We start from the raw sequence: 72,089 nt of genomic DNA, 5'->3' as shown, positions 1-72,089 counted from the left end.
AGGCTTAAGGGCTAATATGAATGCATATGAACTAATGAAATGCATTATAAGTATGCTGCCTTGATGTATATATAATAATCATGCTTAATATGATTATAAAACTATCCTATCATGTTTAACATATTAAAATAACAATGTGCAAGATGTATTCATACTAAGTTATTCTTTAACTTCATAACTAATATCCTAAGCATGATATGTATTATAATAGTATATATTATAAGGCTAGTATAATGTGAATGCATTATAAGGTTCAAGAATACTCCCTTTATAGTTAAAAACATGCTTGTATCATCCCCCCTTCTTTAGGGCGATTTGTCCTCAAATCGAGTTCATTCTGTCCTTGCATAGCGTCACGTCTTTTTGCTAAAAGAAAACATCCTTTGAACGATTGTTGATGTGATCCTGTCTAGCTCCAAATTTCTACATGATTTGATCACACCATGGAGGTTATTCAAATCTGGTTCTAAGGGAGTTCTACCTTACTTTATCTTATATTTACTTATTTATGCACTATATATTATTATAAGCATACAATTTCATATTAGACTATGGTTAAATTATCATAACATGTGCATTCATTCATTATATCCTATGGTTTGCATCATTGATTGATATTCATGCATATAATCTATAGTTGTAATAATAATATTCATTCATTATCGTATGATGCATGAGTTATTATTATAACCTATAGTTCACATCTTTATAATATGCACATTCTTATTAATTTATAATAATTCATATACTTAGCTTATATTATGCTTTCTTTTGTTGGTGCATGTTCAGCCACATGTTGGGAACTGATTTAAAGCTAGCATGGGAGTCAATGAGCTAGGAAAACTTCCATAAGATGACTAGGGAGATCATGCAGAACAAATGATGAAAAGTTGTCAGCTGACCTCCGAGCTCATAGCTCACTTGAGCTGGATTTTTGAGCTAGCTATAGACTTCTTTTCAGCTGGAGAGTTACACCATCATCTTCACCACATAGAGCACTACAAATATGGTCTAGGTTGAATTTTATGAATTCGTACCTTTTCGCGAAGAGTTTCCAATCCGAGAAGTGCCCTTTCATAAGGAGCTGTCCTAAGACTCATTGACATGTATTGCATCTATGGCCAGCTCATCTTCAGCTCAAACACTTGTAAAGTAGCTCAAATGATGAAAGGTTACCTTCCACATAATGTGACCTTTCATGACAAGTTGCTGCACATTGAAGGCCATGACACCTAGATGCATGTTGGAAGCCAAGTAACGCCTAGTTGCTGCCATATTCATTCCATGGACTTCAAGACACCATCCTATGGTTGTAACATCACCAAAGCCTTGCAAGAAGACACATGTGCGTTCAAGTAGGCTGCCATGTGCATCATTCAAGCATGTGCACTCCATGTGACATCAAATTGGCGCCAAAACACCAAGGGATGCTTCCTATTCGGCCAAAGACTCTTTCCTCTTCATTTTGGCGCCCAAATAACTTCCAAATGCATTCAAATCAACCTTAGGGCCGAACCAACACATAACCATTCGGCCAAGAGCATGTATCTTCATTTAAATCATGCATTTTCATAAAAAATCATGTATTTTCAAAGGGGTTTCAACCTTGGCCGAACCATCAAGTATCTATTCGGCCTAAACCCTTTGAAAACTATAAATAGGCTATTGCATTTCATTTGTAACAAAACCCTTTGATATTAAAAATCCTTAGTGAGATTATTCTCTCTTCAAGTTCTTTTTAGAACTATATCGATTAAGCAAGCCTTTTCTAAAGCTTGTGGCGTCATTCCCTCATTCATACTTCTGGTTCCTAGTTTAAATAACTAGTGGGTCAAAGTCCTTTCATACCATCCCTTATAGAACTTATAAGAAACAGGTCTTTGCTCCTTTATAGCATTGGTTCCTTCTTAGTTTTATAAGATACAATCTGTCCATCACCATTATCACGCCTATATCATTACCATAGTCCATCACCATTATCACGCCTATATCATCACCATATTCCACCACCATATCACGCCTATATTATCACCAACTTATAAATTTCCATTTCTTCATCTTTGAATTATCCTTCATCCTCAACAAGGCATTCATCCATCACCACCATTGGAGGCCGAATCCATCATCACTTGAAGGATCATTCTACAACACTTCCGCAGCCCTTCTTTGATATCTATTCTATCCATTTCAATTCTTTCCATTTCTATTTACTTTTCATTTCTTAATTATCATATTACTTAATCAATTCTTCTTCTTTTGTGCAGATTACTTTCAATCCAAGCTGTAGCATTTGGTATCTCTCCTAGATCGGGAAACAACAAGGTTGCCAACTTCTCCATTATTGAAGAAGCCTGGTTAGCCTTACATCAAGCGGTAATCAGAGCTTTGGTGGATTGACATACAAAGTGCTACAACAACAAAAACGCAACAAGAAAGAAGAAAACAAAAGAGAAAAGAAAAAGACTCCTACATCAAATTTGGAGTGCAAAAGAAAGAAAAGAAAAAGAAGAAAATCAAAAGCAAAAGAAAAGTGAAGCAAGTTGCAAAGTATACTCAAAGAGAAGCACCATACAATCTGCCCAACATCAAACTTGAAGGAGGTATCCTTGTTGTTTCTTGTGAAGTAAGATAGTAAGTGTTGCAACTTGAGTTGTAAGTTATATTCACTTATTTACTATTTCATTTCCTTTTCTTTCATCTTTTCTTATTCCATTACCTTATCGTCTTTCTTAACCTTTTCTAGCCTATCCTTTATTATATACCCTAACCATTTCTAAACTGACACTCAAACTAAAGAAACTTGCTCAATCTTGAGTTAGTTCTTAAAAAGGACCCACAAGAGAGAATCGAGCGGTAAAAGGCAAACAAGAGGGTGAGATCAGAAGGGGGATACGAAAAAGCCAAGGATCATATCCTCGAGTGTAAACACGAGAGTGAGTGGAGTGCAATCTGAATTTTCTTGGAGAGATCACGTGAGGTTTTTGTGAGCGTGCTGGTAAGGTTTTAATTTATTCTTTTATTTTTACTAACCATGTCACAAGAATTGTTCGATTTCCATTCAGTTTCGAGACAAGCTTTTGTCATCAAAAAGGCTTTAAGCACTCAAATCATAGAAGATGACCAAAGAGAAAACATCTTCCATACTCGTTGTCATGTAAACAACAAAGTTTGTTTTATGATCATCGATGGAGGAAGTTGTACGAATGTTGCAAGCACTCTTATGGTGGAAAAACTTGGCTTGAAGACTTCTAAGCATCCAAATCCATATAAACTTCAATGGTTAAATGATGGTGGGGAAGTAAGAATCACAAAGCAAGTTGTCATTCCATTCTCAATTGGCAAATATCAAGATGAAGTCCTTTGTGATGTTGTACCAATGGATGCTGGACATATACTTTTGGGAAGACCATGGCAATTCGACCGACGAGCAATCCATGATGGGTTTACCAACAGATATATTATCATTCATAATGATAAGAAATTCACTTTGACGCCACTATCTCCTAGTCAAGTGAATTAAGAGCAGCACCATTTGAAGAAAAGAATGGAATCATTCAAAAACGTTGAAAATAATGAGAATCAAAGAGTAGATGAAGAAAACGTTGGAGTTGAAAATGAGAAAGATAAATTTGGAGAAAAAGAGGAGAGTGAAGAACAAATTTTATCTAACCTTTCTTCTCCTATCCTTCTTTCTGTTTTGCAGGGCAATTTCAGAGACGTATCTTTTCAAGGTGATGATTCAAGAATCATGGCTTTTGGAGGACTAAAAGATGTGACTTTTGAAGAACAAATAGTTGTTACTTTTGGTGGTCAACGAAACATATCTCTTGATGTTTCAAAGATAAAGTCGTTTGAAGTTCCAAGAGAAGCGTCACTTGAAGTGCCAAGAGTTGTGTTCGTTGAAATTCCAAGTGCATTGCCAATTATGAAAAGAATTCAGCAACCAACTCCCATTAAACATCCGCCCTGGTTTGATATGTCCATTCATCTTGTCAATAGTTTTTCATTTACTTATTTTGATTCATTTTACAGCAATTCAATTCATGTCTGTGGCATTATCTTATCAATTTGTGATGACAAGGATGATTCAAAAGACACAATTTGTCAAGGGAAAGAGCCAAGAGACGTGAATCATAAAGGCTTAATGGACGTGACCCTTCAAGAGCATAAAATCGTGAATTTTCATGATCCAATGGACATGACTTTTGGGATGCCAAGGAACATGATCATTCAAAGCAACATGTCTTCAACAGACATGATTTTTAACCAACCATCAAACACTAACATGAAGTACAATTTTCCTTTATTTGTATTTAATCATGTTTTTATTTATGAGAGATATCTTTCTTTTCAGGTCATGTACGTTCAAAGAACTTATTCAAAGGATATGACTTATGAAAAGAATCATTTCATAAAGATCCCTGTTGCATATATCGGATGGGAGGACACTAAGGAGAAGTCACCTTTCGATTTGAGGACAAATCGCTCAAAAGAAGGGGAGGATGATGTGATCCTATCTAGCTCCAAATTTCTACATGATTTGATCACACCATGGAGGTTATTCAAATCTGGTTCTAAGGGAGTTCTACCTTACTTTATCTTATATTTACTTATTTATGCACTATATATTATTATAAGCATACAATTTCATATTAGACTATGCTTAAATTATCATAACATGTGCATTCATTCATTATATCCTATGGTTTGCATCATTGATTGATATTCATGCATATAATCATAGTTGTAATAATAATATTCATTCATTATCGTATGATGCATGAGTTATTATTATAACCTATAGTTCACATCTTTATAATATGCACATTCTTATTACTTTATAATAATTCATATACTTAGCTTATGCTTTCTTTTGTTGGTGCATGTTCGGCCACATGTTGGGAACTGATTTAAAGCTAGCATGAGAGTCAATGAGCTAGGAAAACTTCCATAAGATGACTAGGGAGATCATGAAGAACAAATGATGAAAAGTTGTCAGCTGACCTCCGAGCTCATAGCTCACTTGAGCTGGATTTTTGAGCTAGCTAGAGACTTCTTTTCAGCTGGAGAGTTACACCATCAACTTCACCACATAGAGCACTACAAATATGGTCTAGGTCGAATTTTATGAATTCGTACCTTTTCGCGAAGAGTTTCCAATCCGAGAAGTGCCCTTTCACAAGGAGCTGTCCTAAGACTCATTGACATGTATTGCATCTATGGCCAGCTCATCTTCAGCTCAAACACTTGTAAAGTAGCTCAAATGATGAAAGGTTACCTTCCACATAATGTGACCTTTCATGACGAGTTGCTGCACATTGAAGGCCATGACACCTAGATGCATGTTGGAAGCCAAGTCACGCCTAGTTGCTGCCATATTCATTCCATGGACTTCAAGACACCATCCTATGGTTGTAACATCACCAAAGCCTTGCAAGAAGACACATGTGCGTTCAAGTAGGCTACCATGTGCATCATTCAAGCATGTGCACTCCATGTGACATCAAATTGGCGCCAAAACACCAAGGGATGCTTCCTATTCGGCCAAAGACTCTTTCCTCTTAATTTTGGCCCCCAAATAACTTCCAAATGCATTCAAATCAACCTTAGGGCCGAACCAACACATAACCATTCGGCCAAGAGCATGTATCTTCATTTAAATCATGTATTTTCATCAAAAATCATGTATTTTCAAAGGGGTTTCAACCTTGGCCGAACCATCAAGTATCTATTCGGCCTAAACCCTTTGAAAACTATAAATAGGCTATTGCATTTCATTTGTAACAAAACCCTTTGATATTAAAAATCCTTAGTGAGATTATTCTCTCTTCAAGTTCTTTTTAGAACTATATCGATTAAGCAAGCCTTTTCTAAAGCTTGTGGCGTCATTCCCTCATTGATACTTCTGGTTCCTAGTTTAAATAACTAGTGGGTCAAAGTCCTTTCATACCATCCCTTATAGAACTTATAAGAAACGGGTCTTTGCTCCTTTATAGCATTGGTTCCTTCTTAGTTTTATAAGATACAATCTGTCCATCACCATTATCACGCCTATATCATCACCATAGTCCATCACCATTATCACGCCTATATCATCACCATATTCCATCACCATATCACGCCTATATTATCACCAACTTATAAATTTCCATTTCTTCATCTTTGAATTATCCTTCATCCTCAACAAGGCATTCATCCATCACCACCATTGGAGGCCGAATCCATCATCACTTGAAGGATCATTCTACAACACTTCCGCAGCCCTTCTTTGATAACTATTCTATCCATTTCAATTCTTTCCATTTCTATTTACTTTTCATTTCTTAATTATCATATTATTTAATCAATTCTTCTTCTTTTGTGCAGATTACTTTCAATCCAAGGTGTAGCATTTGGTGTCTCTCCTAGATCGGGAAACAACAAGGTTGCCAACTTCTCCATTATTGAAGAAGCCTGGTTAGCCTTACATCAATTGTGTTTTTCCATTAGATTCCCTTTCGTAAGATTTCCCCTTAGGTCTTTCTTTGGAATATGATTTACCAATAGGTACCTTTTGAGAATGATCTTTATCTAGGGATATCCCTTTTGGAAGTGACCTTTCACGTGATTTGTCCTGAAAAGTGAGGAGAGAAAAGGTTTCATATGAAAGGGTACTTACCTTTTGAAGATTAAAACCATTGGTGAAGAGTTGTGACTTTAAGTCCCAATCATCACCACTTTTCGTAGGAGACCCTTCATTTTCCAGAATTGAACCATCATGTTTCTTTATGAAGAAGTTTGGTTTCTTGTTTAGTTCCTCTTCATTTTCGTTGGGGTTTTGTCTTTGCGCCATGCTTGTACACTCTTTCGCATATACAATTGATCTTGTTGTACTTCTTTAGGCGTTAAAGGCATCAAGGTCACCTTGCGTCCATCATGCTTAAAAGTGTATTGATTGTGAAAACAATCATGAATGGCCCTTTTGTCATACTGACATGGTCTCCCAAGTAGAATGTGGCTAGCATGCATAGGGACAATGTCACAAAGCACCTCGTCCTTGTACCTACCAACTGAAAAAGGAATTAGAACTTGTTTGGTAACATTTAACTCACCTCCTTCATTAAGCCATTGGAGTTTATATGGCGTAGGATGCTTTGATGTTGCCAATCCAAGTTTTTCAATCATAAGAGTGCTAGCTACGTTTGTACAACTTCCTCCATCGATGATCATTGTGCAAACCTTATCCTTGACATGGCACCTTGTATGAAAGATATTGTTTCTTTGAATATCATCTTGGGATGTTTGTGATTATAGGTACCTCTTTGAAACAAGCATCTCACCATGATCTGCATTTTCTTCCACTTCTTCTTCTTGTATTGTTTCAGGTTCCTCGTCAAAAATAGGTTCATCAGAATCTGATACAATATGTCCATTGTTAAGCAACATCATGGCATTTTGGTTGGGACATTGACTAGCAACATGCCCTTTTCCAAAACACTTTAAACATTTGATATCTCTTGATCTCTCGAAAGTGCTGGTCTGCTTTTCTTTACCCTTGCTAGATTCGCCCATTTGTATAATTTTGGGCACCTCTGTACGATCCTTTGATTGGACTAGAGTTTGTTTTCGAAAGGTAATAGGCTCTTGTTTCCATTTGGTGGTCGAATTTGGACTGTTCCGATTGTAGGTTTTCCTCTTAAGTTGTCATTCAATTTTCATGGCTACATGCACCATCTCTTCAATCTCTACATAATGCTGAAGTTCAACAAGGTTAGCAATATCAAGATTTAGGTCAGATAAGAACCTTGCCATTGTTACTTCTCTATCTTCATCCACATTGGCTCGGATCATGGTTATCTCAATTTTTTTGAAATAATATTCAACGCTCTTGCTTTCTTGTTTCAAGTTTTGTAGTTTATGATAAAGATCTCGGTGATAGTGAGTAGGCACGAACCTTTTCCTCATAATGGCTTTCATTTATTCCCATGTAATGATGGGGCGTTCACCATTTTATATTCTTGAACATACCAATTGATCCCACCAAACTAAGGTATAATCCACGAATTCCATAGCAGCAAGCCTGACCTTCTTTTGTTCCGTATAATTTTGACATTCGAAAATGTGTTCGATTTTGATTACCCAGATCAGATAGGCTTCAGGATCTGTTCATCCTGGAAATGGAGGAATGGTCACTTTGATGTTGCTGAAGTTGTCATTCTGATTTCTATGAACATCTCTTCTTGCTACTGATGTTACTTCAGCCTCCTCCTCTTCTAATTCTTCTTCCATTCTAAGGCGGTTTACTCTCCGGTTACCTAAGGATGCTTCTAATTGATCCATACAATCTTGCAAAGGCTCCAATTCTAATTTCAGCAATCTTGTCATTTCATGCATAATGGCTTGGGTTTGCAAGTTAGGGGCTTCTCATTCTGGTGATCGTCCTGAACTCCGAGACATGGTTAGCAAATAAGAAAAGAATAAGATGTGTAAAAGACCTTACCATAACATACTCTCACAAAACCTCACGAGTCACTCCAAGAAAACTTGATGTCACTCAATCCACTCGTGTTTGCATTCTAGGACTTTAATGGCTTTTACTTGTCCTCTTCTGATCTCACACACTCTCCAGCCTTTTTCCTCTCGATTCTCTTGTCTCAACTTCTAGAAAACTTTACTCAAGACTATATCAAGTAAATTTTACTTATTTGGCGTCGGCTACAAAAGGGTTAGTAGGAAGGGAAAAACAAATATAATGAAAGGGTGGCTTAGAAATAGAAAGAAGAGAAACAAAAGGGTTACTTACACTAGTCACTTCACAACCTTCTATCACCACAATCAATTTAAATAGCTTACTTGAATTGCTTGGTGATGATAATTGTTGATGAGTGCTTCAACTTCTTTCTTTTCTTTTCTTCTTTTTGAGTGCTGGATTTTCTTTCTTTCTTTTGGAGTGCTTCAATTTCTTTTCTGATTTTCTTTTTCTTTGACTTTGCACTTCACTTGCACTTCTTTTTGTATTTTCCTTTTTGTTGTTGTTGCACGTTGCTTTCTTCCACCAAAGCTCTGATTACTGCTTGATGTAAGGCTCTTCTGATGCCTTAACAAATTGATTGTGGATCTAGGAAGGAAGCAAAACAACCTGCAAAGTGAATGGCTCAAAACAGAATGGTTAAGGGTGGTAAACGTATGGGTGATTAGGTGGGTTGTTTGATTGAGAGATGGAAGCGGAAGATGGTTGATATGGCTATGGTTATGGTTTATGAAACAAATGACTGGTTGTGAGGATAGTATCTTAAAGAAGACTCAAAGAAGAACCAATGCTATATAGAGCAAAGACCCATACTTTATATTGCTTCTTTAAGGGGTAGTATGAAGTACTTTAACCCACTAGTTATAAAGAACTAGGAACCAGAAGTATCAAGGTGAAAAGAGAAGGGGTTGACTTCACAAGTATAAATTATACTTGATAAGTCGATAAAAAGTCACCAGGACTTAAGGAAGAGAATAATCTCACTTTTAATTAAAATAAAGGTCTGATTACAAATGATGAATGCTTTCCTATTTATAGGAAATGGAGAGACATGGCCGAATAATTACAAGGAGATTCGGCCAGCCTTGTGCCTTCCTATAGAGACATAATTTAATGCTAAATAGAGATGACAGTTCAGTTTAAATGGAGGGTAATAACCCTTGGCCGAATAGTTCTTGTGTCACTTCATGTTGGCACCAATTTGGATGGTAGTTGATGCTTGGCCGAATAGGGAGAGAACTCTTCATCTTGGCACCTAAATGAACCACATGCAAGGCACATGGGGGCTGTCACATGCAAAACACATGGCTTGGCCGAATGGGGAGAGAACTCTTCATCTTGGTGCCTAAATGATCCACATGCAAGGCACATGGGGGCTGGTCATATGCAAGGCACATGGGTGTTCTAGGAAGCCTTGTGGTGCAGCCTTGTGCATGGAATGATGGCTGGTCATGTGCTCTCTCTTGGGCGTGCATGTGTCTCCTTCAAGCTAGCTTGAGTTGTGGAGCTAGCTAGCAAACTTGGGCTGTTTGTGAACAAGCTTCCTAGCTAAGTCCTTGTGAGCTCCTTAACATTATGTTCAGCTACATTCAGCTACCTTTGACATCACTTTTGGAAACTCAGCTCCAAATAGTCCAACTAGCTAAGTTTAGCTAGCCTTAAGCTCCTCCAGCTGAATCGAGCTTCCCTTAGTGTTCCATGAGCTGCCTTGTACTTTGTAAGCTGTTTGTGAGATGCATATGACGTCCAAATCATTCACCAAGCTACCTCAACGTGCATCATGCTCCAATGTACCTGCATGTGCAAGGAAACAAGGTAATTCCATGGTATTGAGCTGATATGAGCTAAATACCTTGCTGCCATGTTTGTTTATGGTAATGTGAGCTAAGTTTGAAGGCAATGAGCTAATTATATCATCTCATAATATGTATAAGATTATGCATGAGGCTTAAGGGCTAATATGAATGCATATGAACTAACGAAATGCATTATAAGTATGCTGCCTTGATGTATATATAATAATCATGCTTAATATGATTATAAAACTATCCTATCATGTTTAACATATTAAAATAACAATGTCCAAGATGTATTCATACTAAGTTATTCTTTAACTTCATAACTAATATCCTAAGCATGATATGTATTATAATAGTATATATTATAAGGCTAGTATAATGTGAATGCATTATAAGGATGTTCAAGAATACTCCCTTTATAGTTGAAAACGTGCTTGTATCATAAAACTTAAAAGAAACGGGTCTTTGCTCCTTTATAGCATTGGTTCCTTCTTAGTTTTATAAGATATTATATGTTCATCACCATCTTCCATCACCATTGCACGTCTATATAACCACTATTCCCTTACCATCTATTCACCATTAAATCATCCTTCATTCATTAACAAGGCATACGTCCATTTCACCATTGGAGGCCGAATTCATCAACACTTGAAGGATATTTATACAACACTTCCGCAACCTACTTTGATATCATTTCTTGCCATTTCGTTTCTTATCATTTCCTTTCTTCTTCCATATTTCCATTTTAATCATTTCTTTCTTTTAATTTTTTTGCAGAATACTTTCAATTCAAAATGTAGCATTTGGTGTCTCTCCTAGATCAGGAAACAACAAGGTTGCCAACTTCTCCATTATTGAAGAAGCCTGGTTACCCATACATCAGTAGCACTGGTTGATGTGATCCAATTCAGCTTCAAAAATGAACTTGCATCTCCAACCTTTCTCAATAATCAAAGGGGGATTTTCTTTAACTTAATATTTCTTTATACCATAGTTATTATAATAGCTTACATACGTTATATTTATAGTTATGATGATGATATTATGAATGTATGAAGATATTATTATGAACCACATATTTATATATTTATATATTTTATTACTTAACTTATAAATGTTTTCTTTTATAGGTGCATGTTGGCCACATGATGGGTGCTGACTTAAAGCTAGCATTGGAGTCAAGGAGCTCAGGAAACGTGACTAGGACAGCTCCGGGTCAGCTCAAGAACATTTTGGGACAAAGTTGCCAGCTGACCCCCGAGCTCATAGCTCACTTGAGCTGGACTTTTGAGCTATCTAGAGACCTCAATTCAGCTGGAGAGTTGCACCATCATCTTCACCACACAGAGCACTACAAATATGGTCTAGGTTAAATTTTGTGGATTCGTACCTTTTCACAAAGAGTTACCATTCCGAGAAGTGCCTTTTCACAAGGAGCTTCCCTAAGACTTATACACATGTCCTTCATCTATGACCAGCTCAACTTCAGCTCAAACACTTGGAAAGTAACTTAAATGATGAAATGTTACCTTCCACAAATGTTACCTTTAATAATTAGTCGCTTCCCAATTGATGACATGCCATTTAGACACATGTTTGATGCCAAGACACGCTTAACTTGCTGCTCATCTTCACGCCATGGAGGAGTCCACACCTTAAGCATTCTAAACCACCCATGTGAGTTCCTCATGACCAACCCACACATGTGCCATAAGAAGACCATTCGGCCAAGGACATTTCCTTTCATCCAAGCATCATGCATTTTCAATTTAAATTATGTACTTTACCGAAAAGGCATGCATCTATTTGGCCAAGCCTATACAAATCTATAAATAGGCTTTGGTATTCATTTGTAAAACTCAACCCTTTGATAAATTAAAACTCTTGTGAGATTATTCCCTCTTCAAGTTCTTTTTAGAACTATATCGATTAAGCAAGCTTTTCTAAAGTTTGTGGCGTCAATCCCTTCCTTGATACTTCTGGTCCCTAGTTCATATAACTAGTGGGTCAAAGTCTTTGCTACCATCCCTTATAAGACTTATAAGAAACGGGTCTTTGCTCCTTTATAACATTGGTTCCTTCTTAGTCTTATAAGATATTATCTTTCCATCACCATCTTTCCATCACCATTCTCTATCACCATTCACTCCTATATAATCACCATCCCATTACCATCTATTCACCATTAAATCATCCTTCATTCATCAACAAGGCATACTTCATCACCACCATTGGAGGTCGAATTAATTAACTCTCGAAGGATTCTTATACAACACTTCCGCAGCCTACTTTGATATCATTTATTTCCATTTCCTTTCTTATCATTTCCATTCTTCTTCCATTTCTTATTTCATATTTCTATTTTAATCATTTCTTTCTTTTAATTTTGTAGATTACTTATCAATTTAAAGTGTAGCATTTGGTGTCTCTCCTAGATCGGGAAACAACAAGGTTGCCAACTTCTCCATTATTGAAGAAGCCTAGTTAGCCTTACATCAAGCGGTAATCAGAGCTTTGGTGGATTGACAATCAAGTGCTACAATAAAAGCAACAAAAAGAGAAAAAGAAAGAAGAAAAACAAAAAGAAAAGAAAAGAAAAAGACTCCTACATAAAATTTAGAGTGCAAAAGAAAGAAAAGAAGAAAAAGTGAAGCAAAGTTGCAAAGTACACTCAAAGAGAAGCATATTACAATATGCCCAACATCAAACTTGAAGGAGGTATCCTTGTTGTTTCTTGTGAAGAAAGATAGTAAGTGTTGCAACTTGAGTTGTAAGTTATCTTTACTTTCTTACTATTTCATTTCCTTTTTTTCCATCTTTTCTTATTTCATTACCATATCCTTTTCTTACCCTTCTTCTTTCCTACCCTATATCATAACTATTTCTATTCCTAACCATTCTAAACTGACGTACAAACTAAAGAGACTTGCTCAATATTGAGTTAGTTCTTAAAAGGGACCCACAAGAGCGAATCAAGTGGAAAAAGTCAAATGAGAGGGTGAGTTTAGAAGTGGGATCATAAAAAGCCAAGACATATATCCCCGAGTGCAAACACGAGTCTGGGTGGACTGTAATCTGAAAATTTTCTTTGGAGTGATCAAGTGAGGTTTTGTGAGTGTGCTGGTAATGTTTTCAATTTATTTTTATTTTACTAACCATTTCTCAATGCCCCAGAGAAAATGTAGGAACACCAAATTTATAAATGCAGGCACTCATTGGCGAAATGATGAGAATGTTTCGTGAAGAGTTTGATGCTCTTCATGATGTGATCCTGTCTAGCACCAACTTTCTGCATGACATACTCACATCATTGAAAATCCATCAAGCTCAATATAAGGGAGTTCTACCTTACTTTCTCTTATATTTACTTATTTATGCAATATATATTATTATAAGCAAACAGTTGCAGATTAGACTATAGTTGAATTATCATAACATGTACATTCATTCATTATATGGTTTGCATCATTGATTGATATTCAAGCATATAATCTATAGTTGTAATAATACTCATTCATTATCATATGATGCATGAGTTATTATTATAACCTATAGGTCACATCTTTATATTTATAAGTTATTTACTTTAAATACTTAGCTTATATTATGCTTTCTTTTTATAGGTGCATGTTTGGCCACATAAAGGGAGCTGACTTAAAGCTAGAATTGGAGTCCAGGAGCTAAGGAAACTTGAATAGGACAACTCTAAGACAGCTCAAGAACATTTTGGGACAAAGTTGCTAGCTGACCCTCGAGCTCATAGTTGACTTGAGCTGGACTTTTGAGCTAGCTAGAGGTTTCATTTTAGCTGGAGAGTTACACCATCATCACCACCACACAGATTACTTCAAATATGGTCTATGTTAATTTTTGTGGATCCGTACCCTTTCCTGAATAGTTTCCATTCCAAGAGATGCATTTTAACAAGCAGCTGTCCTATGACTCATCTTCATGTAATTCATCTATGGCCAGCTGATCTTCAGCTCAAACACCTGGAAAGTAGCTCAAATGATGAAAGGTTACCTTCCACAAATGTGACCTTTCATGACAAGTTGTTGTCCATTGAAGACCATGACACCTAGATGCACGTTGGAAGCTATGTCACGCCTAGTTGCTACCTATCTTCATTCCATGGACTTCAAGACAACATCCTATGGTTTCAACCTCACAAAAGCCTTGCAAGAAGACCCATGTGCGTTCACGTAGGCTTCCATGTGCATCATTCAAGCATGTGCACTCCACGTGACATCAAATTGGCGCCAAAAATACCAAAGGATGCTTCCTATTCGGCCAAAGACTCTTTCCTCTTCATTTTGGCACCCAAATAACTTCCAAATGCATTCAAAACATCCTTAGGGCCGAACCAACACATAACAATTCGGCCAAGAGCATTTATCTTCATTAAAATTATGTATTTTCATTAAAAAAAAATCATATGTTTTCAAAGGCGTTTCAACCTTAGCTGAACCATCATGTTTCTATTCGGCCTAAACCCTTTGAAAACTATAAATAGGATATTGTATTTCATTTGTAACACAACCCTTTGATAATTCAAACTCTTTGTGAGATTATTCTCTCTTCATGTTCTTTTTAGAATTATATTGATTAAGCAAGCTTTTCTAAAGTTTGTGGCGTCAATCCCTTCTATTGATACTTTGAATTCCTAGTTTCCATGACTAGTGGGCTCAAGTCCTTTCATACCATCTCTTATTTAAGTTTATAAAGAATGGGGTTAAACTTCTTATAGTTTTGCTTCCTCTTTGGCTTACTTAAGATACTACTTAAACCATCACCATATTCCATCACCTTCACTCCAACATTATCACCATTTCATTACCATTCCTTCACCATTAAATCATCATTCATCTATCATCAAAGTCAACATCCATTATCACCATTGGAGGCCGAGACATTGCATTTGAAGGAGATTTCTACAACACTTCCGTAACCTACCTTTGATAACATCTCTATCCATTTTATTTCTTATCCTTTCATTTATTTATTTCATTTCTTATTTCCAATATATAATTTCTTTCTTCTTATTGTGAATTTTTCTTATTAATTCAAGTGTAGCATTTGGTGTCTCTCCTAGATCGGGAAATAACAAGGTTGCCAGCTTCTCCATTATTGAAGAAGCCTGGTTAGCCTTATATCAAGCGGTAATCAAAGCTTTGTTGGATTGACATTCAAATTGCTGCGACCCAAAGAGAAACAGGAAGAAAGAAAAAAAGAAAAAGAAAAGACTCCCACATTAAATTTGGAGTGCAAAAGAAAGAAAATAAAATAAGAAAATTCAAAGCAAAAGAAAAGAAAAGTAAAAGTTGCAAAGTACACTCAAAGAGAAGCACATTACAATCTGCCCCAACATCAAACTTGAAGGAGGCATCCTTGTTGTTTCTTGTGAAGGAGGATAATAAGTGTTGCAACTTGAGTTGTAAGTTATCTTCATTTTCTTACTATTTCATTTCTTTATTCTTTCATCTTTTCTTATTTCATTACCTTATCCTTTTTCTTAACCTTTCTATCCTACCTCTACCATAACCATTTCTATATATTAACCATTTCTTTTAGCCGATGCACAAATAAAGAAACTTGCTCAATCTTGAGTTAGTTCTTTAAAAGGACCCACAAGAGAGAGAATCGAGTGGAAAAAGACATACGAGAGGGTGAGATCAAAAGGGGGATCAGAAAAAGCAAAGAATATATCCCCGAGTGCAAACACGAGTGCTTGAGTGGAGTGACATCGTAATTTTTTTGGAGTGAACATGAGGTTTTGTTGTGTGAAATTTGGTAAGGTCCTATTTTTCACATTTCAATTTTTTCCACTAACAATGTTACTTGATCTTTCCTTTTCGCAAGCAATGGAGAACATTCAGTAAAGGGAGAATGCATTTCATACTCGTTGCCATGTAAATGGTAAAGTGTGTTTTGTAGCTATTGACGGAGGATGTTGTACAAACATTGCAAACACATACATGGTGAACAAATTGGGGCTTTCAACGATTAAACATTCAAACCCATATAAATTGCAATGGTTGAATGACGAGGAAGAATTGACGGTCACTGAACAAGTACTTGTGCCATTCTCAATCGAAAGATACAAAGATGAGATTCTATGTGATGTGGTGGCTATGAGTACGAGTCATTTACTTTAGGGGGGGCCATGGCAATTTGACAAACGTGCTGTCCATGATGGATTCAAAAATCGGTACTCAATCATCCATAATGAAAGAAAATTCATTTTGACTCCATTATCTCCTAGCCGAGTGAGTGAATATCAAACTCATTTGAAAATGAGGATTGAAGCAATGAAAAAACAACTTAAAGACAATGCAATTGAAGGAGAACGTTTGGAGGAAGATTCAAATGAAGAAAAGCTTTTTGAAGTTAAACAAATGAGAGTGGATGTAGAAAACGTTGGAGTTGAAAATGAGAAGAATGAATTTGGAGAAAAAGAGGAGAGTGAAGAACAAATTTTATCTAACCTTTCTTCTTCTATCCTTCCTTTTGCTTTGCAGGACCATTCAAGGGACATATCTTTTCAAGGAGATGAATCGAGAATCATGGCTTTTTGAGGACTAAAAGATTTGACTTTTGGTGATCCACAAAACATGTCTCTTGATATTTCAAAGGAAGTGTCACTTGAAATGCCAAGAGTAGCAGCCGTTGACATTCCAAATACACTGCACATATTGAAGGGAATTCAACAACCAATGGAGTTCTCCATCATTAAGCAGCCAACTCCCATTAAACATCCACCTTGGTTTGATATTTCCATTCATTTTGTTTATAATTTCTCATATTCTAACTTTGATTTAATTTGCAGGAAATCAATTCATATACATGGGATTATCCTACCAAACGTTGATGCATCAAGCATGAAGGATGATTCAAAGGACACAACTTGTCAAATGGAGGAACCAATAGGCATGATCCATGGAAGTTTAAGAGAATTATCTTTTCAATGGACATGACTTTTGAAGAACCAAACAAAATGTCTTTTGGGGTACCAAGAGATATGATCATTAAAGATAATATGTCTTCAAAAGACATGACTCTTGACCATCCAGTAAACATAGACAGGGAGTACTTCTTTCACTTATTTATCATTAATCATTCTCTTACTTATGAGATTCCTTTCTCTTTTCAGGTCCTCGATACTCAAGGAACTTATTCAAGGGATTTCATTTTTTATAAGAATCATTTCATAAAGATGACCTATGAATGGGCTTACAATTTGGAGTAGCCACCTTTCGATTTGAGGACAAATCGCCCAAAAGAAGGGGAGGATGATGTGATCCTGTCTAGCACCAACTTTCTGCATGACATACTGATAGGGAAGCGGTGACGGATTGATGAACGTTGCTCTTGTTGAGGAATCAAACCTAGAAAAGCTCTAGACTCGATGAAGAATAATAAGAGATAAATGGGGAAGGTGGCGGTAATAGATAGGGTTCTTTGGGGTTTCTTTAAGTGCTGGAAACAAGATAAGAAACAAGATTAGAACAAGATAAACAAAATATAAAGAAATTGAAAATAAAATATGATAACCAAGAAATCAAAAGATCTCCCTTATGAAGGTGAATGGTAAAGATGATGATGGTGAGGATGGATTTGTGGAAAATAGATAGATAAGTGTCCTATCAAGCCCTCCTAGTCGTAATGAAAAGGAAAACATGATAATACGACTCTAACCAACCCTCCTAGTCGCAATGAAAAGGAAATTTGGAGTGTGAAGATTAATCTCCCTCACAAGAACTTGAAAGAACTCCAGGAGAAGAAGGTTCGAAGGCACAAGGCAATCAGCACTTGCAAAAACGAACTCTCGTTGTATTATTAATCAAAGAAATCTGATTTACAAAGTTTAATGAAGCCTCCTTTATATAGGGGCTGAATTCTAAAGGTCCTAAATAACTAAAGAATAAAATATTACTAAACTAAACATGTTTTAACTCTAATTCCTAATAAAATAATAATAACTAAAAATATTGTTTTAACCCAACCTTAATTTCTAATAAAATAATAATTCTGATCCTAAAAGATAATTAATCATCCTATATTAAATTATATTACAAATAATCAATATAAATATTGAAAATTCGTAATATTTACAAAATAACGTATTAATCCCGTATAGGATTTCCTACATGCACCGTCTTCAGTAAAATGGTTATATCTTGAGTTCCCAATATCAGATTGATGCGATTCAAGAACCGTTGGAAAGATAAGAGACATACGGTTGTATCTAAAGAAGACATGTTGACCGGATAACAACTAGATACCCTTAAAAACGTTGTTTCAAATCTGATGCTATTAGACCCTTATGGATGAATGTTTGAACTACGATTTGAAGCTTGTCTTCAAGAAGTTTTGTCCAGCCTCGTGTGATAGGGCCAAGTGGTATAGTAAATTCATCATCCTTAGCTTTAGGGCGTGTGGTGCATACATCATCTGCCCCTTCCTTAAAAGGATTCGTCCACAAATCTGAAATATCAAAAGGAGATAAGTCAGAAACATTAAAGGATGCACTCACGTTATACTCACCGGGAAGATCAATGCGGTATGCGTTGTCATTGATTCGTTCTAGGAATTGGAATGGGCCATCACCTCGTGGGTCTAGCTTGGATTTCCTTTGTGTCGGGAACCTTTCTTTTCTCATGTGAACCCATACCCAATCTCCTGGTTCATTGGTGACATGTCGTCAGCCCTTGTTGACTCGGTTTGCGATTGCCTCGTAGGTTTTCTCCATGTTAAGTTTGGCTTTAGCGTGAATGTCTTTGACAAGGGCAGCCTTCTTTTCACCATCTAAATTGACAACCTGATCTACCACAGTTCTTAGCAAAGATCCTAGAATTCGATTTATTACTTCGGTTTGTCCATCGGTTTGAGGATGACAAGAAGTGGAATAGAGAATTTTTGTGTCAATCTTACCCCACAATACCTTCCAAAAGTGGATTATGAACTTAGTGTCATGATCGGACACAATGGTGCGAGGAATGCCATGAAGGCAGACTATTTCTTGAAAGAATAAATCAGCAATATGTGTGGCATAGTCTTTTTTATGGAAAGGAATGAAGTATGCCATCTTTGAGAATCTGTCCACAACCACAAAAATACTATCTCATCTTTTCTTAGTGCGGGGTAAGCCAAGTATAAAATCCATCGATAAATCGATCCAAGGAGAAGAAGAAATTGGTAAAGGCGTGTACAAACCATTAGGATTTACCTTTGACTTTGCTTGTTTTCACGTGATGCATGATGCACAAATCTTTTCCACTGTTTTACGCATGTGCGGCCAAAAGAAGTGTTTCATGACCATATCAAGTGTTTTGTGAATACCGAAGTGTCCCATAAGTCCTCCGGCATATGACTCGTGAACCAAGAACTCTCGCAAAGAGCCTTGTGGTATACACAACCTGTTCATGCGAAAAAGAAAGCCATCTACAAGATAAAACTTGTTAAAAGCACCTTTTACACATTGTTTATAAATCTCAGAAAAATCTAGATCGTTAGGATAAAGTTCTTTGATATGTGCAAAACCCAAAACAGTAGCATGCATTCGAGTGATAAGTGTGTATCGTCGAGATAATGCAACAGCTACGATGTTATATTTCCCTTGTTTGTATTTGATGATGTAAGGAAAAGATTCAATGAACTCAACCCTTCGAGCATGTCATTTGTTTAACTTACCTTGTCCATTTAAGCATTTGAGTGATTCATGGTCTGTGTGAATGACAAACTCTTTAGGGAGAAGATAATGTTGACACACTTTGAGTGCTCGGACGAGTGCAAGAAGTTCCTTGTCGTAGGTAGAGTAGTTCAATTGTGCACCTTTTAACTTTTCACTAAAGTAAGAGATAGGTTATCTTTCTTGCATGAGGACGGCACCAATGCCTATGCCTGAAGCATCACATTCTAGCTCAAAGGTGTTAGAAAATTTGGGAAGATGAAGAATAGGGGCAGAACATAACTTATCTTTAAGAAGTTTAAAAGCTTTTTGTTGCAGTGGTCCCCATTTGAATTCAACTGACTTTTTAATGATCTCGGTTAATGGTGCAGCAATGGTTGAGAAATCTTTGACAAAGCGACGGTAGAAACTTGCCAAACCATGAAAAGATCTTACCTCGGTGATGGAAGTAGGCATGGGCCATTCTTGAATTGCCTTGACCTTCTCTTTATCTACATGAATACCCTTTACACTAACTATAAAGCCTAAAACATAAGCTTATCACTGCAAAACACACACTTATCCATGTTAGCATATAAATGTTCTCGTCGAAGAACTTCGATAACCATTCGAACGTGAATGACATGAGAATCAAGAGAATATGAGTATATAAGAATGTCATCAAAGCAAACGACAATAAATTTACCTATAAACTCCTTAAGAACGTGATTCATTAATATCATGAAGGTGCTTGGAGCGTTTGTGAGTCCAAAGGGCATAACAAGCCATTCATACAAGTCGAACTTTGTCTTGAATGCTGTTTTCCATTCGTCACCTTCTTTCATTTGAATTTGATGGTAACCACTCTTCAAGTCAATTTTGGTGAAGATACTTGCACCATGTAGTTCATCCAACATATCATCTAGGCGTGGAATAGGATGCCTATACTTTATTGTTATCCGATTGATAGGTCGACAATATACACACATTCGGAATGTGCCATCTTTCTTTGGAACTAGAATGACGGGAACTACACAAGGACTAAGACTCTTACGGATGTGTCCTTTTTGTAATAATGAATCTATTTTTCGTTCCAATTCCTTCGTTTCCTCAGGATTGTATCGGTAAGCAGGGCGGTTTGGTATGGTTGATCCAGGGATGAAGTCGATTTGATGTTCGATTCCTCCTATAGGTGGTAAACCATCCGGTGGGTTGCTTAAGAATTCTTGAAACTCCTCTAATAGAGAAGAAAACACACTAGGCAAATCTGTGATGTTAGTGATAGTTGATAAAATGAAGTCCTTGAAACGGACTAGAATGCACGGCCTATTTTGAAAAAGGGTCTCTCTCATGTCTTTTGCACTCGCATAAATGTTTTGAGACACTCTTTTATTTTCACATTGAGGTTCACTCACCACCCTTGGGTCATTTGTTTGGCTTTTATCGGTTGTGACCTCTTTAGCCTTTTGTTTCAAATTCCCTGTTTCCTTGAGAATTCGTTGTTGATTTATGAGAATCTCTTTGGGGGGTAGGGGATTAAGTCGGAACGGTTTACCTTTTATTGGAATTGTGTAAGTGTTCTTTCGACCATAATATATGACGTCGTTGTCGTATTGCCAAGGCCGTCCTAGGAGAATGTGGGATGCTTGCATCGGAATTACATCACACCATACGTCGTCACAATACTTTCCCATCTTGATATTAACGATGCATTGTTTAACCACCTTCATCTCGGCACTCTCATTAAGCCATTGTAAGCAATAAGGTTTCGGATGTCGTTGGTAAGGAAGTTTGAGTGATTCAACAACGTTGGAGCTAATGACGTCGACACAACTACCATTTTCAATGATGATGGAGAATGGTTGTTCCTTGATTAGGCAACGTGTGTCCAAGATTGTGCCATTGTACTCATCGCTTCCATAGTCATCACTATCTTCTTTGGGTTCGACATGTGTTGGAATGTCGGTGATGTCGTCATCGGAGTCAGAATTGTAAGATCCATCACCTAGTATGGTTAAGGTCCTCGTGTTTGGACAATTGCGACTGATATGGCCTCTTCCTAAGCATTTAAAACACTTGATGTCTCTTGTTCGGGTGTCATCTTTAGGGGCTGGAAGTGTCTCATTCTTTGCTGGTCTTTGTTTCTCTTTGTTGAGTTTGTCATCTCTCGACTTTTTTTGAGAAGATGGAGTAGAAGATGAGGAAGGATTTGAAGGATTACCTTAGTAAGAGAATGAAGTACCTTGGTAATGTTCTCTGAATCAGAATCTCCTTTGTATTTGTTCTTCGATTGTCATTGCTTTCTTTAGTGTATCTTTGAGGTTTTCGTACCCATAGAGGTCAAGAAGATCAGTTGATGTAAGGCTAACCAGGCTTCTTCAATAATGGAGAAGTTGGCAACCTTGTTATTTCCCGATCTAGGAGAGACACCAAATGCTACACCTTGGATTGAAAGTAATCTGCACAAAGAAGAAGAATTGATTAATTAATATAATAATTAAGAAATGAAAAGTAAATGGAAATGGAAAGAATTGAAATAGATAGAATAGTTATCAAAGAAGGGCTGCGGAAGTGTTATAGAATGATCCTTCATGTGATGATGGATTCGGCCTCCAATGGTAGTGATGGACGAATGCCTTGTTGAGGATGAAGGATAATTCAAAGATGAAGAAATGGAAATTTATAAGTTGGTGATAATATAGGCGTGATATGGTAATGGAATATGGTGATGTTATAGGCGTGAAAATGGTGATGGAAGGTGGTGATGAATACATAGTATCTTATAAAACTAAGAAGGAACCAATGCTATAAAGGAGCAAAGACCCGTTTCTTATAAGTTCTATAAGGGATGATAGTAAGGACTTTGACCCTCTAGTTATATGAACTAGGAACCAAAAGTATCAAGGTGAAGGAATGATGGTGAAGGAATGATGCCACAAGCTTTAGAAAGGCTTGCTTAATCGATATAGTTCTAAAAAGAACTTGAAGAGAGAAAAATCTCACAAAAGGATTTTAATTGATCAAAAGGTTGAGTTTACAAATGAATGCCAAAGCCTATTTATAGATTTGTAAAGGCTTGGCCGAATAAATACATGCCTTTTCGGCAAAGTACATGTCTTAAAACGAAAATAAATGATGCTTGGATGAGGGGAGATGTCTTTGGCCGAATGGTTCCCATATCTCTTCATCTTGGCGCCAACTTGAAGCATGATGATGTTTAGGCCGAATAGAGAGAAACCTTTTCATTTTGGTGCCTATTTCATTCACATGTAAAGCACATGGGTGGCTGGTCATGTGGCACTCACATGGATGGTGTAGAATGCTTAAGGCGTGGACTCCTCCATGGAGTGAAGATGAACAGCAACTTGGGCGTGACTTGGCATCAAACATGTGTCTAGGTGACATGGCATCAATGGGGAAGCAACTAATTATGAAAGGTCACATTTGTGTGAAACAACCTTTCATCATTTGAGCTACTTCCCATGAATTTGAGCTGAAGTTGAGCTGGCCATAGATGAAGGACATGTGTACAAGTCATAGGACAGCTCCTTATGAAAAGGCACTTCTCAGAATGGTAACTCTTCGCGGAAAGGTACGAATTCATAAAATTCGACCTAGACCATATTTGTAGTGCTCTATGTGGTGAAGATGATGGTGCAACTCTCCAGCTGAAATGAAGTCTCTAGCTAGCTCAAAAGTCCAGCTCAAGTGAGCTATGAGCTCGGGGGTCAGCTAGCAACTTTTCACCATTTGTTCTTCATGATATCTCGTGTCATCCTATGTAAGATTTCCTAGCTTATTGATTCCAATTCTAGCTTTAAGTCAGCTCCCATGATGTGGCCGAACATGTACCTACAAAAGAAAGCATTTATAAGCTAAGTAATATAAGATATAAATATGTGGTTCATAGATTATATTATATGTCAACATAAAACATATTATATAATCTATTGTTTGGGGATGCATTTCTAATGATTCAAAGGTTTTAATGCATTTGGTAGTAAGAGCTTCCCTGAAAAGTTTGGCTCTTGATCGAGTTATTGGTCCTTGTGGCATTACTTCCATATCCTTTGAAGGTGGCGTTGGTGTACTCACATCATCCCCCCTTCTTTTATGCGATTTGTCCCCAAATTGTCGTCATCCTTGATTGGAGATAGATCTACTATATTGAAGGTGGCACTTACATTGTATTCTCTGGGAAGATCTAACTTGTATGCATTGTCATTAATCTTCTCAATGATTTGAAAGGGACCATCTCCTCTTGGTAAAAGCTTAGATTTCCTTTTAGTAGGAAACCTTTCCTTTCGCAAATGCACCCATACCCAATCTCCAACTTCCAAATGGAGTGGCTTATGTCCCTTATTGGATTGTTGCTCATACTGCTTTGTTCTTCTCTCAATATTGTGTCAAACTTATTCATGTAACTTATTGATGAACTCAGCCTTGTTCTTGCCATCCTTGTGAACCATTTGTTCTTGAGGTAGAGGAAGAAGGTCCAAAGGAGTTAAGGGATTGAACCCATACACTACCTCGAATGGTGAAATTTTTGTGGCCGAATGTACTGACCGGTTGTAAGCAAATTCAACATGTGGTAGGCAGTCTTCCCAAGTCTTTATGTTTTTCTTGATGATGGCTCTCAACAATGTTGATAATACTCTGTTGACTACCTCCGTTTGCCCATCAGTTTGGGGGTGACAAGTTGTTGAAAACAATAATTTAGTTCCAAGTTTGTTCCATAATGTTTTCCAAAAATGGCTAAGGAACTTGACATCTCGGTCAGAAACAATGGTCCTTGGTATGCCGTGCAATCTCACAACTTCTTTGAAGAATAGATTAGCCACATGGGTTGCATCATCGGTTTTGTGACACGGTATGAAATGGGCCATTTTGGAAAACCGATCAACCACCACAAATATAGAATCTCGCCCATTTCTTGTTTTTGGAAGACCCATCACAAAATTCATGGAAATATCAACCCATGGTGCTATAGGAATGGGAAGAGGTGTGTAAAGTCCATGAGGCATGACCTTTGACTTAGCCTTTTTGCAAACGATGCATCTATCACAAACCCGTTCAACATCCCTTTTCATCTTAGGCCAATAGAGATGTTCTTTCAAGATTTCCAATGTCTTACCGATTCCAAAATGTCCCATGAGCCCTCCTTCATGTGCTTCTCATACCAATACTTCTCGAAAGGAACCTTGTGGAATACATAGCCTTTCTTCCTTGAATAGGTACCCATCATGTCTATAGAATTTCTCCACTGCACCCTTTTCACAAGACTTGTATTTCTCTCCAAAATCATGATCATTAGCATAATAATCTTTAAGGAAAGAAAAACCAAGTAACTTAGAGTTTAAGGTGTTAAGAAGAACATACCTTCGTGAAAGGGCATCTGCAACAACATTCTCTTTACCTTTCTTGTAGTGAATGACGTATGGGAAGGACTCAAGAAATTCTATCCACTTGGCATGTCGTTTGTTGAGTTTGTGTTGGCTTTTAATATGCTTCAATGCCTCGTGATCAGTATGAATGACAAATTCCTTGGGCCATAGATAGTGTTGCCACGTCTCTAATGCCCTTATAACAGAATACATCTCTTTGTCATAAATAAGGTAGTTTAGTGAAGCACCACTTAACTTTTCACTAAAGTATGCAACTGGTCGTCCCTCTTGAGTCAAAACGGCACCTATACCAATTCCAGAAGCATCACATTCTATTTCAAAAGTTTTATCGAAATTAGGAAGTACCAGAAGCGGTGCTTTAGTCAAGCATTCCTTGATGGCCGTGAATGCTTCTTCTTGTTCTTTACCCCATTCAAAGGTAGAATTCTTTTTAATTACCCCAGTTAAGGGAGAGGCAATAGAACTAAAAATTGGGCACAAATCTCCAGTAAAAACTTGCAAGTCCATGAAAACTTTTGACTTGGCTTATTGATGTAGGTCTTGGCCAGTCCTGAATTGCTTTAATCTTTTCTGGATCTACTTCAAGTCCCTGTGAACTTACAATAAATCCTAAGAATGTAAGCTTGTTAGTGCAAAAAGAACATTTTTGAAGGTTAGCATAAAGTTCCTCTTTTTGGAGAGTTTCAAGTACTGACCTCAAATGTTGCACATGATCATCCAAAGTATGGCTATAAATCAAAATATCATCGAAATATACCACACAAAACTTACCAATAAAAGCCCGAAGTACATGGTTCATTAACCTCATGAAAGTACTAGGTGCATTGGTTAGTCCAAAGGGCATAACCAACCATTCGTACAATCCTTGCTTTGTTTTGAAAGAAGTTTTTTCATTCATCTCCTTCTCGCATCCTAATCTGATGATATCCACTTTTAAGATCAATTTTGGAGAATATGGTGGCACCACTTAGTTCATCCAGCATATCGTCAAGCCTTGGAATTGGATGTCGGTATTTGACAGTGATCTGATTAACTGCTCGGCAATCTACACACATTCTCCATGAACCATCCTTCTTTGGTACAAGCAAAACAGGAACAACACATGGACTTAGGCTTTCTCGAATGTACCCCTTTTCCATTAACTCACCAACTTGTTTTTGAAGTTCCTTTGTTTCCTCCGGATTACTTCTATAGGCTGGTTTGTTTGGTATGGTGGCACCAGGAAAGAAATCGATTTGATGTTCAATTCCTCGAAGAGGTGGAAGTCCTCTTGGTATATCTTTTGGAAACATGGCTTCGAATTCCTATAAAAGAGAAACAACAGAAGAAGGCAAACCTTATTGGAGATTAGTTAAAAGTAGACTTTCCTTGTACATTAGTACAATTAAAGCCTTATGTGACAGCAAATGTTTCCGAATCTCCTTTCTTCCAGCATATATGTTCAATGCTTTAGTCGTTTCTTTTTCATTGTTTTTGATTGACTCCATGCTTTTCTTCAAATGAATTTGATCTTCATTCACTTGACTAGGAGATAGTGGCGTCAAAGTGAATTTCTTATCATTATGAATGATAGTATATCTATTGGTAAAACCATCATGGATTGCTCGTCGGTCGAATTGCCATGGTCTTCCCAAATGTATATGTCCAGCATCCATTGGTACAACATCACAAAGGACTTCATCTTGATATTTTCCAATTGAGAATGGAATGACAACTTGCTTGGTGATTCTTACTTCCCCACCATTATTTAACCATTGAAGTTTATATGGATTTGGATGCTTAGAAGTCTTCAAGCCAAGTTTTTCCACCATAAGAGTGCTTGCAACATTCGTACAACTTCCTCCATCGATGATCATAAAACAAACTTTGTTGTTTACATGACAATGAGTATGGAAGATGTTTTCTCTTTGGTCATCTTCTATGATTTGAGTGCTTAAAGCCTTTTTTATGACAAAAGCTTGTCTCAAAACTGAATGGAAATCAAACAATTCTTGTGACATGGTTAGTAAAATAAATGAATAAATTAAAACCTTACCAGCACACTCACAAAAACCTCACGTGATCTCTCCAAGAAAATTCAGATTGCACTCCACTCACTCTCGTGTTTGCACTCGGGGATATGATCCTTGGCTTTTTCTGATCCTCCTTCTGATCTCACCCTCTCATTTGCCTTTTACCGCTCGATTCTCTCTTGTGGGTCCTTTTTAAGAACTAACTCAAGATTGAGCAAGTTTCTTTAGTTTGTACGTCAGTTTAGAAATGGCTAGGGTATATGGTAAAGGATAGGCTAGAAAAGGTTAAGAAAGATGATAAGGTAATGGAATAAGAAAAGATGAAAGAAAAGGAAATGAGATAATAAAGAAAATGAAGATAACTTACAACTCAAGTTGCAACACTTACTATCTTCCTTCACAAGAAACAACAAGGATACCTCCTTCAAGTTTGATGTTGGGCAGATTGTATAGTGCTTCTCTTTGAGTGTACTTTGCAACTTGCTTCACTTTTCTTTTGCTTTTGATTTTCTTCTTTTTCTTTTCTTTCTTTTGCACTCCAAATTTGATGTAGGAGTCTTTTTCTTTTCTCTTTTGTTTTCTTCTTTCTTGTTGCTTTTTTTTGTTGTTGTAGCACTTTGTATGTCAATCCACCAAAGCTCTGATTACCGCTTGATGTATGGCTAACCAGGCTTCTTCAATAATGGAGAAGTTGGCAACCTTGTTGTTTCCCGATCTAGGAGATACACCAAATGCTACACCATGGATTGAAAGTAATCTGCACAAAGAAGAAGAATTGATTAATTAATATAATAATTAAGAAATGAAAAGTAAATGGAAATGGAAAGAATTGAAATGGATAGAATAGTTATCAAAGAAGGGCTGCGGAAGTGTTGTAGAATGATCCTTCAAGTGATGATGGATTCGACCTCCAATGGTGGTGATGGACGAATGCCTTGTTGAGGATGAAGGATAATTCAAACATGAAGAAATGGAAATTTATAAGTTGGTGATAATATAGGCGTGATATGGTAATGGAATATGGTGATGTTATAGGCGTGAAAATGGTGATGGAAGGTGGTGATGAATAGATAGTATCTTATAAAACTATGAAGGAACCAATGCTATAAAGGAGCAAAGACCCGTTTCTTATAAGTTCTATAAGGGATGATAGTAAGGACTTTGACCCTCTAGTTATATGAACTAGGAACCAAAAGTATCAAGGTGAAGGAATGACGCCACAAGCTTTAGAAAAGCTTGCTTAATCGATATAGTTCTAAAAAGAACTTGAAGAGAGAAAAATCTCACAGAAGGATTTTAATTGATCAAAAGGTTGAGTTTACAAATGAATGCCAAAGCCTATTTATAGGTTTGTAAAGGCTTGGCCGAATAAATACATGCCTTTTCGGCAAAGTACATGTCTTAAAACGAAAATAAATGATGCTTGGATGAGGGGAGCTGTCTTTGGTCGAATGGTTCCCATATCTCTTCATCTTGGTGCCAACTTGAAGCATGATGATGTTTAGGCCGAATAGAGAGAAACCTTTTCATTTTGGCGCCTATTTCATTCACATGCAAAGCACATGGGTGGCTGATCATGTGGCACTCACATGGATGGTGTAGAATGCTTAAGGCGTGGACTCCTCCATGGCGTGAAGATGAACAACAACTTGGGCGTGACTTGGCATCAAACATGTGTCTAGGTGACATGGCATCAATGGGGCAGCAACTAATTATGAAAGGTCACATTTATGTGAAACAAGCTTTCATCATTTGAGCTACTTCCCATGAGTTTGAGCTGAAGTTGAGCTGGCCATAGATGAAGGACATGTGTACAAGTCATAGGACAGCTCCTTGTGAAAAGGCACTTCTTGGAATGGTAACTCTTCGCGGAAAGGTACGAATTCATAAAATTTGACCTAGACCATATTTGTAATGCTCTATGTGGTGAAGATGATGGTGTAACTCTCCAGCTGAAATGAAGTCTCTAGCTAGCTCAAGTGAGCTATGAGCATGGGGGTCAGCTAGCAACTTTTCACCATTTGTTCTTCATGATCTCCCGAGTCATCCTATGTAAGATTTCCTAGCTTATTGATTCCAATTCTAGCTTTAAGTCAGCTCCCATGATGTGGCCGAACATGTACCTACAAAAGAAAGCATTTATAAGCTAAGTAATATAAGATATAAATATGTGGTTCATAGATTATATTATATGTCAACATAAAACATATTATATAATATATTGTTTGGGGATGCATTTCTAAATGATTCAAAGGTTTTAATGCATTTGGTAGTAAGAGCTTCCCTGAAAAGTTTGGCTCTTGATCGAGTTATTGGTCCTTGTGGCATTACTTCCATATCCTTTGAAGGTGGCGTTGGTGTACTCACATCATCAGTGATGTTTGAGTTCAAGCCGACGACAAATCTTGACATGGTGTCCTCTTCTTCTTCAGTTATGTTAGCCCTATTGAGTAAGGACTGCATCTCCTTGTAGTAATCTTCAACTGAACTTCTACCTTGTCGAAGTTGGTGTAGTCTTTGTTTAACTTCTCCTGTATAATGTGCCGGTAGGAATCGGTTCCTCATGGCATGTTTGAGTTCGGTCCAAGAAGTGATTGGTGGAATTTGGTAGCTGTCGATCTTTTTCCTTGTTTGCATCCACCAAGTGTGAGCATATCCTTCGAATTCCATGGTGATGAGGGGAACTTGTTCAGCTTGGGGGCAGTCATGGTATGCGAACAAGAGATCAACCTTTCCTTCCTAATCGATGTACTTGTCTGGATCGTAGTCTCCTTTAAAATACGGGATCATGAACTTTGGTTTTGCAAAGAGTTCGGGTGTTTGAAAATGTGGTTGTGCTCGCCTGGTGGCCAAAAGTTCAGCATTGTTTGGCCTTAGATTCTGGTTTGGTAGATCCATTTGTAGTTCTTATCGTTCTCTCAAGGCATTGTTAAGTTGATCAAATTGTGTTGGGAGTCGTTCAAGTGCGGCTAAGATAGCCGTAAGTGTCTCATTGTTATTGTCGCCCATCCTGCAATTATAACACTCAAAAGAAGATTTTATAGTAGAATAAAAATAAAAGAAAATAAATTCAACAAAGCAAGAAACCTCACAAGTCACTCCAAGAAAGTAACACAACGAGAGGCAAGTAAGCCGATCTTGTACTCTTTAAAACTCACTTTACCAAGTAGTCTTTCACAGTTCGTATCGGAGTTTGATTACTAGCAAAGGTGATAAGAAAAACCTAAGAGCTCTAAGAGGCCAAACAAAGGTTGGACTCCAAGAGAACGAGGATGCAAAGAAGGAAGAAGTATGCAAACTCTTTACTCTTACTAACACAAGGAAGATAATGTGTTAGATAATGCAAAAGAACAGTAACAGGGGAAAAAAAAAGGACCTAAAGCACTAATAGTAAAAGACAAAAGGACCAAACCAGAAAACCTAGAAAACGCTGGATCAACTTGAGAAACGTTTTTTAGGGGGTTACCGGTATCCAAAAATTCTAGAAACATTCTTTAATGTCTTTTGATGCGTCAAACAACCACCTGTAAAATTTCAGAACCAAATACCTTTAGTAGTATCCAGTAGACTCTGTTGAATGGTGAGTCCTCAAACAATCTGTTTTTCTTGATCTCTTTATTCGAAGTTGTTCTTGATCTCCAAAAATTCTGATTTTTTGTGTGTATGATATCCAATATATGGAGTTTCAATATGAAAATTTTCACCTCAAAATTCCTCTTTTAGAATTTTCAAGAAATTCGACGATATTCTAGACTGAATCTGTCGATAAAACTTGAATGATGTATTTGAACGCTCTAATAAACTCTGATTGAAGTTAATTTGGACTGGAGATTACAATTAAGATGATTATGATATCTGGAGAAAATCAGCCCTAAATACCTTCGTTTGTAATTTTTTTTAAAAATTTTGCCTTTTTTGTTTCCTTTTTTTTTGCCTTTTTTTCGAAAAAATAGCAAACTAACAAGAAGGATTTGAATCTAAATTAAAATTAAATAAAAATAACCTAAAACGATGAATCTTCTCTGAACTAGCTCCGTTGGGGTACCTTGACGGTGTTGTGTGCAAGAACAAACAAGATTGCTTGCTTCTTTCTAAGAATCGGCCCAAATCTGATACCAATTGATAGGGAAGCAGTGACGGATTGATGAATGTTGCTCTTGTTGAGGAATCAAACTTAGAAAAGCTCTAGACTCGATGAAGAATAATAAGAGATGAATAGGGAAGGTGGCAGTAATAGCTACGGTTCTTTGGGGTTTCTTTAAGTGCTAGAAACAAGATAAGAAATAAGATTAGAACAAGATAAACAAAATATAAAGAAATTTAAAATAAAACATGATAACCAAGAAATCAAAAGATCTCCCTTATGAAGGTGAACGGTAAAGATGATGATGGTGAGGATAGATTTGTGGAAAATAGATGGATAAGTGTCCTATCGAGCCCTCCTAGCTGCAATTAAAAGGAAAACACGATAATATGGCTCTAACCAACCCTCCTAGTCGTAATTAAAAGGCAAATTGGAGTGTGAAGATTAATCTCCCTCACAAGAACTTGAAAGAACTCCAGGAAAAGAAGCTTCGAAGGCACAAGGCAATCAGCACTTGCAAAAACGAACTCTCGTTGCATTATTAATCAAAGAAATCTGATTTACAAAGTTTAATGAAGCCTCCTTTATATAGGGGCTGAATTCTAAAGGTCCTAAATAATTAAAGAATAAAATATTACTAAACTAAACATGTTTTAACTCTAATTCCTAATAAAATAATAATAACTAAAAATATTGTTTTAACCCAACCTTAAATCCTAATAAAATAATAATTCTGATCCTAAAAGATAATTAATCATCCTATATTAAATTATATTACAAATAATCAATATAAATATTGAAAATTCGTAATATTTACAAAATAACGTATTAATCCCGTATAGGATTTCCTGCATGCACCGTCTTCAGTAAAATGGTCATATCCTGAGTTCCCGATATCGGATTGATGCGATTCAAGAACCGTTGGAAAGATAAGAGACAGACGGTTGTATCTACAGAAGACATGTCGACCGGATAACAACTGGATACCCTTCAAAAAGTTGTTTCAAATCTGCTTCTATTAGACCCTTATGGATGAATGCTTGAACTGCGATTTGAAGCTTGTCTTTAAGAAGTTTTGTCCGGCCTCAAGTGGTATAGTAAATTCATCATCCTTAGCTTTAGGGCGTGTGGTGCATGTATCACATACTCACATCATTCAAAATCCATCAAGCTTAGTATAAGGGAGTTCTACCTTACTTTATCTTATATTTACTTATTTATGCACTATATATTATTATAAGCATACATTTGCATATTAGACTATACTTGAATTATCATAACATGTGCATTCATTCATTATATGGTTTGCATCATTGATTGATATTCAAGCATATAATCTATAGTTGTAATAATATTCATTCATTATCATATGATGCATGAGTTATTAGTATAACCTATAGGTCACATCTTTATATTATAAGTTATTTACTTCGAATATTTGGCATTCTAATAGGTGCCTATTCACAAGGAGCTGTCCTATGACTCATCTTCATGTAATTTATCTATGGCCAGCTCATCTTCAGCTCAAACACATGGAAAGTAGCTCAAATGATGAAAGGTTACCTTCCACAAATGTGACCTTTCATGACAAGTTGTTACCCATTGAAGACCATGACACCTAGATGCATGTTGGAAGCTAAGTCACACCTAGTTGCTCCCTATATTCATTCCATGGACTTCAAGACATCATCCTAGGGTTGCAACCTCAACAAATCCTTGCAATAAGACCCATGTGCATTCAAGTAGGCTTCCATGTGCATCATTAAAGCATGTACACTCCATATGACATCAAATTGGCGCCAAAAACACCAAGGGATGCTTCCTATTTGGCCAAAGACTCTTTCCTCTTCATTTTGGCGCCCAAATAACTTCCAAATGCATTCAAAACATCCTTAGGGTCGAACCAACACATAACCATTCGGCCAAGAGCATTTATCTTCATTAAAATTATGTATTTTCATTAAAAATCATATGTTTTCAAAGGGGTTTCAACCTTAGCCGAACCATCATGTGTCTATTCCACCTAAACCCTTTGAAAACTATAAATAGGCTATTGCATTTCATTTGTAACACAACCCTTTGATAATATAAACTCTTTGTGAGATTATTCTCTCTTCATGTTCTTTTTAGAACTATATCGATTAAGCAAACTTTTCTAAAGTTTGTGGCATCAATCCCTTCCATTGATACTTCAAATTCCTAGTTTCCATAACTAGTGGGCTCAAGTCCTTTCATACCATCCCTTATTTAAGTTTATAAAGAACGGGGTTAAACTTCTTATAGTTTTGCTTCCTCTTTGGCTTACTTAAGATACGACTTAAACCATCACCATATTCCATCACCTTCACTCCAACATCATCATCATTTCATTACCATTCCTTCACCATTAAATCATCCTTCATCTATCATCAAAGTCAACATCCATTATCACCATTGGAGGCCGAGACATTGCATTTGAAGGAGATTTCTAGAACACTTCCGTAGCCTACCTTTGATAACATCTCTATCCATTTTATTTCTTATCCTTTCATTTCTTTATTTCATTTCTTATTTCCAATATATAAATTTCTTTCTTTTTATTGTGCAGATTTCTTATTAATTCAAGTGTAGCATTTGGTGTCTCTCCTAGATCGGGAAACAACAAGGCTGCCAACTTCTCCATTATTGAAGAAGCCTGGTTAGCCTTACATCACTTCATGAAAAAGATAGATCAACACTAGGATCTACCACCAGTGCGTAATAATGGAGCCCATAGAAGATAACAACAACCACCACCTCCAGAAGAAGATGTTCAAGAAAATTTAGACGATGGAGAACAAGCAACATTCCAAGGCCCTAGACGAGCCATTGTTGATGACAATTTGAGCAATATTAAGATCAAAATTCCTCAATTCCAAGGAAAGACTGATCCTAAAGCCTATCTTGAATGGGAAAGCAAAGTGGAACACATTTTTAGTTGCCACAATTATTCCGAGATGAAGAAAGTGAGATTGGCAGCCATGGAGTTCATAGAATCTGCTTTAATATGGTGGGATCAACTTACCCTTAACCGAATAAGGATGGAGAAAGACTAGTCTCAACTTGACATGAAATGAAAGGTATTATGCAGAAACAATTTATTCATGTTCATTATCACTGGGACTTGTTTCAAAAATTACAGAATCTTAAACAAGGCCAGAGGAGTGTGGAGGACTACTACAAAGAAATGGAAGTGGCAATGATCCGAGTTAACATTGAGGAGGATCGTGAAGCAACTATGGCGAGATTCCTTGCTGGACTTAATTTTGAAATTGCCAATACCTTGGAGTTGTATCATTATATCGAAATTGATTAGATGGTGCAAATGGCAATGAAAATTGAAAGGCAACTAAAGAGGAGACATACATCTCGCAATATTGCGCCCACATCAAGCCGAATCTTCAAAGAATTAGCAAGTAAATAAAGATTCCAACCGAGGAAAGCAAACTACTAAACGTTCAAGAGACATTAGGTGCTTTAAATGTCTTGGGAGGGGCCACGTATCTACACAATGCCCTAACTGAAACACTATGCTTTTACTTGGAAATGGTGAAATAGAATCTGAATCTGATAAAGAACAAGAGGCACCCATTGAAGTCAATAAAGAAATCACTCTTGCAGATCCCGTTGATCAAGGACAAACTTTGGTAATTAAAAGAAGTTTGAATCTTCAAGTCACGAAAGAGAATGCACAGCGAGAGAACATTTTTCATACCCTATGCCATGTGAATGAAAAGGTATGTTTTGTTATTATAAATGGTGGAAGTTGTAATAACGTGGCTAGTACAATAATGGTGGAAAAGCTTAGTTTGAAAACAATGAAGCACCCGAATCCATATAAGTTACAGTGGCTCAATGAACGAGGAGAACTCAACGTTATGTTGTCCCTATACACGCTACCCATCTACTTCTTGGAAGACCATGTCAATACGAGAAAAGAACTATTTATGATTGTTTTACCAATCAATACTCATTCATCCATAAAGGGAAGAAGATTATCCTTACTCCTTTAATGCCTAAACAAGTCCAGAATGATCAAGCCAAAATGAAGCAAAGTGTTGAGGCTATAAGGAAAGGAAAAGCAACAACCATGGAGGAAACTGATCCAAGAACAAGTGCTTATTCTTCAAAGTGCTTGATTTAAGAATGCCTATTGACAGAATGCAAGGTTGAAGATGATTATTCTAACTTTGAACATGTAGATTTTTTCTTTGACTTGCAGGATGTACCAAAGGACACCATTTGCCAAAAGGAAGAATTAGGGGAAGTGACCTTTGGGAATGAAAAAGACGTGTCCATCAAACAGCAAAATGACACCATTTCTCATTCAAAGAATGTGTCTTTGGAAGAACCAATGGACGTGACCTATGAGGATTTAATGATCATGTCTATTGGAGTATTAAGAGACACCACTTTTGGGAAATCAAGGGACCTAAATGTTCAAAGCCAAATTACATGGGCATATCTAACTCAAGAACCTATTGAAGGGATCCCAATTTCTGACTAAACATCAACTATAGAATGGAGGAACATTGAAAAGAAACCACCCTTCGATTTGAGGAAAAATCACTTTAAAGAAAGGGGGATGATGTGATCCAATTTAGCTTCAAAAATGGACTTGCATCTCCGACCTTTCTCAATAATCAAAGGGGGATTTTCTTTAACATAATCTTTCTTTATACCATAGTTATGATAATAACTTACATACATTATATTTATAGTTATGATGACGATATTATGAATGTGTGAAGATATTATTATGAACCACATATTTATATATTTATATCTTTTATTTCTTAGCTTATTAATGTTTTCTTTTGTAGGTGCATGTTCGACCACATGATGGGAGCTGACTTAAAGCTAGCATTGGAGTCAACGAGCTAAGGAAATGTGACTAGGACAACTCCAAGATAGCTTAAGAACATTTTGGGACAAAGTTGCCAGCTGACCCCCGAGCTCATAGCTCACTTGAGTTGTACTTTTGAGCTAGCTAGAGACCTCAATTCAGTTGGAGAGTTGCACCATCATCTTTACCACACAGAGCACTGCAAATATGGTCTAGGTCAAATTTTGTGGATTCGTACCTTTTCGCGAAGAGTTACCATTCCGAGAAGTGCCTTTTCACAAGGAGCTGCCCTAAGACTTATACACATGTCCTTTATCTATGACCATCTCAACTTCAGCTCAAACACTTGGAAAGTATCTTAAATGATGAAAGGTTACCTTCCACAAATGTGACCTTTCATAATTAGTTGCTGCCCAATTGATGACATGTCATTTAGACACATGTTTGATGCCAAGTAACGCCTAACTTGTTGCTCATCTTCAAGCCATGGAGGAGTCCACACCTTAAGCATTCTACACCACCCATGTGAGTGCCTCATGACCAGCCCACACATATGCCATACGTGTGCATGAAATGGGCGCCAAAGTGAAGAGGTTTTTCCCTATTCGGCCAAAGCAAGGCATTGCTTCAAAGTTGGCGCCAAGATGAACCATAAGAAGACCATTCGACCAAGGACATTTCCTTTCATCCAAGCATCATGCATTTTCAATTTAAATTATTTACTTTGCCAAAATGGCATGCATCTATTCGGCCAAGCCTATACAAATCTATAAATAGGATTTGGCATTCATTTGTAAACTCAACCCTTTGATGAATTAAAACTCTTGTCAGATTATTCTATCTTCAAGTTCTTTTTAGAACTATATCGATTAAGCAAGCTTTTCTAAAGTTTTTGGGTCAAAGTTTCTATATTCCTTGATACTTCTGGTTCCTAGTACATATAACTAGTGGGTCAAAGTCCTTGCTACCATCCCTTATAAGACTTATAAGAAACGAGTCTTTGCTCCTTTATAGCATTGGTTCCTTCTTAGTCTTATAAGATACTACCTTTCCATCACCATTCCCTATCACCATTCACGCCTATATAATCACCATCCCATTACCATCTATTCACCATTAAAATATCCTTCATTCATCAACAAGGCATGCTTCATCACCACCATTGGAGGCTGAATTCATTAACTCTCAAAGGATTCTTCTACAACACTTCCGTAGCCTACTTTGATATCATTTCTTTCCATTTCATTTCTTATCTTTTCTTTCCATTTCCTTTCTTATCATTTCCATTCTTCTTCCATTTCTTATTTCACATTTCCATTTTAATCATTTCTTTCTTTTAATTTTGTAGATTACTTATCAATTTAAAGTGTAGCATTTGGTGTCTCTCCTAGATCGGGAAACAACAAGGTTGCCAACTTCTCCATTATTGAAGAAGCCTGGTTAGCCTTACATCACTGGTTCTTCCTTGGTCTTTCTAAGATATTATTCTCACCAACCATCGTTTCTTTCATATGCCATACCATAGCCATATCAACATACTTCTGCTAACAATCTCATAACATAAATAGCCATCCATTTCACCTTTACATCATCTACCAAGCCATCTATTTGAGATATTCACTTATGCAAGTTATTTTGCTTCCTTCCTAGATCCACAATTAATTTAAGGTAGGAGTGGCTTACATCACCTCTAGTTATGGAAACTAGGAACTCAAAGTATCAAAGGAAAGGAATGACGCCACAAACTTAAAACAAGTTTGCTTTATCGATAAAGTTCTTACAGAACTTGAAGAGATAATTCTCACAAATGAGTTTTATATATTCAAAAGGGTTGTCTTACAAATGAATTAAGCCTCCATATTTATAGATTTTGGAAGGGCTAGCCAAATAAATAGATGCTTATTCGGTTAGATACATGATTTAAGTGAAGGTGCATGATGCTTTGGACGAAGGTGGATGTCCTTGGCCTTGTGTTGGTTCGACTACTTCTTCATGAATGTGCATGAGTATTCGGCTAAAATGAAGGTGCATCTCTCTTGGCTGAATGGTTATGTGTTGTTTTACTTTGGCGCCAAGTCTTGTGCATGTGCTAGGCATGTGCTAGGCGTGTCTCATGGTGTGGCCGAATAGTTGTAAGGGGTGCCTCATGTCTCTTCACAATTTAGGTTCCATTTAGATACAACAAGCTCACCAACGTGCACCTAGGTGTCATGGCATCCAATGGGTAGCAACTTTTCATGAAAGGCCACATTGTGTGGAAAGTAACCTTTCATCATTTGAGCTACTTCCCACATGTATGAGCTGAAGGTGAGCTGATTATAGGTGAGTTACATTTAGATGATTCATTTGACAGCTCCTTGTGGAAAGACACCTCTTGGAATGACAACTATTCGCGAAAGGGCACAATTTCACAAAAATTGACTTAGGCCTTATTTGAAGTACCCTGTGTAATGGTGATGATGGTGCAGCTCCCCAGTTGAAATGAGATGTCTAGCTAGCTCAAAAGTTCAGCTCAAGTCAGCTGAGCTCGGAGTGCAGCTAACAACTTTTCTCTAAAATGATCTTGAATTGCCCCGGAGTTATCCTAGTCATGTTGCCATAGTTCTTGGACTCCATTTCTAGCTTAAGCCAGCTCTCATCATGTGGCCGCCTATATACCTTCAAAAGAAAACACAATATAAGCTAAGTATTTAAAGTAATAAATATTAAATATCAAGATGTGGACTATAGGTTATAATAATAACTCAAGCATCATATGATAGTAAATGAATATTCGTATTATAACAATAGATTATATGCATGAATATCAATCAATGATACAAACCATAGGACATAATGAATGAATGCATATATTATGATAATTCAAGTATAGTCTAATATGTAAATGTATGCTTATAGTAATATATAGTGCATAAATGAGTAGATATAAGATAAAGTAAGGTAGAAATCCCTTAGATTGAGCTTGATGGATCTTCAATGATGTGAGTATGTCATGAAGAAGTTGGTGCTAGACAGGATCACATCACCCCCTTCTTTTAAGCAATTTGTCCTCAAATCAAAGTAGCTTTTCATTGAAGACCTTCTTGATGTAGGGATGATTGAATCATTATGTTCTTCTTGAGAAGATGTTCCCCGTGAAATGTTCAACCTCATTGTTCCATCTCGTTTGTATTGCTTTGATTCAACATATCTCTGTGTAAAGACTTGTGTCTCTTGGAGTCTTCCTTGATGTCCTTTGGAAACATCATATCATTAATTGATAAAGCATGTCTTTTAAACAATCTCTTTGCTTGAAACACCACATCCTTTGGAGAAAGTATATAACTCTTCGTCTTCTTTCTTTGAATCATGATGGTTGGTGAAGAGTCTTAACCTTTGAAATCCTTTAATTAGGTAGATCACGTCAACTCTTTTGTATTGTTTTGAAACATCATGCCCTTTTGTGAAGGCACTAGTTTCTTGAACATCTCCTTGGTGTTGTTTGTAACCAACATGTCCTTTAGTGTGGGGATGTGTCTTTTGAACGTTGCCTTGATTCAAAATATCATATTCATTGGTGAAGGGACTTGTCCTTTGAACTATTACTTGGCTCGAAACTTTATGCCTTTTGGAAAAGGTACTTATCCCTTCAACTTCTCTTTAGTGATGGTTAGAAACATCATGTGTATTTTCCTTTATTTCCAAATGATCATCTTCGATACAATGGACAGAGCCATTAAATAGCTAGGCATGGTAGCAAATTTTTTTGAATCATATTCTTTGTTTCCTCTCATCTTCCGGTGAAACTCTTTCTCAAACTTATGTCTTCTTTCATTTCCTACAACCATAATTAGATTAGTAGAAAAGAAAATAAATTCCAAAAGAGTAGAGAAAAAAAACCCATTGATGTGATCCAATTTAGCATCATATTTACAATGGCTATTCCAACCTTTCAAGGGAAGAAACTTTTTAACTTTATACCTATAGATGCTTATTTCATATGTTATAAGATAGTTATTTTCATATATATATATATATATATATATATAGTTATTATGATAATAACTTATCCAATTAATATGTGAGATATAAGTTATTATAATACTATAGTTCACATTCTTATAATACACACATTATATAAGTTATATACTTAGTTTATTTCCTTATGTTATGCATGTAGGCATATTAGGCCAACACTTGGGAGCTACATTGGAGCTAAATGGAGCATGTAACAGCAAGGAGACTCACATAAGAACGCTTAGAAGAGCATAAGGACCCATTGGTGAAAAGTTATCCGGAGGCCCGTGAGCTCATAGCTGGATTGAGCTGAAGATTTGAGCTACAAGATACCCTCATTCAGTTGGGGAGCTGCACCATCATCATCACCACTTAAACACTTCAAAATGTCCTAAGTTAAAATTTGTGAAATCGTACCTTTTCGCGAATAGTTGTCACCTCAAGAGGTACCTTTTCACAGGAGTTGCCCTAATGATCACCATGCTACAAGTCACCTAAGGCCACTCAACTCCAGCTCATTCACACCTGAAGTAGTTCAAATGAAGGTCACCTTTTTCAAACAATGTGACCTTTCATGAATAATGCTGCCCATGAAATACCTTTTCATCTAGGAGCAAGCTGGTGAGAGATTGCAACCATTGGAGGCTTGAATCACCAAGTGACATGAGATAGAGCTCCATGCCTATTCGACCACAACACATGCCATGCACGTGAGAGCCTTTGGTGCCAAACATGAGAAGGCATCACCATTCGGCCAAGGAGAGAAAAATGGTGCCAAGATGAACAGTATGCACATTCGGCCAAGGGAGATGTCTCCCCATCCTTAGCTGAACTATCAAGCCCCTTTATGAAGGGTTAGCCAAACCAACACCAAGCCAAAGGACCCATCCATTCATCTCAAGAATTATGTACTTCCATCTAGAGTCATGTACCAACTGAATACCTATGTAACCATTAGGCCAGGCTCTCTCATTTCCTATAAATAGGGAGGCTTGCCATAATTTTGTACTTATCTCATATATTAAAATTACTCTTGTAAGTTAATTTCTCTTCAAAGTTCTTTGTGTACTTTATCGATTAAGCAAGTATAATTCATATACTTGTGGCGTCATACCTTCCATCCTAATTCCAAATTCCTAGATTGATATCTATTGGGTTGAAAACACTATCACCACCCCTCAGCAGTTTGTGAACGATCGGGATTGTGCTCCTTATCATTGTTTCAATCTTTGGCAAGTTTGAGATACAACATCACCACCATTGCCCTTTGATCATCAACCATCATCAACATCCTTTATCAAGACCATACCAACTTCATTCTTCCGAATCCATCTCTTTTCTATCTTTATTTCATTTTTTTCTATTTCCATTTGATGTAAGGCTCTTCTGATGCCTTAACAATTGATTGCGGATCTAGGAAGGAAGCAAACAACCTGTATAAGTGAATGGCTCAAAAGAGAGGGTTAAGGGTGGTAAACGTATGGGTGAATAGGAGGGCTGTTTGAAATGAGTGATGGAAGCGGAAGATAATTGAAATGGCTATGGTTATGGCGATGAAACAAAGGGTGGTAGTGAGGATAGTATCTTGAAGAAGTCTCAAAGAAGAACCATACTATAGAGAGCAAAGACCCAGACTTTATATTGCTTCTTCAAGGGGTGGTGTTAAGTACTTTGACCCACTAGTTATATGAACTAGGAACCAGAAGTATCAAGATGAAAAGAAAGGGGTTGACGCCACAAGTATAAAATACTTGATAAGTCGATAAAAGTCACCAGGACTTAGGAAGACAATAATCTCACTTATATTAATCAAAAGGTCTTCTTACAATGAATGTGCTTTCCTATTTATAGGAAATGGAGGGGCATGGCCGAATGGATACATGGTGGTTCGGCCAGCCCTTGTGCCTCTATAAATGACATAATTTAATGCTAATGACATAATGTTTCGGTCTTATATGGAAATAATCCTTGGCCGAATAGTTCTTGTGTCCCCTCAAGTTGGCGCCAAATTGAATGGGAAATGATGCTTGGCCGAATAGGAGAGAGCTCTTCATCTTAGCGCCTAAAAACCACATACAAGGCTCATGGGGCTGGTCATATGCAAGGCACATGGGGGCTGATCATATGCAAAGCACATGGGTGTTCTAGGGAGCCTTGTGGTGCAGCCCTTTGCATGGGATGGCTGGTCATGTTTCCCTTCTTAGGCATGCATGTGTCTCCTCCAAGCTAGCTTGAGTGTGGAGCTAGCTAGCAAGCATGGGCTGTTTTGTGAACAAGCTTCCTACCGAATCTTTATGAGCTTCATAACATATGTTCAGCTACATTCAACTACCATTGATATCACTTTTGGCAACTCAACTCCAAATAGTCCAACTAGCTGAGTTTAGCTAGCCTTGAGCTCCTCCAGCTGAATTGAGCTTTCTTTAATGTTCCATGAGCTGCCTTGTCCTTTGTAAACTGTTTGTGAGCTGCCAAAGACGTCCAAATCATCCACCAAGCTATCTCAACGTCCATCACACTCCATTGTACCTATATGTGCAAGGAAATAAGGTAAGTCCATGATATTTAGCTAGACGAGCTAATACCTTGCTGCCATGCATGATTATGGTATTGCGAGCTATGTTTGAAGGTTATGAGCTAATTATATCATCTCAAAATATGTGTAAGATAATGCATGAAGCTTAAGACTAATATGAATACATATAAACTAATGAAATGATTTAAATGATGCTGCCTTGATGTATATATGATAATCATGCTTAATATGATTATAAGACTATCCTAACATGCTTATAACATTGTGTATCAATCATAAAGATATGGGTATATGTTGTATGCATGAATATCATATAACATGGTATTCATAAATGATAAATGGAAACATGTAATAATAATCCTAAGAAATGATATGTAATCATAGCATATATTGAATAATATGAAAACATGATCAATAAGCATAGGATGGAAATAATATGATAATTTATACTAACATGTGAATGCATGCTTATGATAGAATAGAAGTATAAATGATATAGTATAAGATAGGTAATGAAGACTCCCTTAGAAACAGATTTGAAGAACATCCATGTGTGTTCAAGTCATGGAGAAAGTTGGCTAGTTTGGATCGTATCATCCTCTCCTTCTTTTAGGCGATTGTCCTCAAATCGAAGTAGTTTCTCATTGAAGACCTTCTTGATGTAGAAAGGATTGATTCCTTATGTTTTCCTCCAATAGATGATTCACACGATATGTTCAACCTCTTGGCTTCAAATCTGGTAACTTCACATCCTTTGATGGGAGGACACAATGTTTGGGAATCATCACATGTCCTTTGAACGGAGAGACATAACCCTTCACGAACCAACTTGATCCCTTTTATTTATTCTTTGAATCATCACAATGCTTGGAAAGGGCCTCTATATCTTTATTTCCTCCTTTTAACTCACCATAATTTATGGTGAAAAGGTTTGTCTCTTGGTTGGAGTCATCACTTCGCTTGGTGAAGATAAGTGTTCTTTGAATGACTTTTTGGGGATGATTTAAATCATCATGTCCTTTCACCATTGTACCTCTCCAAATGATTACCTTGAGGGTTGGTATGATTTCTTCACCATAAGGATGAAACAAGTTGCTGCAAAATAAATCAAAGTTAGTAAATGAAAAATTATTAACAAGATGAATGGAAATAGCAAACCAGGGTGGATGTTTAATGGGCATTGGTTGCTTAATGATGAAAAACTCCATTGGTTGTTGAATTCCCTTCAATATGTACAATGTACTTGGGGTCTGAATGATCTCAACTCTTGGTACTCCAATTGGCTCATTCTTTTGAATTTCAAGAGGTACATCCTTTGTAAAGTCAAAGGACATAACTTGTGCATCACCAAAAGTCACGTCTATTGATTCTTCAAAAGACATGTTTCTTGAATCTTCAACTTGAAATGACGTGTCTATTGGATTGTCTTACACGTCAAAAGAAAGAATAGGAGTAGTGATGTGATCCTACTGACTACCAAGTTCAAACAAAACATGCTCACAACTTTGAAGTTCTTCCATGATGATTATAAGGGAGTCTTGCCTTATTTTATTATTTATTTACTTATTTATGCATTACATGTCATGTGAATATGTTTATCTTATTCTTAATTATGCTTGAATGTTATATGTTGTCATTAATATGTATAATATATGATATTCATGCATGACTTATTAATTCACATCTTTATATAACTCATTCAATGCATATGCATTCATAGTTAGCTCATTTGCATTATTAACATATCTGGAAGCATGCATTCATAATTATCATAGCTCAATTCCTATCTAATTATTTGTTTACATACTTTGTCTAGGGTCATTGGATGCTAAGAAGACTAAAGGCAATTGAAGAGTTGGTTGGACAGTTCACGTTAGTCAGATTGATCTAAATTTTTGAACATTTTCCAAGCATCTTTGTGATAGGGAAGCGGTGGCGGATTGATGAATGTTGCTCTTGTTGAAGAATCAAACCTAGAAAAACTCTAGACTCGATGAAGACAATAGGAATGAATGAGGAAGGTGACGGCAATGCTAGGGTTCTTTAGGGTTTCTTTTAGTGCTAGAAACAAGAAAAGAAACAAGATTAAAAAATAAGATAAACAAAGATAAAGGAATTAAGAATAGAGAAAATAACCAAGAAATCAAAGATCTCCCTTATGAAAGTGAACGGTAAAGATGATTGATGGCGTGGATGGATGTGGAAAATCGATGGATAATGTCCTATCGAGCCCTCCTAGTCGCAATGAAAAGGCAAACACAATAATATGACTCTAACCAACCCTCCTAGTTGCGATGAAAAGGCAAATTGGAGTGTGAAGATTAATCTCCCTCACAAGAACTTGAAAGAACTCCAGGAGAAGAAGCTTCGAGGCACAAGGCAATCAGCACTTGTAAAAACAAACTCTTGTTGTATTATTGATCAAAGAAATCTGATTTACAAAGTATAATGAAGCCTCCTTTATATAGGGGCTGAGTTCTAAAGGTCCTAAAAACTAATGAATAAAATAATAATAAACTAAACATGTCTTAACTCTAATTCCTAATAAAATAATAATAACTAAAGATAATATTTTAACCCACCTTAATTCCTAATAAAATAAAATCTAATCCTAATAGATAATGCATCATCATATTAAGTTATATTACAATAATCAATAAAAATATTAAAATTCGTAATATTTACAAAATCCCGTATTAATCCCGTATAGGATTTTCTGCATGCACCGTCTTCAGTAAAATGGCCATATCTTGAGTTCCCGATATCGGATTGATACGATTCAAGAACCGTTGGAAATATAAGAGACAGAAGGTTGTATATCCAGAAGATATGTTGACCAAATAAGATCAGGATCCCATTCAAAAAGTCGTCTCAAGTCTGCTACTGTTCTGATCTTCTCTTCCAAAGCTTGGACGAGTGGACCATTTGGAAGAGTTATTACCTCGAATCTGAAACATTAAAGGGAGCAAAATTAGAATAGTTTAATAATTCATTCACATTATGCTTACCGAATAGATATGCTTTGAATCTTCGAGACTTTGTTCTTCTAATAGGTTCGAGTAGAAACATTAGTCCAAAGAAGCATGTATTATGAACTCTGGTGCATGTATCATTCCCCCACTCCTCAAAAGGATTCGTCCTCGAATCTCGGTATGTTACGCACTTAAAGGAGTTGTGTTTAGTATGGATGACAACTTCACGAGCCTTACCTTGTAAGAAGGAGAAGAAGTACGTTACAATGTCATTAAAATGAGTAATAAAATACTTACCTTTGGACTCTCGTAAATCGTGACTCTTCATTAATATGACATAGTGATTAGGGCTTTCAGTTGGTAACCCGTCAGGAGGGTCACCTAGCACTATTCGACAACTCTTGGCGATGGAAGATGGTGTGGGCCAGTCTCGTGTTACTTTTACTTTCTCATCATTTACATGGATTCCCTGTGCACGAACTATAAAGCATGTGGAGTTGTTCAAGTCATGTTTCGTCATTAAGATGACGTTACAACTAAGGCTTTCATGGATGTATCATTTTTGTAACAAATCTAACTCTTTGGTTTCTTCGAGATTGTATGTTTGACGAGGTATGATGGAACCTTGAATTAGATTGGTTTGGTGTTGTTTTCCTCTTTCCAGTGGTAATCCGTCAGGTGGATCACCTAACACTTCTCGAAAATCCTGTAACAAAGATGAAAACACACTAGGCAAATCCTTGTTAATGTTAGAAATCGAAACAATTGATTCTCTAAAGCGAACAAGGATGAAAGGCTATTTGTAAAGAAGGTTCTCTCTCAATTCTTTTGTGCTCACACGTAGATTTTGAGTCACTCTTTTCTTCTCACAATTAGGTTCACTCACCTCCCATGGGTCATTATGCTTTTGGCTTTTGTAACTAGTGACCTCTTTTTCTTTTGCCTCTTTCTCAACTTTTTCTTTTTCTGATTTCCCTACCTCCTCACAAATTTGATCTTTAGGGGCTGGAAGTGTGTCATTCTTTGCTGGTCGTTCTTTCTCATTATCAGGTTTGTCATCTCTTGGCTTTTTCAGAGAAGATGGAGCAGAAGATGAGGAAGGATTTGAATGATTACCTTGGTAAGAGGATGAAGTACCTTGGTAATGTTCTCGAAATCTCCTCTGGATTTGTGCTTCGATTGTCATTGCTTTCTTTAGTGTATCTTCAAGGTTTTCGTACCCATGGAGGTCAAGAAGATCAGTGATGTTTGAGTTCAAGCTGACGACGAATCTTGACATGGTGACATCTTCTTTTTCGGTTATGTTAGCCCTATTGAGTAAGGACTGCATCTCCTTGTAGTAGTCTTCAACTGAACTTCTACCTTGTCGAAATCGGTGTAGTCGTAGTTTAACTTCTCGTGTATAATGTGTCGGTAGAAATCGCTTCCTCATGGTTTGTTTGAGGTCGGTCCAAGAAGTGATTGTTGGAATTTGGAAGTTCTGGATCTTTTTCCTTGTTTGCATCCACCAAGTTCGAGCATATTCTTCGAATTGCATGGTGATGAGGTGAACTTGTTTAGCTTGGGGGCAATCATGGTATGCGAACATGAGATCAACTTTTCCTTCCCATTCGATGTACCTGTCTGGATCGTTGTCTCATTTGAAAGACGGGATCGTGAACTTTGGTTTTGTAAAGAGTTTGGGAGCTTGGAAACGTGGTTGTTCTTTCTCGGGTACCAAAAGTTCAGCATTGTTTGGTCTTGGATTATGGTTTGGTAGATCCAGTTGTGGTTCTTGTCGTTCTCTCACGATTTCATCAAATCTTTCAACTTGAGTCGTGAGTCGGGCAAGTGTGGCTAAGATAGCCGTAAGTGTCTTGTTGTTATTGTCGCCCATTCTGAAATCATAACACTCAAAAGAAAATTTTAAAGTAAAATAAAAATAAAAGAAAGAAAATTCACAAAGCAAGAAACCTCACAAGTCACTCCAAGAAAGTAACACAACGAGAGGCAAGTAAGCCAATCTTGTACTCTTTAAAACTCACTTTACCAAGTAGTCTTCCACAGTTCGTATCGGAGTTTGATTACTAGCAAAGATTATAAGAAAAACTTAAAAGTTCTAAGAGGTCAAACAAGGGTTAGACTCCAAGAGAACGAGAATGCAAAGAAGGAAGAAATATGCAAACTCTTTAGTCCTACTAACACAAGGAAGATAATGTGTTAGATAATGCAAAAGAACAATAACAGGGAAAAACAAAAGAACCTAAAGCACTAAGAGTTAAAGAAAAAAAGGACCAAACCAAAACCTAGAAAACGCTGGATCAACTTGAGCAACGTTTTTGAGGGGGTTACCGGTATCCAAAAATTCTGGAAAAATTCTTGAATTTCTTTCGATGCGTCAAGAAACCACCTGTAAAATTTCAGAATCAAATACCTTCAGTAGTATCTATTAGACTCTGTTGAACGGTGAGTCCTCAAACAATCTGTTTTTCTTGATCACTTTTTTTTAAAGTTGTTCTTGATCTCCAAAAATTCTGATATTTTGTGTGAATGATCTCCAATATATGAAGTTTCAATCTGGAACTTTTCACCACGAAATTCCTCCTGTAAAATTTTCAAGAAATTCAACAAGATTCTAAACCGAATCTGCCGATGAAAATTTAATGATGTATTTGAAGGCTCCAATGAACTCCTATTGGGGTGAATTTGGAATGGGGATTAATCTTAGAATGAATATAATTTATGGATAAAATAAGCCCTAAATACCTTCGTTTGCAAATTTTTTGAAATTTTGGCTTTTTTTTTTTCCTTTTTTTGCCTTTTTTTTGTTTTTTTTTGTTTTTTTGAAAAAAAAAATATCAAACTAACAAGAAGGATTTAAATCTAAATTAAAATTAATAAAAAGAACCTGAAAACGCTGAATCGTTTGTGAACTAGCTCCGTTGGGGTACCTTGACGGTTTTGTGTGCAAGAACAAGCAAGATTGCTTGTTTCTCTCCAAGAATCGGCCCAAATATGATACCAATTGATAGGGAAGCGGTGGCGGATTGATGAACGGTTCTCTTGTTGAAGAATCAAACCTAGAAAAGCTCTAGACTCGATGAAGAACAATAAGGAATGAATGAGGAAGGTGGCGGCAATAGCTAGGGTTCTTTAGGGTTTCTTTTAGTGCTAGAAACAAGAAAAGAAACAAGATTAAAAATAAGATAAACAAAAGATAAAGGAATTAAGAATAGAGAAAATAACCAAGAAGTCAAAGATCTCCCTTATGAAAGTGAACGGTAAATATGATTGATGGCGTGGATGGATGTGGAAAATCGATGGATAATGTCCTATCGAGCCCTCCTAGTCGCAATGAAAAGGCAAACACGATAATATGGCTCTAACCAACCCTCCTAGTCGCGATGAAAAGGCAAATTGGAGTGTGAAGATTAATCTCCCTCACAAGAACTTGAAAGAACTCCAGGAGAAGAAGCTTCGAAGGCACAAGGCAATCAGCACTTGTAAAAACAAACTCTTGTTGTATTATTGATCAAAGAAATCTGATTTACAAAGTAGAATGAAGCCTCCTTTATATAGGGGCTGAGTTCTAAAGGTCCTAAATAACTAATGAATAAAATAATAATAAACTAAACATGTCTTAACTCTAATTCCTAATAAAATAATAATAACTAAAGATAATATTTTAACCCAACCTTAATTCCTAATAAAATAATAAATCTAATCCTAATAGATAATGCATCATCATATATTAAGTTATATTACAAATAATCAATAAAAATATTAAAATTCGTAATATTTACAAAATCTCGTATTAATCCCGTATAGGATTTTCTGCATGCACCGTCTTCAGTAAAATGGCCATATCTTGAGTTCCCGATATCGGATTGATACGATTCAAGAACCGTTGGAAATATAAGAGACAGAAGGTTGTATATCCAGAAGATATGTTGACCAAATAAGATCAGGATCCCATTCAAAAAGTCGTCTCAAGTCTGCTACTGTTCTGATCTTCTCTTCCAAAGCTTGGACGAGTGGACCATTTGGAAGAGTTATTACCTCGAATCTGAAACATTAAAGGGAGCAAAATTAGAATAGTTTAATAATTCATTCACATTATGCTTACCGAATAGATATGCTTTGAATCTTCGAGACTTTGTTCTTCTAATAGGTTCGAGTAGAAACATTAGTCCAAAGAAGCATGTATTATGAACTCTGGTGCATGTATCATTCCCCCACTCCTCAAAAGGATTCGTCCTCGAATCTCGGTATGTTACGCACTTAAAGGAGTTGTGTTTAGTATGGATGACAACTTCACGAGCCTTACCTTGTAAGAAGGAGAAGAAGTACGTTACAATGTCATTAAAATGAGTAATAAAATACTTACCTTTGGACTCTCGTAAATCGTGACTCTTCATTAATATGACATAGTGATTAGGGCTTTCAGTTGGTAACCCGTCAGGAGGGTCACCTAGCACTATTCGACAACTCTTGGCGATGGAAGATGGTGTGGGCCAGTCTCGTGTTACTTTTACTTTCTCATCATTTACATGGATTCCCTGTGCACGAACTATAAAGCATGTGGAGTTGTTCAAGTCATGTTTCGTCATTAAGATGACGTTACAACTAAGGCTTTCATGGATGTATCATTTTTGTAACAAATCTAACTCTTTGGTTTCTTCGAGATTGTATGTTTGGCGAGGTATGATGGAACCTTGAATTAGATTGGTTTGGTGTTGTTTTCCTCTTTCCAGTGGTAATCCGTCAGGTGGATCACCTAACACTTCTCGAAAATCCTGTAACAAAGATGAAAACACACTAGGCAAATCCTTGTTAATGTTAGAAATCGAAACAATTGATTCTCTAAAGCGAACAAGGATGAAAGGCTATTTGTAAAGAAGGTTCTCTCTCAATTCTTTTGTGCTCACACGTAGATTTTGAGTCACTCTTTTCTTCTCACAATTAGGTTCACTCACCTCCCATGGGTCATTATGCTTTTGGCTTTTGTAACTAGTGACCTCTTTTTCTTTTGCCTCTTTCTCAACTTTTTCTTTTTCTGATTTCCCTACCTCCTCACAAATTTGATCTTTAGGGGCTGGAAGTGTGTCATTCTTTGCTGGTCGTTCTTTCTCATTATCAGGTTTGTCATCTCTTGGCTTTTTCAGAGAAGATGGAGCAGAAGATGAGGAAGGATTTGAATGATTACCTTGGTAAGAGGATGAAGTACCTTGGTAATGTTCTCGAAATCTCCTCTGGATTTGTGCTTCGATTGTCATTGCTTTCTTTAGTGTATCTTCAAGGTTTTCGTACCCATGGAGGTCAAGAAGATCAGTGATGTTTGAGTTCAAGCTGACGACGAATCTTGACATGGTGACATCTTCTTTTTCGGTTATGTTAGCCCTATTGAGTAAGGACTGCATCTCCTTGTAGTAGTCTTCAACTGAACTTCTACCTTGTCGAAATCGGTGTAGTCGTAGTTTAACTTCTCGTGTATAATGTGTCGGTAGAAATCGCTTCCTCATGGTTTGTTTGAGGTCGGTCCAAGAAGTGATTGTTGGAATTTGGAAGTTCTGGATCTTTTTCCTTGTTTGCATCCACCAAGTTCGAGCATATTCTTCGAATTGCATGGTGATGAGGTGAACTTGTTTAGCTTGGGGGCAATCATGGTATGCGAACATGAGATCAACTTTTCCTTCCCATTCGATGTACCTGTCTGGATCGTTGTCTCATTTGAAAGACGGGATCGTGAACTTTGGTTTTGTAAAGAGTTTGGGAGCTTGGAAACGTGGTTGTTCTTTCTCGGGTACCAAAAGTTCAGCATTGTTTGGTCTTGGATTATGGTTTGGTAGATCGAGTTGTGGTTCTTGTCGTTCTCTCACGATTTCATCAAATCTTTCAACTTGAGTCGTGAGTCGGGCAAGTGTGGCTAAGATAGCCGTAAGTGTCTTGTTGTTATTGTCGCCCATTCTGAAATCATAACACTCAAAAGAAAATTTTAAAGTAAAATAAAAATAAAAGAAAGAAAATTCAACAAAGCAAGAAACCTCACAAGTCACTCCAAGAAAGTAACACAACGAGAGGCAAGTAAGCCAATCTTGTACTCTTTAAAACTCACTTTACCAAGTAGTCTTCCACAGTTCGTATCGGAGTTTGATTACTAGCAAAGATTATAAGAAAAACTTAAAAGTTCTAAGAGGTCAAACAAGGGTTAGACTCCAAGAGAACGAGAATGCAAAGAAGGAAGAAATATGCAAACTCTTTAGTCCTACTAACACAAGGAAGATAATGTGTTAGATAATGCAAAAGAACAATAACAGGGAAAAACAAAAGAACCTAAAGCACTAAAAGTTAAAGAAAAAAAGGACCAAACCAGAAAACCTAGAAAACGCTGGATCAACTTGAGCAACGTTTTTGAGGGGGTTACCGGTATCCAAAAATTCTGGAAAAATTCTTGAATTTCTTTAGATGCGTCAAGAAACCACCTGTAAAATTTCAGAATCAAATACGTTCAGTAGTATCTATTAGACTCTGTTGAACGGTGAGTCCTCAAACAATCTGTTTTTCTTGATCACTTTTTTTTAAAGTTGTTCTTGATCTCCAAAAATTCTGATATTTTGTGTGAATGATCTCCAATATATGAAGTTTCAATCTGGAACTTTTCACCACGAAATTCCTCCTGTAAAATTTTAAAGAAATTCGACAAGATTCTAAACCGAATCTGCCGATGAAAATTTAATGATGTATTTGAAGGCTCCAATGAACTCCTATTGGGGTGAAATTTGGAATGGGGATTAATCTTAGAATGAATATAATTTATGGATAAAATAAGCCCTAAATACCTTCGTTTGCAAATTTTTTGAAATTTTGGATTTTTTTTTCCTTTTTTTGCCTTTTTTTTGTTTTTTTTGTTTTTTGGAAAAAAAAAATATCAAACTAACAAGAAGGATTTAAATCTAAATTAAAATTAAATAAAAAGAACCTGAAACGCTGAATCGTTTGTGAACTAGCTCCGTTGGGGTACCTTGACGGTTTTGTGTGCAAGAACAAGCAAGATTGCTTGTTTCTCTCCAAGAATCGGCCCAAATATGATACCAATTGATAGGGAAGCGGTGGCGGATTGATGAACGGTTCTCTTGTTGAAGAATCAAACCTAGAAAAGCTCTAGACTCGATGAAGAACAATAAGGAATGAATGAGGAAGGTGGCGGCAATAGCTAGGGTTCTTTAGGGTTTCTTTTAGTGCTAGAAACAAGAAAAGAAACAAGATTAAAAATAAGATAAACAAAAGATAAAGGAATTAAGAATAGAGAAAATAACCAAGAAGTCAAAGATCTCCCTTATGAAAGTGAACGGTAAAGATGATTGATGGCATGGATGGATGTGGAAAATCGATGGATAATGTCCTATCGAGCCCTCCTAGTCGCAATGAAAAGGCAAACACGATAATATGGCTCTAACCAACCCTCCTAGTCGCGATGAAAAGGCAAATTGGAGTGTGAAGATTAATCTCCCTCACAAGAACTTGAAAGAACTCCAGGAGAAGAAGCTTCGAAGGCACAAGGCAATCAGCACTTGTAAAAACAAACTCTTGTTGTATTATTGATCAAAGAAATCTGATTTACAAAGTAGAATGAAGCCTCCTTTATATAGGGGCTGAGTTCTAAAGGTCCTAAATAACTAATGAATAAAATAATAATAAACTAAACATGTCTTAACTCTAATTCCTAATAAAATAATAATAACTAAAGATAATATTTTAACCCAACCTTAATTCCTAATAAAATAATAAATCTAATCCTAATAGATAATGCATCATCATATATTAAGTTATATTACAAATAATCAATAAAAATATTGAAAATTCGTAATATTTACAAAATCTCGTATTAATCCCGTATAGGATTTTCTGCATGCACCGTCTTCAGTAAAATGACCATATCTTGAGTTCCCGATATCGGATTGATACGATTCAAGAACCGTTGGAAATATAAGAGACAGATGGTTGTATATCCAGAAGATATGTTGACCAAATAAGATCAGGATCTCATTCAAAAAGTCGTCTCAAGTCTACTATTGTTCTGATCTTCTTTTCCAAAGCTTGGACGAGTGGACCATTTGGAAGAGTTATTACTTCTTCCTTTGATGTGAGCCTTGTGATGCATGTATCACTTTGGGTGCTGAAGTCTTCTTAATATTTAATCCCCTATCGTGTAGCTTTCCAATGCATTTTGAATCACATCAATCCGATATCGGGAGCTTGATCTATGCCCAGATGACTGAAGACAGTGAAGGCTGGAAATTAATACGGGATTTGCAATCAGTCATCTCCTTCAAAGGACTTATGCATGGGAGGAATTAATGAAGACATGCATGGACGAGAAAAGAATATTAAAATGAATCAGAACATTTGTGAGGAGGTGCAAGGATTCATTCAAAGGCTTTTAAATTCATCCATTCATGCATATTCATATGCAAGAAGCCAAATAGTCATGTTCACATAAGGGGGAAGAATTTCAGCCAAGATACATTCATGAACATTCATCCATAGAAGACAAATCAACAAGTTCACACAAGGTGGGATGAATTCGGCCAAAGGATGTATTCCATTAAAAGATGAACATTCATTCATCAAAATTCATTCACCTAAGCCATGCTTTGTATCTACTTAAAGTATGAACACTCGTCCATGAAGGTTCACTCATTAAATATTTGTATTCACACCATGCACTCTTAGGCCTATAAATAGATATCCATTCATTTGTAAAAGAAACCAATTCACTTTGTTTAATCAAATATTTGTGTGAGTTTTTCTCTTTAGTTCTTAAGTAAACTTTATCGACTTATCAAGCTTATGCTTGTGGTGTCACCCCTATCTATGTCACCCTGATACTTCTGGTTCCTATCTCTTTATAGATAGTGGGTCAAAGTCCTTGTTTACCATCCCTTAAAGAAGTAATATAAAGTCTGAGTCTTTGTTCTTTAACATTGGTTCTTCTTTGAGATACTACTTTTCATATTCATCTCCATCACCTTCATTCTACTTCAATTACCATACTTCATCATTTCCTTTAAACATATCACCAACTTATATATATTTTCCACTACCATATTTATCTTTCCATTTCATTACTTCCATTTAACTATTTTTTTGAGCTTTCTTGTTTGTGCAGGATACTTGTTGCTCTCCTAGATCGAAACAATCAAAGGTACAACCTTGACTTCACCATCCATCCAAGTGAGGCTAGGTTGAACTGTATCATATGGTATCAGAGCTAAGGTGGATTGCAACAAGAACAAGTAAAATCAACATCCTATCATTCAATAAAAAGAAAATCAAAAAGAGAAGTGCCAAAAGAAAAAATTCAGCAAGTTAATCCCAACATCAAAAAGGGATTCCAAGTGAAGAAAAACTAAAGAAAGGAAACAAAGAAATCATAATGCAAAGAAGTGCCAAAGGTGACAAGCAACATCATTATTTCAACCGATCCTAAGGAAGTCTTCAAGACCTTTGATTGTTCTTCTAGGAAGGTGGTGAGTGTCTTTGCATAGTAAGTGAACCTTTCTTTATTTTTATTCCTTTTATAAGACCACCCTTCATTATTTAATATTTCTACCTTTCTATTTTTCCCTCTACACTAACGAATTTTTCAGCCGACATCCATAGCACTTGAAAGGTCTCGAGTTAGTTCTTTTAAGAACTTTACAAGAGAGGAACGAGTGGAAAAAGGCTAATTGAGTGTGTGACATCAGAAGGGGAATTGCAAAAGCCAATTTATATTCCCGAGTGCAAACACGAGCGTTGAGTGGAGCATCATCATTTTTTTTGTAGTGATCGTGAGGATTTGTGAGTGATCGTAAGGAATCCATTTCATACTCATTTTCATGTGAATGATAAAGTATGCCTTGTAGCCATTGATGGTGGTAGTTGTGCAAATCTTGCAAGCACATACATGGTTGAGAAGTTGGGGCTTATAACATTCAAACATCCCAATCTATATGTTTTACAAGGATTAAATGAAGATGAAGAGTTAGAAGTCATAGAGCAAGTACGTGTGTTATTTTCAATTGGGGGATATGAAGATGAAGTTTTGTGTGATGTTGTTTCTATGAATTCAAGCCATGTCCTTGGACGTCCTTGGCAATTTGATAAAAGAGCATTGTATGATGGGTTCTCCAACAAATATTCATTCAAACACCAAGGGAGAAAGATCGCGTTGGTTCTAATGTGCCCAAATCAAGTCCATGAATGCCAAGTTATCATCAAATCACGTATAGAGGAATGGAACAAAATTAAAGCCATGAAGAAAGTTGAAAGAGAAGTTTCACGTGAGAAACAAATAACAGTGGAGGGAGATCAAAATGAAAATGAGAAAATTGATGTGAGAAACGTTGGAGTCGAAAATGAGAAAGTTGAAAAGATTGAATTTGGGAGCAAAGGGGGAAGTACGTGTGGAAGAGAAAATGAAAAGATTCTAAGTGAGGTTGTGGTTAAAAGATATGATGGAGTTGAACATGCAAAAAGCAAAGAAGAACATTGTGAGAAAACCAAGACATTTGGAGTTGAAAATGAGAGTGTGATTTTTTGTGAGAAAGCCATTGGAGTAATTGAAAATGAGAGTAAGAGCATTGAGAGTGAAGATGAGCATGTTGAAAAACATGAGCATGAAAGAAATGAATGCGAGGAGAAGGAAGTTTTGCTTTATACTAATCAATTTTTTTCTTCTATTCATTCTTTGCATTTTCAGGTTATTCCAAGGGACATTCAAGATGATTCAAGCATCATTTCTTTTGAAATTCCAAAAGATGTGTCACTTGAAATTATAAAGAACATGTTCATTAACCTTCAAAGTACATTCACGTCATACTCAAGATCGAATGCACCTTATAAAAGGGAAGATTCAATGAACCTAACCATGGACAACATTAAGAGTCCAAACTCATTCATTCATGAATTTAATCATTTCCTTTCCTTTGATTCTAAATTATATACTTCTAACTTTGTTCTATTTTTCAGATTGTTGATTCAAAAGCAAAGACTTGAACATGTGAAGCATTTTGAGCAAAGAAAACGATGCAAGATGAGAATGAAAGAATTTCCATTCAAACGAAGATCAAAGTTGTTCCCTTATGTACCAAGCATCGATTTGGGGACAAATCTCCTTAAAGAAGGGGGGGATGATGTGATCCTACTGACCACCAAGTTCAAACAAAACATGCTCACAACTTTGAAGTTCTTCCATGATGATTATAAGGGAGTCTTGCCTTATTTTATTATTTATTTACTTATTTATGCATTACATGTCATGTGAATATGTTTATCTTATTCTTAATTATGCTTGAATGTTATATGCTGTCATCTATATGTATAATATATGATATTCATGCATGACTTATTAATTCACATCTTTATATAACTCATTCAATGCATATGCATTCATAGTTAGCTCATTTGCATTATTAACATATGTGGAAGCATGCATTCATAATTATCATAGCTCAATTCATATCTAATTATTTGTTTACATACTTTGTCTAGGGTCATTGGATGCTAAGAATACTAAAGGCAATTGAAGAGTTGGTTGGATAGTTCACGTCAGTCAGATTGATCTACATTTTTGAACATGTTCCAAGCATCTTTGGGTGATGAAGTCTCTTAACATTTAATCCCCTATCACATAGCTTTCCAACGCATTTTGAATCACATCAATCCGATATCGGGAGCTTGATCTATGACCAGATGACTGAAGACAGTGCAGGCTGGAAATTAATACGGGATTTGCAACCATTCATCTCCTTCAAAGGACTTATGCATGGGAGGAATTAATGAAGACATGCATGGAAGAGAAAAGAATATTAAAATGAATCAGAACATTTGTGAGGATGTGCAAGGATTCATTCAAAGGCTTTTAAATTCATCCATTCATGCATATTCATGCAAGAAGCCAAATAGTCATGTTCACACAAGGGGAAGAATTTCAGCCAAGATACATTCATGAACATTCATCCATAGAAGACAAATCAACAAGTTCATACAAGGTGGGTTGAATTCGGCCAAAGGATGTATTCCATTAAAAGATGAACATCCATTCATCAAAATTCATTCACCTAAGCCATGCTTTGTATCTACTTAAAGTATGAACACTCATCCATGAAGGTTCACTCATTAAATGTTTTGTATTCACACTATGCACTCTTAGGCCTATAAATAGATATCCATTCATTTGTAAAAGAAACCAATTCACTTTTTTTAATCAAATATTTGTTAGAGTTTCTCTCTTTAGTTCTTAAGTGAACTTTATCAACTTATCAAGCTTATGCTTGTGGCGTCACCCCTCTCTATGTCACCCTGATACTTCTGGTTCACATCTCTTTATAGAAAGTGGGTCAAAGTCCTTGTTTACCATCCCTTAAAGAAGCAATATAAAGTCTGGGTCTTTGTTCTTTAACATTGGTTCTTCTTTGAGTCTTCTTTGAGATACTACTTTTCATATTCATCTCCATCACCTTCATTCTACTTCCATTACCATACTTCATCATTTCCTTTAAACATATCACCAACTTATATATATTTTTCGCTGCCATATTTATCTTTCCATTTCATTACTTCCATTTAACTATTTTTTTGAGCTTTCTTGTTTGTACAGGATACTTGTTGCCCTCCTAGACTGAAACAATCAAAGGTACAACCTTGACTTCACCATCCATCCAAGTGAGGCTAGGTTGAACTGTATCAAGTAAGATTAGATAAAATATGTTCTTCACCCTCATTTTCCTTTTCCTCTTTGTTCCCATATTCAATCCTTTCATTTTGTTCATTTTCAACTCTCTCCACTCTTTTCTCATGCAAAAATTCTCTTTCAACTTTCTTCATGGCTTTAGCTTTCTCCCATTCCTCTATACGTGATTTGAGGGAACCTGACATTCATGGACTTGATTTGGAAGCATAGGCACCAATATGATTTTCTTTCCTTGATGTTGGAAAGAGTACTTGTTAGAAAATCCATCATGGGTAGCCTTCTTGTCAAACTGCCAAGGACGTCCTAATATAATATGGCTTGCACTCATGGGCACCACGTCACAAAGGACTTCATCATTGTATCTTCCAATTGAAAAAGGAACAATAACTTGTTTGGTTACCTTGGCTTCCCCCACATCATTGAGCCACTGAAGTTTGTAAGGATGAGGATGCTTGGAAGTCGTTAGACCCAACTTTTCCACCATATGAGTACTTGTTATGTTTGTACAACTTCCTCCATCAATGATCACCACACAAACTTTATCTCCCACGTGACATCTTGTATGGAAGATATTCTCTCTTTGTTCATCTTCTTAACTTTGAATGTTCAAAGTCCTTTTGACTACAAATATGTTGGATGGAAGAGACGTGTTAGCAAATAAGGAAAAACGAAATGTGTGTAGGACCCTACCAGAATATACTCTCACAAAGCCTCACGAGTCACTCCAAGGAAAACTTGAATGTCACTCAATCTGCTCGTGTTTGCACTCTAGGACTTTAATGGATTTTACTTGTCCTCTCGATTCTCTTGTCTCAAGTTCTAGAGAACTTTACTCAAGACTATATCAAGTAAATTTTACTTGCTTTGCGTTGGCTGCAAAAGGGTTAGTAGGAATGGAAAGCAAAATATAATGAAAAGGGTGGCTTAGAAATAGAAAGAAAAGAACAAAAGGGGTTACTTACACAAGTCACTTCACAACCTTCTATCACCACAATCAATTTAAACAGCTTACTTGACTTGCTTGGTGATGAGAATTGTTGATGAGTGCTTCAAATTTCTTTATTTTCTTTTCTTTGCTTTTCTTCTTTTTGAATGCTGAATTTCTTTCTTTCTTTTGGAGTGCTTCAATTTCTTTTCTGATTTTCTTTTTCTTTGACTTTGCACTTCACTTGCACTTCTTTTTGTATTTTTCTTTTTGTTGTTGTTGCACGTTGCTTCTTCCACCAAAGCTCTGATACCACTTGATGTAAGTCATTTGTACCTTAACAAATTGATTGTGGATTTAGGAAGGAAGCAAACAACCTACACAAGTGAATGGCTCAAAAGAGAGGGTTAAGGGTGGTAAACGTATGGGTGAATAGGAGGGCTATTTGAAATGAGTGATGGAAGTGGAAGATGATTGAAATAGATATGGTTATGGCGATGAAACAAAAGGGGTGGTAGTGAGGATAGTATCTTGAAGAAGTCTCAAAGAAGAACCAATGCTATAGAGAGCAAAGACCCAGACTTTATATTGTTTCTTCAATGGGTGGTGTTAAGTACTTTGACTCACTAGTTATATGAACTAGGAACTAGAAGTATCAAGATGAAAAGAAAAGGGTTGACGCCACAAGTATAAAATACTTTATAAGTCGATAAAAGTCACTAGGACTTAAGGAAGAGAATAATCTCACTTATATTAATCAAAAAGGTCTTCTTACAAATGAATTGTGCTTTCCTATTTATAGGAAATGGAGGGGCACGGCCGAATGGGTACATGGTGGTTCGGCCAGCCCTTGTGCCTCTATAAAATGACATACTATTTTGGTCCTATATGGAGGGAAATAATCCTTGGCCGAATAGTTCTTGAGTCCCCTCAAGTTGGCGCCAAATTGGATGGGAAATGATGCTTGGTCGAATAGGGAGAGAGCTCTTCATCTTGGCACCTAAATGAACCATATCCAAGGCACATGGGGGCTGATCATATGCAAGGCACATGGGGGATGATCATATGCAAAGCACATGGGTGTTCTAGGGAGCCTTGTGGTGCATCCCTTTACATGGGATAATGGCTGGTCATGTGTTCCCTTCTTAGGCGTGCATGTGTCTCCTCTAAGCTAGCTTGAGTGTGGAGCTAGCTAGCAAGCATGGGCTGTTTTGTGAACAAGCTTTCTAGTCGAATCCTTATGAGCTTCATAACAACACGTTCAGCTACATTCAACTACCATTGATATCACTTTTGGCAACTCAGCTCCAAATAGTCCAACTAGCTGAGTTTAGCTAGCCTTGAGATCCTCCAGCTGAATTGAGCTTTCCTTAATGTTCCATGAGCTGTCTTGTCCTTTGTAAACTGTTTGTGAGCTGCCATAGGACGTCCAAATCATCCACCAAGCTATCTCAACGTTCATCACACTCCATTGTACCTATATGTGCAAGGAAATAAGGTAAGTCCATGATATTTAGCTAAGACGAGCTAAATACCTTGCTGCCATGTATGATTATGGTATTGTGAGCTATGTTTGAAGGTTATGAGCTAATTATATCATCTCAAAATATGTGTAAGATAATGTATGAAGCTTAAGAGCTAATATGAATGCATATGAACTAATGAAATGATTTATAATGATGTTGCCTTGATGTATATATGATAATCATGCTTAATATGATTATAAGACTATCCTAACATGCTTATAACATTGTGTATCAATCATAAAGATATGGGTATATGTTGTATGCATGAATATCATATAACATGGTATTCATAAATGATAAATGGAAACATGTAATAATAATATCCTAAGAAATGATATGTAATCATAGCATATATTTGAATAATATGAAAAACATGATCAAATAAGCATAGGATGGAAATAATAATATGATAATTTATACTAACATGTGAATGCATGCTTATGATAGAATAGAATGTATAAATGATATAGTATAAAATAGGGTAATGAAGAACTCCCTTAGAAACAGATTTGAAGAACATCCATGGTGTGTTCAAGTCATGGAGAAATTTGGAGCTAGTTTGGATCGTATCACCATTACTTTTATTATTACCCATTTATTAAGTCCACCATTAATATTATTTCTTTCTTATTTTTATTGCATCCCAACCTTATAATTCAAGGACATCAGTACTTGTCAATACTAGATCGGGACACAATAAGGCTATCTACTCTCTTCCATCAAAGCGTGTAGATCAACCTACATCAAGCGGTAATCAGAGCATAGTTGGATTGACAACAAAAGTGTCATTGGCATGCAAAGCAAAAGAAAAAGACTCCTACATCAAAATTTGGAGTAAAAAAAAGAAAGAAAAGACAAAAAGAAGAAAAAAAAAGAAAAGAAGAAAAGAAAAAGAATAGAATTTCAAAAAGAGAAAGCAAAGCCAAGGAAAGTGCTCTACCATTGCAAGTACATCAAAGAGGCCAAACTACACTAAGAGAAGATAACCTTATTGTTTCTTGAGAAAGGTTGTAATAAGTGTTGTTTCTTGAATTGTAAGTCACCTCTTCCTTTTCTATATCTTTATTTTCCTTGTCTTCAACTATTTCCTTCTTTTAATACTATAAATCATTTCTTCTACCTTTCCATTTCTTCTATTCCTTTCTACCCTAACATTATTTGCAGCCGACGCACACAAGGAAAGAATTAACTTGTTCTATTCTCGAGTAAGTTCTTCAAAGGACTTAGCAAGAGAAATTGAGTGGAAAAAGGCAAATTGAGAGAGTGAGATCAGAAGGGGAATTGTTAAAAGCCAAGATATATTCCCGAGAGTAAACACGAGTGTTGAGTGGAGTGATCTTATCATTTCTTTGGAGTGAATTTTGAGAGGCTTTGTGAGTGTGCTGGTAAAGTTTACTTTTTGTTTTATTTATCAACTAACCATGTCTCAAAGTTCTAAGGGAAATACAGGTCAACCAAACTTGCAAATGCAAGCACTAATTAGAGAAATAATGAGAATGTTTCGGACAGAATTTGATGCTCTTCATGAAAAACTAGACCAAAGACAAGATCAACCCCATGCTTGGAATAATGATATTCCTCGGAGGCAACAACCTCTTATAGAAAATGATGTCTTAAACCAATATGATGAAGAAGAACCAACATTGATACAAGGACCCAGGCGTGCCAATGTTGATGATAATATGAGCAACATCAAAATCAAAATTCCTCAATTCCAAGGGAAAATTGATCCTGAAGCCTATCTTGAATGAGAAAGCAAGGTGGAACATGTTTTTAGTTGCCACAACTATTCCGAACTCAAGAAAGTGAGATTGGCAGCCATGGAGTTTATCGATTATACTTTGATATGGTGGGATCAACTTACTATTACCCGGAGGAGGAATGGAGAGAGACCAATCTCAATATGGCTCGAAATGAAAGGTATCATGCATAAACGTTTCATTCCAACTCATTATCACCGGGACATTTTAAGAAATTACAGAACCTGAAACAAGGCCAATAGAGTGTGGAGGATTATTACAAGGAAATGGAAGTGGCAATGATTCGAGTCAATATTGAAGAGGATCGTGAAGCAACCATGGTTAGATTTCTTGTCGGACTCAATCCCGATATTGCCAACACACTAGAGTTATACCATTACATAAAACTTGATGAAATGGTACAAATCGTTATGAAAATAGAGGGGAAATTACGGAGAAGATCTATATCTCGCGCTACCATGCCCACACCTTCAAGATGGAGTCCCAATAATTTGAAGAAGTCTACTCCTACTCCTACCAAGGAAAATGCTGAATCATCAAGTGCTCCCCTACTCAATAAAGATATTCGAGGAAAAGAGAACTTTGAACGACCAAGAGACATTCGATGCTTCAAATGTATTGGGATGGGACATGTCTCTACACAATATCCTAACCGAAACACCATGTTACTACTTGGAAATGGTGAAATTGAGTCTGAACATGAGGAGAAAGAAGAAACACCAACCGAAGTCGAGGAAGAAACATAAATTGGTGCTCCAGTGGAAGGCGAAGCCCTAGTGGTCAAAAGAAGTCTAAGTGCTCAAGTGGTAGAGGATAATGCACAACGAGAAAATATCTTTCATACCCACTGCCATGTGAATTAAAAGGTGTGTTTCATGATCATAGAATGTGGAAGTTGTACCAATATGGCAAGTACCATTTTGGTGGAAAAATTAGGTTAGAAAACGTTGAAGCATCCAAATCCCTACAAATTACAATGGCTAAATGAACGAGGAGAACTTAATGTCAACGAACAAGTGGTGGTTACTTTTTTAATTGGGAAGTACAAGGACGAGGTTATGTGCGATGTTGTACCTATGCATTCTAGCCATTTACTCCTTTGAAGGCCATGTCAATATGATAAGAGGACCATCCATGATTATTTTACCAATCAATATTCGTTCAACCATAGAGGGAAGAAGATTACCCTAACACCTTTGACGCCTAAGCAAGTCCAAATTGATCAAATGAAGATGAAACAAAATGTTGAGGCCATAAGGAAAGGAAAATCGAAGTTAAACCAGGAGGAAACTAGTCCAAAGACAAGTGCTTAAACATCTAAGTGCTTGTTATAAAGATGTTTATTGACGAGATGCAAGGACGATGAAGATTTTTTTAACCTTGACAATGCAGGAATTTCCTTTGACTTGTAGGATGATCCAAGCAACACAATTCATCAATTTGGGGGACTAAAGGATGTTACTTTTCAAGGGCCAAGAGGTGCGAATAATGACAAGCAAAGGGAGGCGATTCTTCATCCAAAGGACGTGACTTATGAAGACTATAAGGACATCACCATTCCAAGAGTCATCACCTTTCATGAATTAATGCATACATTCATGGAAGGACAAAGGGACATGATTTTTGGAATGATAAAGGACATAAACGTTCAAGGCCAAATGTCCTCAATAGACATGAACTTTAAACATTCATTTAACAGGGAGTATTTCTTAACTTTAATTATGTTTAATCATTTTTTACTAATGAAAGTGATGTGATCCTGTCTAGCTCAACCTTTCTCCATGACTTGATCACACCATGGATGTTATTCAAAGCTGGTTTTATGGGAGTTCTTCCTTACTTTATCCTTTATTATCTTCTATATGCATCACATAATGTTATAAGCATGCTTTTGCTTCTAAAACTATGCTTGAATAATCATATGTTATCATTCACTTGCATACTATATGATTTTCATGCATAACCTATGTTTTCACATCTTTACTTAGCTTTAAATTATGTTTACATACGTTTTAGATTCATTTATTATGTTTGCATATCATTTAGATATCATGGCAGCATGTATTCATTCATTTATTAGCTCATGATATGTTTACATTAGCTCACTAGCTTTAAATCCATGTTTCTTTAGCTCATTTGCATGTGTGCATCTCTTTTCTAGCTCATACATGTTTTCTTAAGCTCATGAACGTCCTATGCCTTCTATCTAGCTTATATACATGTTATCTTAGCTTCTAGATGATCATTCATAGCTTATATCATTCAAACACCTCACAGCAGCATACATTTTACCTTACATGAGCTCACACGTTGCTTACTTGATTTGTTTGTTGATTTATATAGGTGAAACACAAAGCAATGCATATTATGGTAGCTTGGTTAGCTAAAAGGACAAGCATAGCAGCTCACACTAGCTCATGAATGTTATGTAGCTCATTTCATCATTTAAGGAGCTTCAACTTAGCTAGAGGAGCTAGCATGTAGCTGAACTTAACTGGAGGAGAGCTTTGGACCAAATTACTAAAATGTAGACTAAAGGTAGCTGGAAGTAGCTGAGGAGATGAGAAGACCAAAGCTAACGAGCTTGAGTTCATCAAGCTATAACTCACCTAGTTAGCTACCAAGACACTCACCTAGCTTACCTTGAAGCTAGTTCATCTCTAGGCTGCCCATGGACTTCAAGACATCATCCTATGGTTGCAACCTCACCAAAGCATTGCAAGAAGACCCATGTGCATTCATGTAGGCTGCCATGTGCATCATTCAAGCATGTGCACTCCATGTGACATCAAATAGGCGCCAAAACACCAAATTTTACCCCAATCGGAGTTTATTAGAGCCTTAAAATACATCATTCAAGTTTCATCGGCAGATTCAGTTTAGAATCTTGTCGAATTTATTGAAAATTTACAGGAGGAATTTCATGGTGAAAATTTCCATATTGAAACTTTATATATTGGAGATCATTCAAAAAAAATATCAGAATTTTTGGAGATCAAGAACAACTTCAAAAAAAGTGATAAAGAAAAACAGATTGTTTGAGGACTCACCGTTCAACAGAGTCTACTGGATACTACTGAAGGTATTTGGTTCTGAAATTTTACAGGTGGTTTCTTGACGCATCGAAAGACATTCAAGAAAATTTTTCAGAATTTGTGGATACCGGTAACCCCCCTCAAAAACGTTGCTCAAGTTGATCCAGCGTTTTCTAGGTTTTCTGGTTTGGTCCCTTTTTCTTTAACTCTTAGTGCTTTAGGTTCTTTTGTTTTTCCTTGTTATTGTTCTTTTGCATTATCTAACACATTATCTTCTTTGTGTTAGTAGGACTAAAGAGTTTGCATACTTCTTCTTTCTTTGCATTCTCGTTCTCTTGGAGTCTAACCTTTGTTTGGCCGCTTAGAGCTTTTAGGTTTTTCTTATCGCCTTTTCTAGTAATCAAACTCCGATACGAACTGTGAAAGACTACTTGGTAAAGTAAGTTTTAAAGAGTACAAGATCGGCTTACTTGCCTCTCGTTGTGTTACTTTCTTGGAGTGACTTGTGAGGTTTCTTGCTTTGTTGAATTTTCTTTCTTTTATTTTTATTTTACTTTAAAATTTTCTTTCGAGTGTTATGATTTCAGGATGTGTGACAATAACAACAAGACACTTACGGCTATCTTAGTCGCACTTGCACGACTCACGACTCAAGTTGAAAGATTTGATGAACTTACCAATACCGTGAGAGAACGAAAAGAACCACAACTGGATCTACCAAACCAGAATCCAAGACTAAACAATGTTGAACTTTTGGTACCCAGGCGAGAACAACCACGTTTCCAAGCACCCGAACTCTTTGCAAAACCAAAGTTCATGATCCCATCTTTCAAAGGAGATAACGATCCGGACATGTACATCGATTGGGAAGGAAAAGTTGATCTCATATTCGCATACCATGACTACCCCCAAGCTAAACAAGTTCCCCCTCATCACCATACAATTCGAAGGATATGCTCGAACTTGGTGGATGCAAACAAGGAAAAAGATCCAGAATTTCCAAATTCTAACAATCACTTCTTGGACCGACCTCAAACAAACCATGAGGAAGCGATTCCTACCGATACATTATACACGAGAATTTAAACTACAACTACACCGACTTCGACAAGGTAGACGTTCAGTTGAAGACTACTACAAGGAGATACAGTCCTTACTCAATAGGGCTAACATAACCAAAAAAGAAGAAGTCACCGTGTCAAGATTCATCGTCGGCTTGAACTCAAACATCACTGATCTTCTTGACCTCCATGGGTACGAAAACCTTGAAGATACACTAAAGAAAGCAATGACAATCGAAGTACAAATCCAAAGGAGATTCCGAGAACATTACCAAGATACTTCATCCTCTTACCAAGGTAATCCTTCAAATCATTCCTCATCTGCTGCTCCATCTTCTCTAAAAAAACCAATAGATGACAAACCTGACAAGGAGAAAGAACGACCAGCAAAGAATGACACACTTCCAGACCCTAAAGATCAAATGATAATTTGTGAGGAGGTAGGGAAAGCAAAAAAAGAAAAAACTGAGAAAGAGGCAAAAGAAAAAGAGGTCACTAGTTACAAAAGCCAAAAGAATAAGGACCCATGGGAGGTGAGTGAACCTAATTGTGAGAAGAAAGGAGTAACTCAAAATCTATGTGTGAGCACAAAAGAATTGAGAGAGAACCTTCTTTACAAACAGCCTTCCATCCTTGTTCGCTTTAGAGAATCAATTATTTCGATTTCTAACTTTAACAAGGATTTGCCTAGTGTGTTTTCATCTTTGTTACAGGATTTTCAAGAAGAATTAGGTGATCCACCTGACGGATTACCACTGAAAAAAGGAAAACAACACCAAACCAATCTAATTCAAGGTTTCATCATACCTCGTCAAACATACAATCTCGAAGAAACCAAAGAGTTAAATTTGTTACAAAAAGGCTACATCCATGAAAGCCTTAGTCGTAACGTCATCTTAATGACGAAACATGACTTGAACAACTCCACATGCTTTATAGTTCATGCACAGGGAATCCATGTAAATGATGAGAAAGTAAAAGCAACACGAGACTGGCCCACACCATCTTCTATCGCCAAGAGTTGTCGAATAGTGCTAGGTGACCCTCCTGACGGGTTACCACCTGAAAGCCCTAATCACTATGCTATATCAATGAAGAGTCATGATTTACGAGAGTCCAAAGGTAAGTATTTTATTACTCATTTTAATGACATTGTAACATACTTCTTCTCCTTTTTACAAGGTAAGGCTCGTGAAGTTGTCATCCATACTAAACACAACTCCTTTAAGTGCGTAACATACCGAGGTAAGCAAAACACAATAGACGATACACTACCACGAAGGTATACTCTTACCTATCAAACTCATACTACTATTCCGAGAATTGAACATATAAAAGATTTATATCACGATAACTCGGATATTTTTGATATTTCTACCCATACTTTTAAAAGTGCTTTTAATGAGCTTTATCTTGTATATGAGTTTCCTTGCCAACTAAACAGGTTCTACAGTCCACAAAGCTCCTCCCGGGAATCATTAATTCATGAATCCCGCTTAGGAGACTTAAGGGATTACTTTAACAAACCAGTTGACATGATTTTTAAACACTCATTCTCGCCACACACAAATAAAACCATGGAGAAATTATCTGAAATAATCATACATAAAGCCAACAGTGGTCGCGCCATGTTGAATTTCAACCAAAACATTAGATTATAAGACTTGTATGCAAAAGAGGATTTCAAGACTTCAAGAAATCAGTTCCTACAAAGAAGAAACCTTGACTAAAACGCATAAAGACACATCACATTGATCCTGGTAAATGTTTCACAAGTTTTTCTTTCAACACATCTAAATCTCTTTCTCTTGGATTTTCAGATTCGAGGACGAATCCTTTTGAGGAGTGGGGGAATGATACATGTACCAGAGTCCATAATACATGCTTCTTTGGACAAATGTTTCTACTCGAACCTATTAGAAGAACAAAGTCTCGAAGATTTCTTTGATTAATAATACAACGAGAGTTCGTTTTTGCAAGTGCTGATTGCCTTGTGCCTTCGAAGCTTCTTCTCCTAGAGTTCTTTCAAGTTCTTGTGAGGGAGATTAATCTTCACACTCCAATTTGCCTTTTCATTGCGACTAGGAGGGTTGGTTAGAGCCATATTATCGTGTTTACTTTTTCATTGCGACTAGGAGGGCTCGATAGGACATTATCCATCGATTTTCCACATATCCATCCACGCCATCAATCATCTTTATCATTCACCTTCACAAGGGAGATCTTTTGATTTCTTGGTTATCTTATTTTATTTGCAATTCCTTTATCTTTTCTCTATCTTGTTTTAATCTTGTTTCTTACCTTGTTTCCAGTACTTAAAATAAACTCTAAGAACCCTACTTGCTACCGCCACCTTCCCCTATTCGTTCCCCATTGTTCTTCATTGAGTCTAGAGCTTTCTAGGTTTGATTCTTCAACAAGAGCAACGTTCATTAACCCGCCACTACTTCCCTATCACATGGTCGAACCATCATGTATCTATTCGGCCTAAACCCTTTGAAAACTATAAATAGGCTTTGGCATTTCATTTGTAAATCATCTCATCTCTTATATAAAATATACTCTTGTGAGTTATTTCTCTTCAAAGTTCTTTATGAACTTTATCGATTAAACAAGTATAGTTTCTATACTTGTGGCGACATTCCTTCCATTTTGATTCCAAAATTCCTAGATTGATATCTAGTGGGTTGAAGACACTATCACCACCCCTCAAGCAAGTTTGTGAAGACCAGGATTGTGCTTCATAGCATAGTTTCCTCTTTGGCGTGTTTGAGATACAACATCACCTCCATTGCCATTTCATCATCAACATCATCCATCTCTTCCATCAATTCTGCAGCCATCTCTATCCTTTATTTATTTCATTTCATTCTTATTATCTCTTTTCGTTACTTATATATTATTATTCACTTTAATAAGTCCATTATTAATCATATTTTTTATCTTATTTTGCAGCCCAAACTTATAAATTCAAGGACATCAGTACTTGTCAATCCTAGATCAGGACACAATAAGACTATCTACTCTCTTCCATCAAAGCGTGTAGATTCGCCTTACATCAGAACGTTTTCTTTCTTTTCAGATCAAGAACTTCCAAGGTAATCTTTCAAAAGATATGAACCTTTTCATAAAGGTACTTATTGAATGGAAGGACTCAAGGAGAAGAAGATCTTTCGATTTGAGGACAAATCGATTAAAAGAAGGGGAGGCTGATGTGATCCAATTCAGCATCATATTTACAATGGTTATTCCAACCATTCAAGGGAAGAAACTTTCTAACTTTATACCTATATATGCTTATTTCAAATGTTATAAGATAGTTATTTTCATATATATATATATATATATATATATATATATATATATCTATAGTTATTATGATAATAACTTATCCAATTAATATGTGAGATATAAGTTATTATAATATACTATAGTTCACATTCTTATAATACACATATTATATAAGTTTATATACTTAGTTTATTTCCTTATGTTATGCATGTAGGCATATTTAGACAACACTTGGGAGCTACATTGGAGCTAATTGGAGCATGTAACAACAAGGAGACTCACATAGGAACTCTTAAGAGAGCATAAGGACCCATTGGTGACACGTTATCCGAAGGCCCGTGAGCTCATAGCTGGATTGAGCTGAAGATTTGAGCTACAAGATGCCCTCATTTCAGCTGGGGAGCTGCACCATCATCATCACCACTTAAGATACTTAAAAAATATCCTAAGTCAAAATTTGTGAAATCGTACCTTTTCGTGAATAGTTGCCACCTCAAGAGGTACCTTTTTATAAGGAGCTGCCCTAACGATCACCATGCTACAAGTCACCTAAGGCTAGCTCACCTCCAGCTCATTCACACCCAAAGTAGATCAAACATGAAGGGTCACCTTTTTCAAACATTGTAACCTTTCATGAATAATACTGCCCATAAAGATGATTTTTCATCTAGGAGCACGTTGGTGAAGAGATTGTAACCATTGGAGGCTTGAATCACCAAGGGACATGAGATAGATCTCCATGCCTATTCGACCACAACACATGCCATGCACATGAGAGCCTTTGGCGCCAAACATGAGAAGGCACATCACCATTCGGCCAAGGAGAGAAAAATGGCACCAAGATGAACAAGCATGCGTATTTGGCCAAGGGATATGTCTCCCCATCCTTAGCCAAACCATCAAGCCCCTTCAAGAAGGGTTAGCTGAACCAACAATAAGCCAAAGGACCCATCCATTCATCTCAAGCATTTTGTACTTTCATCTAGAGTCATGTACCAACTGAATACCTATGTAACCATTCGGTCAAGCCCTCTCATTTCCTATAAATAGAGAGGCTTGCTATCATTTTGTACTTATCTCATCTCATATATTAAAATTACTCTCGAGAGTTAATTTCTCTTCAAAGTTCTTTGTGAACTTTATCGATTAAGCAAGTATAATTCATATACTTGTGGCGTCATACCTTCCATCCTGATTCCAAAGTTCCTAGATTGATATCTAGTGGGTTGAAGACACTATCACCACCCCTCAAGCAAGTTTGTGAAGATCGGGATTATGCTCTTTAGCATTGTTTAATCTTTGGTGAGTTTGAGATACAACATCACCACCATTGCCCTTTCATCATCAACCATCATCAACATCCTTGATTAAGACCATACCAACTTCATTCTTCCGTGGCCATCTCTTTTCTATCTTTATTTCATTTCTTTCTATTTCCATTACTTTTATTATTACCCATTTGATGTAAGGTAATTCTACCTTCTCGTTTGATTGTGGATCTAGGAAGGAAGCAAAACAACCTGCACAAGTGAATGACTCAAAACAGAATGGATAAGGGTGATAAACGTATGGTTTAATAGGTAGGCTATTTAATAATTGAGAGATGGAAGCGGAAGATGATTGAATGGTTATGGTTATGGCGATGAAACAAAAGGATGGTGGTGAGGATAGTATCTTGAAGAATGCTCAAAGAAGAACCAATGCTATAGAGAGCAAAGACCCAATCTTTATATTGTTTCTTCAAGGGGTGGTGTTAAGTAATTTAACCCACTAGTTATATGAACTAGGAACCAGAAGTATCAAGATGAAAGAAGAGGGTTGACGCCACAAGTATAAAATATTTGATAAGTCGATAAAAAGTCACCAGGACTTAAGGAAGAGAATAATCTCACTTTGATTAATAAAAATAGTCTGATTACAAATGATTAA

The sequence above is a fragment of the Hibiscus syriacus genome, unplaced genomic scaffold, assembly GCF_006381635.1.
Source record: "Hibiscus syriacus cultivar Baekdansim isolate YM2019G1 unplaced genomic scaffold, ASM638163v2 tig00002193_pilon, whole genome shotgun sequence".
In the NCBI taxonomy this organism is placed as follows: Eukaryota; Viridiplantae; Streptophyta; class Magnoliopsida; order Malvales; family Malvaceae; genus Hibiscus; species Hibiscus syriacus.
Note: the sequence above shows the minus strand (reverse complement) of the source record.